This window comes from Mytilus trossulus, chromosome 4 (assembly GCF_036588685.1).
Source record: "Mytilus trossulus isolate FHL-02 chromosome 4, PNRI_Mtr1.1.1.hap1, whole genome shotgun sequence".
Taxonomy (NCBI): Eukaryota; Metazoa; Mollusca; class Bivalvia; order Mytilida; family Mytilidae; genus Mytilus; species Mytilus trossulus.
The window spans coordinates 50,306,013-50,369,120 of NC_086376.1; the positions used below are offsets into that span (position 1 = coordinate 50,306,013).

At 31.4% G+C, this 63,108-nt stretch overlaps 1 long non-coding RNA gene across 2 annotated transcripts; it reads right to left on the reverse strand.

Annotated features, from left to right (window-relative positions):
• Positions 1-23,717: 23,717 nt before the first annotated feature.
• LOC134715463 (uncharacterized) lies at positions 23,718-60,704 on the reverse strand. 2 transcript variants are annotated; one of them, XR_010106720.1, is made up of 8 exons: positions 60,618-60,704; positions 45,175-45,296; positions 42,594-42,768; positions 38,699-38,851; positions 36,536-36,620; positions 36,033-36,162; positions 26,208-26,304; positions 23,718-25,439 (listed from the first exon to the last, which is right to left on the reverse strand). It is a non-coding gene; the product is annotated as an uncharacterized LOC134715463 (long non-coding RNA). The 2 variants fall into 2 exon arrangements; XR_010106719.1 differs by lacking the exon at positions 60,618-60,704 and adding an exon at positions 59,412-60,197.
• Positions 60,705-63,108: the final 2,404 nt, after the last annotated feature.

Sequence of the window (63,108 nt, forward strand, 5' to 3'; positions counted from 1 at the left end):
TTACATATATATATCCTTATTGGTCGATCATTTTTTTTCAAAATTGAGTTAATAGGGGTCAGTTAACAGTTGTCTTTAAATAATTTTGTTAAAAATGTGGTTTTAATGAAGAAAAAAAATTTAACAAAAAAGAAACGATATTGACGAAAAATTTTAGTCTTGCACTGTAACAAACAAATCACTTCCGTATTTACAATATTACAATATTCCGTATTTACAATATTACAATTTACAATATTTTTTGATTCTGTAGCCTCCCCCCCCCTCCCCCCCCCCCCCCACCCCACCCTATCAATTTTTATTTTTCCAACACCAATACAATTGAAAACTGTAAACAATGTTATGTTTTTATTTAAAGCAAAAATAATATACTCGAACTACTCGAACGCGTTTTCCTCATCTTAATCCAACCGCTGTCAATCACAAGTTAATACATGAATATTCATACAAGCCTCCGTTGTTGGGGCACCCCACTGTTTGTGATTTAATCATCTCGGACAATGTTCTGGACTAACATTTGTATGACCCAAATGTGGTATTTTTCATATGAAGACTTACTAGGCTTGTTTTAAGACTTGAAGAACTTGTAGTCCCTTCTTCAGATTTCAGAAGAATTCTGACAGTAAATTCTGAGTATGAATTGAAAATTTTTTGCTCATTTAAATGAATTATAAAAATGTTTTACATCTGAAATATACAAAAACAACATACATTATTTTTTCTTTCTTGAAACTTATTACAAAATAAATTCTTATATATGTTACAGTAAATAGGTGAAATTAGGAATTATACGTAATTAAGTGTTCATTTAATTGTTCTAACCAACCTTAAATTCCAAAATACCTCGTGCTGACTCACTTAAGTCGAGTGCAGCCTAAAAGATGTACTTCATTTGGTAAATATTTTTATTTGTTTTTACTAATAACTACATTAATGATTAAAAAAAACTTGTTTGAAGGAAATCAATGCATGCACTTATCCTATATATATCAAATAGTCATCAAATTGCCAAATTTCCATATGAAATTAACATGGAATCAACAGATAATCCTTTATAAAAAGTATCATTTCTATGAATACACCTTATCACTATTTGTCCACATTTACAGGACATTTCAGAGGTTCCAATAAAAGAGAAAATGTCTGAAGTCACATTGGGAAAGTGATAGATGTATGACGTCAATAGTAAGTGCCAAACAGAAATAAGGCAGCAACCATTTGATTTTCTGGTTTGGGGATGGATTTTTTTTCCAGACAATCTTTTTTTCGAAAACATTTTTTTTTCAATATAGCCATTTAAAATAAATTACTCAGCCTTGATAATCACAAAAATAAATTGTTTGTTCTGTGGTAGTTTGAAAATTAAATTACCTGACTTGCAATGTTTCGAAAATAAATAATCGAAAGGATGAGATGGCACCAGATTCTTCACATATTCATCTTATTTCCAACAATTGGGAAACATTTTTATAGATTATTCAAATATACTTGAAATGTCTGAAAATTGGTTTCATTTAAAGTGAGGTATCCTTTAACAGGGATTACATTTCATGCTTTCCATCAGATGTACATGTAGCCCTGATTTTTCAGAATCAATTTTTCTAAATAATTGTATTGATCATGAGTTTAGAGAGAGAAAAAAACAACAGCCACTTAACTATGTGAATTCTTTATCATGCACATTGGTCTTTAGATGTTGTCCCTAGAAAATTAAGTCAGCTTTCACTGAATTTATACATTTTGCTTTGAGACCAAATTATGTCATTATTAAAACAAAACTTGTATTTTCAGATTATGGGTCTTTTGAACACCTAGAAAGCATGAATTGCATCCTTTGTTCTATAGCTTCTTCGACCTTCAGTGGTGCCAAAACCCTTAAACATATCACGGTTTCTCAATACTTTTAAAAGAGGATAGTTACAACCAAACTTTAATACTATGAATGCAGTTTGGATATTCATTTCTGCAGAGGATGATGATTAAATCTAGTTAAATGGTACATAATCACTAGCCTATACATGTAACATTCATAATAAACAATTCATTTCAAAATTAATGAATAATCTGTCCTCTGAGTTTACAAAAATAAATACCCGATCAAAAACAACTGTATGCCTAAAACTGAAAATGGCACTCAACCTGTCTAAAAACCCAACATCTGTTTAACAAACATTTTCTGGTACACCTTAATTTCTCAACTTCAAGCTACTAAAATAACTTAACTTAAGAGTGCACACACTGAAATGTCCTGCCTTCTTTACTAATCATTCATTTTATGTTGATAGTCCTAAATATAATAAAATTGAGTATGGAAATGGGGAAATGGGGAATGTGTCAAAGAGACAACAACCCAACCAAAGAAAAAAACAACAGCAAAAGGTCACCAAAAGGTCTTCAGTAGCAAGACTTTTTCCATCCGAAGGCGTCCTTCAGCTGGTCCCTGAACAAAAACATACTAGTTTTAATATAAAGCTTTATTAAGTTAACAGTAACCAAGAACATTGACCGATGAACCATGAAATTCAGATGACACCTGCCATCACAAGAGAAAACACTCATCAAAAAACTTTGTAGTCTCACAACCTGGTTACTTTGGTGTCATTCCGAAATAGACAGGATACACTTAGCTGCTGCTACAAATGTTGAAAAGCTACAACTCTATCTAGTAACTGAGAAGTGCTACAATAGTTATAAATAAGCAGCACATAAACAGTAACAAGAAAGGCTATTAACCCTGTTAAATTTTAGACGGCAGCAATTTCAATATTTAAACTTATAGAATTGATGAAGACAATAGAAACTACATGAGACAAAACAGAAAACTGAACTTCCAGACTAGTACATAAGCCCTTACTATGAAATTCCATTCTCTCACAGATTTCCCCCCTCTCAAAATTCCACTCACAATCATATACCTTCACCCTCTCAATCATTTTATTTTCCCCCCCTCCCTTTCTCGCCTTTTCATCTATTCATAACACCCTTAACCACCTACCACCTATACCCCTCAGTTCTGCTTCGTGTTAAGTCCCTATGAGAAAATTGGGTTAGTAGATATTATATAGTTTTCAAAAGAACCAGGATTATAATTTTATACGCCATATATAATGTACCAGATATGGAAGAACTTAAATTTTAGAAATGAGACGAAAACTTCGAACTTGATATCAAACATAAAAATATTATTCTGAGCCACTTTTAGAAATGTAGTCTTATTTTCTAACATAAATGGTTATCATAGCATTCGTACAAAAGATTAACAGATTAAAGATTAAAGTTACAGAAAGCCAAATTGTGTAATGTAAATTTTAAAAATTAAATTCTACTTTGATTAGTAAGACGTTACGCACAGTATTGGTGCTACGTTTGTAACGTCAGAAAACGTTCATTGGCGGAACGTTCAAAAGAACGTTATTGAAGCCAAATGTTAACGTTTGCCTCTAAATCTAGGCATCCCGCTTTTTGTTCTCTTCTTCTTTTTTCCTTTCTTTCTTTATTTAATCTTATTCTTTTAGTGGTGGTTAAATTTGTTTTGGCCTACAAGAACGTAGTTTATGCATAAAAAATTAAAATGACAAAATAAACGTTACGTTGAAAATCACGGAAAAACGTTACAAGATTGCACGGTAACAAATCGGACTAGACATTTCGATTTTCTTATTATTTTTTCGTCTTTCATTATTTATTCAAAATTCCTTTTATATGAGAAAGACTTTTAAAAACACATTACGAAAACAATACATAAATTAAAGAATAAGATACTCAATTGATTTATATTTACGTTCGAATGTACAACATCTTTACGAAAACGTACATAATTTGTTCATTTAGCACACGGTAGCAAAATGGACTAGACAAGCAAAAAGTTAAAATTCGATTAGAAAACTCCACTTCCAACCCATATGTTGTACTATTTGTAAACGATATTAAAAGCACATTAAGAATATATGTTTATTTTTCGTTTACATATTATTGCATTCTATAAAATTTCTTACCGTAGAATTCATTGTAATTTTTTTCCCCTATTTCATATGTCTTGTTAATCCTCTTTTGAACATTTCAGTGCATCTTATAACTCGCATATTTGAAAAAAATGCCCAAAACGTCGGATGCGACGTCGTAGCGAATTGTGCTTAAATTTCGCATAGCATTTCCTGCTAATTTGAGTGCCAAAATAAGATTTTCTGATTCAAATTACTAAAAAAATCGATTTCTATGTTACAAGTTACGCTCATATTTTTTGACGTTTTTTTCCCTTTCGGGTTATTTGATTTAATTTTATGTTATAATTTTATTATTTCAAAGATATTACTATAAAACTATAGTCTTTTAGACATTACATATCATACCAGTTTTCATTTATTCTAAAAGACGTGCTCAAATAAGGGAGAAAAAACGCGGAACTAGTAGGGTTCACCAATACTGTGCGTACCGTCATAACATTAGTGTATATTTAACTCTCAATTTTGAAGTGGTCTAGGTGTGTTAATGAAAAAAAAGTACATGAAAATGCCAAATGGTATAAAAATCCAAATAGTTCAAACCACATAAAGCAAAAAGCCAAATGAAAAATGCCAAAGTTTAACCAGATGCTTCGCAGGGCGTTGCTTTATACGACCGCAGAGGTTGAACCCTGAACGGTTGGGGCAAGTATGGACACAACATTCAAGCTGGATTCAGCTCTAAATTTGGATTGTGATTAAATAGTTGACACGGCATAGGTTTCTGACACAGAATGAATGTGTTCTAATGAACTTAAAATTTTTGTTTTCTCTTAGAGCAATTCACTATGCTGTTCAATATTAATCCTCTCAAAAAAATATTTGAAGAAATTTTCTATTTATTTATGAAATTTCAAATGAGAAAAATTGAACCCAATTTTTTAATCACATCCCCCTTTCCCTTATTCCAAAACTAATCTCAATTTAAATATTCTAATGGAGTTTGCAACAATAACTACTCATTTAAATACATCATAAAATATTAAGATGTAAAAAAACTGCTTGTTATCACTGAATGGTAAAGATTATTTAAATTTATCAGTTGGTAGTAAAAAGTGAATATACATTGTATATTGTATATAACAAAGATTTAAGTTGATTCTGGACAAAGAAAGATAACTCCAATTAAAAAAAATTCTTGCAATAAGATATTTCTTGATTACTATTTTGGACAAAGAAAGATAACTCTAATTAAAAAAAAATTTGCTATTTCACAATATTGTGAAATTAGATATTTCTTGCCATTGCACAATACTGTGCAATTGAAAAGACTTTCTATTCCACAATACTTAATATAATAATTTTAGATCCTGATTTGGACCAACTTGAAAACTGGGCCCATAATCAAAAATCTAAGTACATGTTTAGATTCAGCATATCAAAGAGGCCCAAGTATTTAATTTTTGTTAAAATCAAACTTAGTTTAATTTTGGACTCTTTGGACCTTAATGTAGGCCAATTTGAAAACGGGACCAAAAATGAAGAATCTACATACACAGTTAGATTTGGCATATCAAAGAACCCCATTTATTCAATTTTTGATGAAATCAAAAAAGTTTAATTTTGGACCCCGATTTGGGCCAACTTGAAAACTGGGCCAATAATAAAAAATCTAAGTTCATTTTTAGATTCAGCATATCAAAGAACCCCAAGGACTCAATTTTTGTTAAAATCAAACTAAGTTTAATTTTGGACCCTTTGGACCTTAATGTAGACCAATTTGAAAACAGGACCAAAAGTTAAGAATCTACATACACAGTTAGATTCGGCATATCAAAGAACCCCAATTATTCAATTTTGATGAAATCAAACAAAGTTTAATTTTGGACCCTTTGGGCCCCTTTTTCCTAAACTGTTGGGACCAAAACTCCCAAAATCAATACCAACTTTCCTTTTATGGTCATTAACCTTGTGTTTAAATTTCATTGATTTCTATTTACTTAAACTAAAGTTATTGTGCGAAAACCCAGAACAATGCTTATTTGGGCCCTTTTTTGGCCCCTAATTCCTAAACTGTTGAAACCAAAACTCTCAAAATCAATCCCAACCTTTCTTTTGTGGTCATCAACCTTGTGTCAAAATTTCATAGATTTCTATTAACTTAAACTAAAGTTATAGTGCGAAAACCAAGAAAATGGTTATTTGGGCCCTTTTTGGCCCCTAATTCCTAAAATGTTAGGACCAAAACTCCCAAAATCAATACCAACCTTCCTTTTATGGTCATAAACCTTGTGTTAAAATTTCATAGATTTCTATTCACTTTTACTAAAGTTAGAGTGCGAAAACTAAAAGTATTCGGACGACGACGACGACGACGACGACGACGACGACGCCAACGTGATAGCAATATACGACGAAAATTTTTTCAAAATTTGCGGTCGTATAAAAATGCCAAATGGTATTAAAAAAAAACTGTCTGCTTGTACAAGCCAGCTGGCCTGTGGGTTAGCTGGACTCTAAGGTGCTAGTAAACAACTAAAAAAGACTCTCCCGTACAACTTAAAGTCTTAAAAGTAAAATATTCCATCTATCCCCCATTCCCAAATGGATTAATAAAATCAAATAAAATACCCATTTCCTGTTAAAAGCATGTGACAGAGCTTCACATGCTATAAACAATAAGATATTTCCAATTCAAATTTGTAAATTAAAAAAAAAAAAGTAAGAATATCCCCAATAAAATTTGATAAAAACTACAAAAATACTCTTTCCCCCTAAAAGCATGTTACAGAGCTTCACATGCAGACTGAGCCCCCTCACTCTCAGTTAGTTCCAGTAAAAACAGTAAAATACCCCCAATTAATATTTGGATAAAAACAGTAAAATATCCCCAATAAAAGCAAAAATGTTTTGACTGAGCCTCCGCACATCAGTCAGACTGAGCCACCGCACATCAGTCGAACTGAGCCTCCTCACTCTCTGTTTGTATCAGTAAGAATGGATACTTGATACGTATGGTAGGGGACGTTACTATACCTAGAGCAGAGGTATAGTATCTGTGAACCCTAAACACAGAAGGCGATTTAACTTTCTATACGTGTACACAAGTATCTAATGCTAACTGATACATAATGTTGTCATGTTTTTCATTTTCAGTCACTGAAAATAATTTTTAAATGTAACAACTAAAATAATAACAAAATCCTTGAATCCAAGTTGCCTGTGTTAAGAAGTGAAATAACGTTTCTATACAAGATATCTAGTTTTGATATCCTTGATATTGCATAAGATGTTGCATTCCAGTAAACACAGTACAGTGTGACAGCAACTCAACTAAAGAGTAAAACCAGAAGATATGAAAATTTCAAAATAGTCTTATGTTCACAAATAATGACTTGGATGGTGAATTGCCTCATTGTCCTACCTTACACATATTCTTATATCTATTTAACAATGAATTGTTATAAGTTTTTTATATGGTAAGCTGTTTTACTATTTATTCGAATTTCAAGATATCTCATATAATTAATAAGATATCTAATTCTAATATCACATGAACTATATAAGATATCTAATGAATTATGTAAGATATCTAATGAACTATATAAGATATCTTTTTAACTATTTGAGATAACTTATAACTATATAAAATATCTTATAAGCTATATAAAATATCTTATAAAGTTAATGAGATATCTTATAAAGTTAAAGAGATAACTTATAAAGTTAATGAGATATCTATAATATCTCAAATACTTTTCTTTATAAGATATCTTGTAAATTATATAAGATATCTTTTATAATATAAAAATAAAAGATATCATATATAATTAAGATATATATATTATATACAATATCTCATATAATAAATAAGATATCTCATATAGCAAATATGATATCTTATATAAACTGTTTTTCTAAAGATATCTTATATGATATAGAAGATATTAGATATCTTACATAGTTTATAAGATATCCTATATAGTATATAAGATATAGTATGTACTTTATCTCCTAGTTTATTAAATATCTTATAAATATATTTTATATAAGATATCTTATAAATTATTTATGATATCTCATTATCTATATGAGGTATCTCATAAACTATATATGATATCACATGAACTATATAAGATATGTAATGAATTATGTAAGATATCTAATGAACTATATAAGATATCTTTTTAACTATTTGAGATAACTTATAACTATATAAAATATCTTATAAGCTATATAAAATATCTTATAAAGTTAATGAGATATCTTATAAAGTTAAAGAGATAACTTATAAAGTTAATGAGATATCTATAATATCTCAAATACTTTTCTTTATAAGATATCTTGTAAATTATATAAGATATCTTTTATAATATAAAAATAAAAGATATCATAGATATCTTATAAATTGTATAAGATATCTATATATATTATAAGATATCTTATGTAGTTTATAAGATATCTTATAAAGTATGTAAGATATCTTATATAAAATATGTTTATATGGTAATCTCTCTTTTGCTTTGAATCCATAATACACTATATATAATGTATTCATTATCTTTGATCATTGGCATTTATTTTAAGGATAGTTGTCTCATTGGCAATCCTACCATTTATCATTTTTTTTAATATGACTGAGAGATAAATGTAGCTTTCTGTGTGAATAACCAGTGCATTGAGTTGTACGTTCAGACTAAAAATAAACTTGTTAATTTCAAGAATTAGTATATAAGAATTTATTTTGTTATAAGTTTCAAGAAAGAAAAAATAATTTACCAGTATGTGGTTTTTGTATATTTTTAGATGTAAAACATTTTCATAATTCATTTAAATGAGCAAAAAATCTTCAATTCTTACTCAGAATTTACTGTCTTAAACAAATTCTACTGAAATCTGAAGAAGGCAGTACAAGTTCTTCAAGTCTTAAAACATGTTAAATGCATACACATGTTTGCCACAGCCAATTATTTGCCTTGTAAGTCTTCATATGAAAAATACCACATTTGGGTCATACAAATGTTAGTCCAGATAAACATCCATGTAGTCTTTGAATTATTTGATAATTGTCTCATTTCTGTTTAGGCTTCACTTCTAATGCAACTGACTTTATTCAATGATGACGTGCTGACAACTCCTCTTCAAACATAAAAGCTTGTTCTGAACTTCTCTCAACATACTGAAAAGTAAAAATAACATTTATTACCCCTAAAGTATGTTTGATTTATTTAAAGTAAGTTCCTTGGGGTAAACTTCAGCAGTATATTGAGAAATTTCTTGATTATTAAACGAAAAAATATCATCAAGATAATGGTAAGGGTTGTTAAATTTATCAATTAAATGCAATGGTTTACTTTTATAAATTGTTATTTGGATGGAGTGTTGTCTCATCGGCACTCATACCACATCTTCCTATACCTATGGTTTGAGTTTAATCAGACATTCATATGACAAGTTTTAGTTTGATAAATTTTGAATTGGTATTTTTTTATAAAAAAAGATGTGGTATGATTGCCAATGAGACAACTCTCAACAATAGACCAACTGACTAGAATTTAACAACTGTAGTATAAGTCACAGTATGGCCTTCAACAATAACCAAAGCCCATACCACATGGTCAGCTATAAAAATCTCCAAAATGTCTATTGTAAAATAATTCAAACGAATTCAAGTGAGAAAACTAATGGCCTAATATAAGTACAAAATAAGGAACAAAAAAAAATATGCGAGACAGCCACAAATAACCACCACTGAATTACAGGCTCCTGTCTTTGGATAGGCACATACATACAGAACGTGTTGGGGTTAAACTTGTTAGCAGGCACCCAACCCTCTCCAATCTGGGATAGTCGTGTCAATGTCAGATAAATCCAAAAGGGGAATAAGTGGGCTAGGCCAAAAGGTAAAAATTTGTGTACATAGGAACTAGACAAAATGAAAAATATATTTTATGAAAAATTTGTGATGGAAAAAAATTATTAAAAATTTACCTCTTAGTATAGTAAAAATATAGTCTGTGAATCTAAAATGTGATAAAAACTTGAACTGCAGACTGTATGTAATGTAACCAGAATGAAAACTAAGACCATTTATAAATTATGTAGGAAAAAAAACAGAAAAAAATCCATTTACCCGGTAGGTACTAGGTTTTTGATCATAAACAAGCTTCTGTCCAAGTTTGGTAGATATCCAGGATAATTTAAGAAAGTTATTAAAATTTTAAAAACATTAACCACAGAGTGAATGTCCATTATGTTATCTGGCACAAAGAGTAACTAAGTCCGTTTATAAGTAAATTATGGATAAACTTGATTTTTTTTAAACAAAATTTAAGGCTTTTAAGAAGTTACTTAACGCGTCAGCTGGAACACTATCCCTATTACAAGCTTATGCAATAAAAGTCCAGGCTGAACAAAAATTAAGTCTTCTCTGATGAATGAATTCACATTTATATAAAAAAGAAGATGTGGTATGATTTCCAATGAGACAACTCTCCACAAGAGACCAAAATGACACAGAAAAAAAACAACTATAGGTCACCGTACAGCCTTCAACAATGAGAAAATCCCATATCAATTTGAAAATAAACGACCACATCCATTGGCCAATAAATCTTTATATGTCTTTTCTTAGTTTCTATAATTTTAAGTCTTTAAGATTCTTCAAATGATTCAATATAGTACTCTAACATTAGGGACCACAACTGGACCAAATCTTTTTTAACTTATTCATGATAAAACTTTATACCAAATACTAAGTCAACATATTCAAGAACAAAGAAAAGAAGTGTGACAAACTGAGACTGACAGATGGACAGACAGACTGCAGACAGACAGATAGACTCAGGGATAACTTGCATAGATATTGCATATTCCTATTTTCCAAAGACAAATATCTAAATTTCATTTAGAGAAGTTCTGATCTGTGTGATCAAATTATGACAGGAAAATATTCAGTTTACTAAATTTAAGGGCATCATTAAATGAGATGGTAAGGGACTAAAACACAGTACAAAGAAAGATAACTCCATTTATTTTAGATGACATTATCTATAAATATGCCAGCTTTACATCTTTTGGACATTTTCAGGTCATTCTATTAACTAACAGCAGTGTACCAGAACACATAAAGAAAAGTGAACAGCAATATACTGGTAACAAGATTAGCTGGTTAAAATAATATTATAGCCAAGCTAGGTACACATTAGGCCATAAAAAATAATAGGTTTGTTCGACCAAACGCTACCTACCCTGAAAAAAGCTGCCTACTCAAATTCTTTTAATGTCCTGATTTGAAGTTTTTTTAATCATATAGGCATGAAGACTAATAAACACCTGCTACTTTCATTTCTCTCTTTAGGCTCAGGAGTCTTCCTCCATCTTGGATTTTGAATAAGCAGATATCTTTGGTCTATATATTTGGTGAAATGTGCAAATTTTTAGAGTTGTATGTAATTTTTGTACAAGACTTTTGATATGAATATAGAAAATTGTGTGTTTAAACATAATTGCAGTTGTAATTTTGCAAAAACAACTTGTTTCTATCTCATTAGATTTTTTCAAAATTTGCCTAATAAGGGGAGATAACTCTGATAACTCTCGAAGTAGTTTTTACAATAGAAAGTGTTATGAATTTACCTATTTCAATATGCAGCAAGAAAACAAGTTCGGTGACCCCACTTTTTCTTTTGCTTATTTGAAAGCATGTTATAAGAGCAATATTCTCACATTTTATCTTAAAGTCATAAGAAACCTCAAGTCCCAAAAAAATAATGCATACGTTTTTTATAACTCAATGGATAGTTTTCATTATAAAACTTATGTACATATACTTTTTTCTGAAGAAAATTCTTCAATTTATTCATATTTAGAAGAAGTTTACTTTAATTGAATTGCTTCCTTCCAGCAAGCAATTCCCCCGACATATTTTCCGTATGCAAGGTGACCTCAGTGTGACCCATCTCGTAAAAATCCGGTGACCACAATATGCATGGATGTCCTTAAAATAAACTATTATCTGTATTTACATGTTAAACACGTGCTCAATTTCCATGCTTTTTTGTTTATTTTTCGTCAATTGTTGACAAACAGGTGACAATCGTTAAACTTCGGCTTCAAAACACGAACTTTAATTACCTGCCATATTTTCACAACAACACTGACCGATTGAAAACAAAAATGACTATTATACGAAATTTACACGAAAAAAATGATAAATTTGAGTACAGAAGACTAAGTTTATGATGTTTGTATGCGTTGGTTCAAGAATTGGAAGAACATTATTTTTCACCGGTCACTCGTTTCTTATGACTTTAAAGTTCTTATGGAACGTTTTCTTTTTTTCACACAACAATTGATTTTCCATGAATAATCTATACAAAATCTGACAATTTTGAGCAACCTGTAGATTGAAAAAAAATCCGGTGACCCATACTTTTTAATACAGTTTTGAAAAAAGCATGATAAAAGCTTCATTTTGACAAGTTATCAAAAATTCTGTTAGTTTTAATTAAGACGCCCTAGCCACCTAAAGGTAGATAAGGTGTCTTCCTCAATTTTGGATTTTGAAATACCAGAAAACAAGGTCTAGATGTTTGATAAAATGTGCAAATTTTGATATTAGTAGGTAATTCATGAGTAAGATTTTTCATTATGATATAGAATATGCCATGTTTTATCATATTAATGATTGTTTTTTACCGAAATACAAATACTTTTGTATGATTCTTTTTTTTTCCAACTTTGCCAAATAAGGGGAGACAACTCAAATGCAAGGACAGATAATTCATATAGTTTTACTTTTACAATAGAATGTGTTAGGAATTTACCCATTTTATTTTATTATGTAGCAAGAAAACGATTCCTGTGACCCCATTTTTTCTTCTTATTATCTGAAAGAATAATATTGGAGCTATCTGATTATATATCTTATCTCAAAATTCTATGGTGTAGTTTTTGTTTTAGGACCGAAAATTGGATTTGACAATTTTGCGCAACCTGTAGTGTGAAAATAAGTCCGGTGACGCATTCATTTTATCAATGTTCTTAAACAAGCAAGATATAAACTACATTTTGGCAAATTATTAAGAAATTCTATGGATTATAATTTAGACACCCCATCTACATTAAGCACAAAAAACATAGATACAAACTACTGTATATCCTTTTTGTAATTTTGGTAATACATGTACATGTATAACGTAATTATTAAATGCAAATAGCAATATTTAAAACATGTAAACTATACATTCACAACCAACAATAAACAATGTAAACTGTGCAAAACTTTCAAAGTCAGTAGAACATAACTTAGGGGGAAGGCACAATAATCTTTATGGTAATGTCCAATTTTTATACAATTGCATACCAAATATCATTGATCTACTAGTAGTTCCCTTTAAACTGACCAGGGATTTTCTATACTACTGTGGATTCATTTATTTTCGTGGGTACCAATTTTCGTGGTTTTAGGAAAATTGACATATTCGTGGATATTTAGTTTCGTGGTTTTGGCAAAGTCTACACTCATTCCTTTAGAAAATTTGTTTTTCGTTGAACATTTGAATTCGTGGTTCTCCTGTATCCACGAAATCCACGAAAAATTGGTATCCAACGAATATTAATGAATCCACAGTAAGTAGTAAGTGAAGAAAGTTCCTAAACTGACACAATAACAATCTAATACATTGTTGACCAATGGCAGATCCAGACCTTTTTCATAAGGGGGCCCACTGACTGACCTTAAGTATGTGTGGGGGAGGGCTATAGTCATGCTTCAGTGTTTCTCCCACAACAGGGGGAGTGGGCAGGCCTCCAGGGCCCCTGGATCCACCTATGCTGACACCTCATACAAAATTGCTGTCTTCCATTTTGGCTTTTCAACAAGTTGAGACATTAAACAGAATACAAAACCTACCTTGTATGAGGTACAAATGTCCTGTATAAACAAAACTCTGGAACCCTTGTGGTACTACATCATGTACAATCTTAGTCTGTTTCAATATCTGCAATAAAAACCTAATCATAACTGTTGCTACTAAAAGTTTAATTTATTTGTTTATACACTTAACTGAGATAATTATGTAATTTGTCTTACAAAAGGATTATTTTGTCTGTGCTAATATTTTTTTTCTGGTTTTACAAATATTTCATATTATATTTTAGTGTTTTAAGAAGTCAGGACTAACCATTTGTTGATCTGTGAATTGTATCCCAATTAAGGCATATTTCATCATTTGACATATATAACAATTATATTAAGGTATATATTACAGTTTTTATCCCCCTCCAAAAAAATAAAAGAAATATTGAATGAAACCAGGGCAAATGGACTCTATGGGGGAACAGACTGAGGGTGAATGAACCTGATACCAGAAATATTGGAACATGACTTCTTATATTTCTCCACCATTGATGTAACTGATTAACAAAAAAGATGGCAAGTTTATAATAGATATTCCTGACATGTTTAATCTTTAAAATATTTGGAACCTTTCTGAGTTTCATTTTGACCATTTATGCAATAAAATCATATCAGTTATATGCTGAAATATGAGATACATATTACAATTGTAATACATTGTACTAGAAAACTTACTTTTTTTTTTTTTTTTTTTTTTTTTTTTTAAAGATGTCCATTAAACATGAGTACAAACTATATCAGCACCCCTCAGTTCAAGATATCCCTAAGCAAATTCTAACCAAGACAATAGAATTTCCCTAAAAAAAACAACATGTGACTTAATGAACCAATTAATTTTTTTTTCAATTTTTTTTCTACATGAGCACTCAGACTGAAGGGTTTGGAAGACAATTTTAAAACGATAATCACAATATGACTTAGCTTTTTACTAATACAGTAATATGATTAGTATATATATTAATAATTTAAAATAGCTGTTAAAGAGTGATGAACATATATGCATAGAAAGAAGCTAGTCTAGTGAGTTAACAAAGCTATAATTAACCAATAATTTAAAAACAATTTATTCATAATAAAAAAAATTGGGATGCAGGCCTCTAACTTCATTCTCATGTTTGTGGAAGAGGTATATGTGGCCAAAATTTTGTCATCATTGTGCTCCAAACATTAAAAGTATTTTATTGGGAAAAAAAAACATAACATATACAAACAAATTATAACAATAAGTATCATATTTTACTAAGTAATATTGTTTTTATCTAAATATATATCTCTATTTCTATGAAATGTGGTGTTAAGAGTATGAATTAAACCACCTGAATTGTTTACATAACTAATTTGATAAATTGAATAAACATATGCATACATAGATGGGAATAGTTCCCGTGGTATGTTAAATAACAAACAGTGTAATTCATTTAAAACAAAAGTTTCATCATTTATTTCTATTCTAATGAAGTCATTTATATATTTTCGGAATAGTCTTAATTTTTTACAATGTAGCAGTAAATGATTTAGTGTTTCATTTTCCGAGTTACAGAAAAAGTATATCGGAAAAACGTTACTATAATTTCGTCTTTTTTTATTATCTTTAGTAGGAAGAGCATTATGCACAACTCTATAAATAAAATCTTGCTGGTTATTGCTTTTGATATTCCTAATATTACTCCGTATATCTGTAAAATCGACATAGCTAAACTTTATTTCAATTTTATGTTTATGATTATCAATTTTGAGAATTTTCTTATAAATATTTTTGGGGTTTATACTTTGTAGATCAATTTTATTCTTATGATTGATTAAGAGAGCTTTTAATTTTGTATAAACTCTTGGTAAGATCATAGTATGTTGATATTTATTATTTCCTAATTCTGCATTAAACTCCCTTAATGTGTAACCTAAGTAATATATCATAAAACATGTCCAAACACCTTGTAAAAAACAAGTTGCTCTTTGGAGAAGTATGGCATCTATTTTCAGATTTATATATGGTATTTGTTGTCCACCTCTATTATACATTTGTGATAGAGACTTTCTATTTATATATTCAGAGTTACTCCTTCCCCAAAAGAAAGTGTAAATATATCTATTTATTTGTGCGATATATTCAGGTAAAGGGGACACAACTCTTGCAACAAATAAGATTTTACTAATGATATATGTATTTATAACAATAAGTTTATGTTTAAAATTTAGCTTTCTATTTTCCCATTTTTTTACTGTATTTCCCATACTATGAATAATGGGTAGCAAACTTTTACTTTGACTCGACTTACTAAACCAAATGCCCAGTGTTTTTACGCTTTCCTTTGTTAAAAGTTTTAAACAAACGTCTTCTCCTGGGGCATGACAAATATTTAATATTTCTGTTTTGTTTTTATTTATCTTTGCTCCTGATGCTTTACCAAATTTTTCAAATTCATTCATAAATAAGTAATAATCTTTAATATCTGTTGTTATTGTTGTACAATCATCAGCATGTTGGAAAAGTTTTATTGGATCTTTTAAATTTGGAATGTTAATGCCTTTTATGTTTGTATTTCTTCTTATTGAGCTTGCCAGTGTTTCAATAGCTAAGGCATATAAATTCATAGAGAGCGGACAGCCTTGTCTAACTGATCTTGTAATTAAAATTTCTTCTGTTAACTGACCATTGACTTGTATTTTACTTTTTATATCTTTATATAGTATCTTAATCCATCTTACAAATTCTACTGGTAGGTTCATTTTCTTTAAACTTTAATAAGAAATTCATGTTTAATCTTGTCGAATGCTTTTTCTTGGTCAAAAGGAGTAGGGGCAATAAGGCCCTTATTTGGCCCAAAAATTACTGCAAATTTTAAAGTTATCATACATATTCTTAAATTACTGAAAACTTGTCTAAGGTATAAGGTACTAAGAGAAACAAAACAAATTTGACATAGAACAAGTTACCATGGCAACAAATCTTAACCTAATTTGCATATTTTGTTAAATTTTGTGATTTTTCTTGTTTTTTCATCAAATTTGAAGTATATTTTAGACTGAAAAAGTATGTGCGCACCCAAGAAACAACTTTATATTTGGTGAGATAATGACAATAGTTATAATAAAGCTTTTGTTAAATTATTTTGTTGTTTCTCGGCTGCGCAGGATGTTTCCTAAACGGAAATAAAGTCAGAAAACTGCATAAATTTTGTATTTTTCATCGTTTTAGTGAAAATAGTACATATTATAACGAAATTGTGACGTCATCAGATGAAAATCTTCATGTTTTTCATTTATATTTCTTGACCCTATGCATTTCTAAACGTTATGTGCCAATTTGAAATAGTTATCAAACATTTCATTTTCTTGGGCCAAAACTAGGGCTTAATGCCCCTACTCCTTTATTAAAAAACCTTTAATATCGTTCAAATTCATATGGTCGAAAATGTCTGAAATCTAGATAATATTATCAAAAATATTTTTTTCTTCGCCAGCTCCTGTTTGTTTTATATCAACTAATTTATTTATTACTTTAGATAATCTTTTAGCTAAAGTTTTTGTGATTAATTTATAATGAAAGCATAATAAGCTTATAGGTCTCCATTGTTTTAGGTCTTTTTTATCCCCTTTATTTTTATAATTTAATGTGATTATACCCATTTTCATTGTTTCGGTTAATTCCCCTTTTAAGTATATATTATTTACAATTTCAACAACTTCATCCCTAATTACATTCCAAAATTTTAGATAAAACTCTTTACCTAAGCCATCTATACCTGGTGATTTATTGTTTTCGAAATCTTTAATATTATTTAGACATTCTTCTTTGCTTATAAATTGGTTTAAAACTGACCAATCTTCTTCTTTTAATTCATTTAATTCTATTTTCCCTAGATATTCATCAACCTCTTGGATCATTAAAGCCATCAGAAGTATATAGCTCAGAATAAAAATCAAGAATTATTTGTAATATTGAGTTTTTATCGTCAGTAGCTTTATTGTTTTTATCAAGTAATGATTTTATTTCCTTCTTTGTGCCTCTTTTTTCTTCTGCTTTTTTAAAGATTTCGATATTTTTGATATCTTCTTTATAAAAACACTCACGTGATCTGATTAATGTACCTATTTTCTCTTTTGTTTCAATTGCTATTATTTCATCCTTAATTTTATTTATTATAGAGCAGTTTTGAGAGGGTTTTGCTTCTTCAGCTAATAGTGAGTCATATAACTTATTCAACTTTGATTTACTAATTTTTGCTTGAACCCTTGAGAAATTTATTGTTGTTTCTTTTATTTGTTTTTTTCAGAGGTCCCAACCTTTTAGAGGGTCATATTTCAGTTTATCTTCTTTCCATTGTTTGATAATACTTGATATTAATACGGTATAATTTTCATTTTCAAGAAGACTATTATTCATTTTTCAAAAACCACGACCCCATTTTTGCCGTTTATATTGTATGTTAATCTGAACCATTTTATGATCTGACTTTTTATATGGAATATGTTTAATTTCACTAATTTTATTAATAAATTCATTATCTGCATAAAACCTGTCAATTCTAGTACGTGAACCAGAGATGTTGTAGCATGTAAAATTTGCTTCTCTAAAAACATCTTTAATTTTCAAAGTATCTTTGATACTTTTAAATTTATCAAGTATATATATTTGTTAAGTCTACAATTCATGTTATTTGAATCTATTTTTTCTTCTATGAAATTAAAATCTCCAGTCAATATATATTTATTTTTTGAACTATATTGTTCTACATTTGAGACATAGTTTAGTGGAATGTCATAAAATAATCGTTGTTCCTCCCTCAAACCAGATTGTGGTGCATAAAGGTTCAGAAGATTTACGACAGTATCATTATAGACGTAGCTATTGTGGATTAGTCTACCTTTTAGCGGTGTTGGAACCCTATGAGATTTAAAAAGTTTTAAATCTTTATTTACTATTGTTATGACACCTGTAGATCTACTTACACCATTTGAAAAGTCTACATTTTTATTAAATTTTTGTTTTATATCTTGTATAACATCTGGCGACATATAACCAGTTTCCTGTAAACAGATGATGTCTATATTTTTATTATCATCTAATATTTCATAAATTTTGTTTTCAAAACCATTTCTAATGTTCAATGTAAAAAGAAGCATATTAATGTAATAATTATATATGAAAAAATACAGTAAACATATCAATATATGAGAGTGATTGTTATGATTAGACATTTTACGAGTTATGTGGGAGGGGGTTTAGAATTTGCAGGACTAATGTTACTGCTTTTTTGTGTCTGAGTCTTTGCTAGTTTTTGATCTTTCCCCGTTTGAACAGAACTCTCAAGACTTAGTTTATCTCAATTTCTCTTTTTTTCCTGGTCCTTTTCTCTTTCCAAAATTTTTGTTTTGTCTTTTTCTTTATTTTTATCAACTCTCTTTGCACCTAAAGATTTTCGTTTTGGTAGGGGAACTTTATCACCCGCTATGTCGCAACCCTCTTTGACAGCGTCAGAATAAGCTTTGTTGGACGACGACATATGAGCTATAATCTCATCACCTGTCTTAGCCCTCTCGCCCATACTTCATTGTGTAGTTTTAAAAGACAGTGTGCTCTTTGTTTTATCCTTATCTAAATCTTTTGTTTTTTCTTGACCCTCTGGAGGCACATCTGCTTTAGTAGATTTCCCCGAAATTTGCGTCTTTTCACTCAATGTGAAGTCAAAGTTAAACCCATTTCCAAATTTAGCAAGAGAATTTAAGACATTTGGGTTTGGCTGAAACACTGAATCGAAAATAATATTTTCCACATTATTTTCATTTTTGTCCTTGTGCTCTAGCATGGGTTGATTTGTACATTGAAGTTATGTGTGGTCTTTTTTCCCGCATTTCAAGCAAGGAACTGGATTAAAATCTGGGACCGGAAAATTTTGCGGACACTCTTTTGAGACATGACCGTGGTCACCACAAGAGTAACACTTTTTTCCCTGTGGTTGACCTTCATATAATTGACACTGACTGACCTTTAATGTATAGTATTTTGGGGATTTGTCGGTATAGTTTTTTCATATGTACAATTCTCACTCCTGATTGTATATTAGGGAACTCTTTGAAAGTCAGAGATATAAGTTTTTGGATTTCTCCATAAATCTTAAATTTTGACCTTACTGCCATTGGTTTTATTTCGAATGGGAGGCCAAAAACAAAATATTATCAAAATATTAATTATGGGAAGTGCAGAAAAAGCAAATGCATACAAGTGTTATGTAATATCAAAAGATTATGGTTATTATGATAATATCAATAGCTTATAAAATACATGTACATGTACCTTAAAAACACTGCTGCTTATAAATTGGGCAAGTTATAATTGAACTCAGAAATTATGTTTCTATTCAATTTGCATGTTTTCTTTTATAGTAGTATTCAACATACAACTGCAAGAGCTAAAATCAGCAAAAAAGCTTTCTCTGTATGATCATGTATAAGTTTCTTTTCATGCCTTGTTTAAGTTTATCAAGCTCTGTTCATGTTATGTCTGCTCTGTTTTTCATTTGTTCTCGGTCATATCCAATGTGCTATTTGATGAACTAATGGGAGATAACTCTATATGAGTAGCATTTCGATCCAGAGTGCAGTGCGGTCAGGATGGGGTATTAAAGGCATAACTTTTTAGGAGATTGAATGTCCTTTTACATTTTTTACCTCTCTTAGAACATTTCTATATGCACTTTCATTTGGGTCTTTATTATGAAGTTACATATACAATATACAACCAAAATTGGTTGCTTATATTGGGAATCACTGAAGCGTGACTGGAGAGGGCCCCCTCTTCGGTCAGTCAGTTGGCCCCCACTTATGAAAATTTCTAGATCCGCCACTGAAATTAAATTATTGTTTGTTTTCCCAAATCCCGATAAAGCAGGGCATTTGGTAACGGATGGTACCCAAATTGCACCTTAGTATTTAGACAGTTTTTCAACTAAGTTTTTTTATGATCAAGACAAACATTTCCATTTTGTGTTATTTTGTAGCCCTATCCTTCTTATTATAGACAATAGACAATATTTTATTCGCACAAACACATTTACATTTTAAAAATGGTTATGGCATACAAAATTAAGACAACAAACTGACAATAGTTAAATTGATTACAATTATATTAGAGTGACAGTGGTATTCACAACGAAGAAGAAAATATCAACAGTTAACACATTAAATCATGTTCATGAACAATTAAAAAAAGTACACAAACAAAAATTAGGTTGCGTATTAAAAGAAATACAAGTTATACAGATGTTCTTAACAAAAGACAATCATTAATATAATTTTATGGTGATTTTTATAATGACTGGTAGACTGCTATTTAAAAGTACAGTCAAACGCTTTAGTGTTATAGTGGACTGCAATTTAATAATTTTTATTAATATTTTGTCTATAGGTATCCCTTAATGATGTATAGCATGGACAGATTGAGAAGAAAGGGTATTCATCCTCAATTTCTTGTCTGTTACAGGATAAGCAAATGCGTTTACTTTTTTCAATGTTGGTGTAACGCCCTCTTTCAATTGCTAGGGAATGTGCACTTAGTTTAAATTTACTGAAAACGGATCGGTCAGTTTTGAATTTACATATATCAATATATGGGGGCCTTTTTTCTTATTCTTTTAGTATGACAAAAGAAATTTAGTTTTTCACATTTATTGATAGAACAATTCATAATTTGATAAGCCTGGTCATAGATTCTTTGTTGGATACTATTTATGTGATATTTTAAATTGAAAGTATCAAAAGTAAGATGACCAAAACCTAATTTATTTAACCAGTCTTTTACAATGTTAACCCATTTACTTGTTTTCTCTACATTATTATATATTTTATGGACTAAAGTGTTAGGCGATTTTAGAAATTTTATAGCTGAAAGCTGAATTTTAAGGTACAGAGGGATTCTGTTTGTCTCAGTTAAACAGGCTACATTTGTTGTTTTGCACTGTACTCCTAAAACTTCTTTAATAAATTTAATATGTAAATATTCAAATGGATCTGAATCTTTGAACACTTGGCTTACACCCCAAACTTCACTTCCATAAAGAGTTATTGGAACAACTAAAGTATCAAATAATTTTTTCAAGCATACTAGTACTGAAGGAATTATCTAAAGAGACTGTTTTTTTAATTTTGAACCAAGCCTTTCTTCCTTTTTCCATAAGATTTTTTTTTGAATGACTTAAACTTCCTGAACAATTTATAGTTATTCCAAGGTAACAAATAGATTTAACAGTCTCAAGATGTTCTTTTTCTACTTTAAAATAATTACAGTGAGATTTTCCATTAGAATCGAATATTATAATTTTTGATTTTTGTTTGTTAACATCAAGTTTCGATAGGGAACAAAATTTAGTTAACTCATTTAGTGCATTTTGTAGCCCTTCTTGGGTTTCAGACAATAAAATAATGTCATCTGCATATAATAATGATGTTAATTTAACATCTCCTAGTCCTATAATAATTGGTTGAGTGTTTGCATGATCAAGGTCATTAACAAGGCCATTTATATAAATATTAAACAAAGTGGGGCTAAGTACATCCCCTTGTTTTACTCCGCAATTTGATATAAATTCATGGCTTATACCATTTTGAAATTTAATTCTGCATTTTGACTATTTTGATACATTGATTGGATGACGCTAAAAAGCTTGCCTGGAAGTCTGTTTTGGAGTAGAATGTAGAATAAACCCTCCCTCCAGACAGTATCAAAGGCTTTTCGCAGATCTATAAATGCTGCAAAAATTTTCTTTTTTTTAGTTTTATATTTGTCTCCAATAGACTTTAATGAGAAGATATGATCTGCTGTTCTAGCTTTTTCTTTGTTGCCAATCTGATTTTCACTTATCAAATTATTGGTGTTAATAAACTTCATAAGTCTAGTGTGTATAATTTTATTGAATAATTTTCCCAAATTAGAAGTCAATGAGATACCTCTATAATTAGAGGGGTCAGATTTGTTCCCCTTTTTATGAATTAAAGTAATCAGACTTTTGTTCCATAATTTTGGGAAGCTGCCTTTCATAAATACTAGGTTGAAAAGTTTTTATAGGGGTTCTAATAATACTGGCATGGTAGCAATACACAGTTAGAAGTTTAGTTTCGCATTATGGCCCCTGTGAATTTTTTAAATATGAAAGTTTTTGTACAATAAAATTGATTTTTAGGTAATTGAAGAATAATATAGCCTTCTTAGTGGGTTTATATGAACATTTAGATTGATTTTAACATGTTTTATAGGCCATTTCAATGATTGACAGTCCGTATTTTCCTATCCGTACCGTTCATAGGTCCATAAATTATTGTAGTGTTTATCAACAAAGATTTTGCGCTCGATCTTTTCAATTCAATTTTATGGAAAAACGAGCAGGAAGACATATGATTTTTTTTGGACCACTTGATAGATATAAACCTATGGATTCAGGAAAGGTATCACTGTAATTCATTGAAATTTTCCTTTAGACCAAATTTTGGAGACTTTTGTGACATGTTCACCCCCCTTTTTTGCTATATTTTGTATCTAAGAAATGCAGATTGTTGCCATGGTTACACCCAAAAGGGATTATATTTCACCCTTATGACCATTAGAAATCAAATCTATGGAAGATTCTCTTTCTACAAGTATATACATGCATAACACACATATAAAGCCTTCTTTGTTAGACAGGAGGGGAAAGGGGGTGTTTAAAAATTATGAGTGTCAATTTTAAGTTTTTTTCCTAACTGTGTATTGCTACCTTATGGCATTTGACAAAGCAAATAATTGCCTTTTTTTCAGACAAACATACCACAAAACTATTGATATTTAGGTTATAGATACAATTCTAAGGAAGAAACAACCTTTAGTATGACAATGTATGTTAGTTTTGTTGTTTATTGTCCTTAGCAACCAATATAGACATTTTGACACATAGACTTGGTTCCGTTATTAATTGATACTTTATTGGCTACCCCTTGGAAAAAAAGATTGTGCATTATGTAGAAACCTTAGAAGGGAACGCTTTATTTTTTTTCATGCGACTAAATCAAATTTATTATTTTAGCAAGTATAAAGTCACAATTTAGCATGAATTAAGCCCAATTTTTTCCCCGCTGTTATAAATAAATTCAGTATTGACTTAATTTTAACCAAGGCCTCGGTATGGTAATACACAACAAAATTGACATTCTAGAGCTTTAAAATAGCTTTAACTTGTAAAAGTTGTCTACTGTTAAGGTTAATTTAGGTTTTTAAACAAGGAAAGACAGGCTTAGAAGGTATAGTTTTAGAAAATTGACTAAAAAAGGAGAAAATGCACTTTGACATAGCATGTTTCATAAAATCACTTTTTTGTTGCATTTCAGTGTCAACTGCTAACCTTCATAAAATATTTATTTCTGAACCGATTTTCAAAACTAGCAGGCGAAAATGCTCGTTTTAACTAGTAGAAAATAGAAATCCATTTAAAGTGGAATTGGGAAAAAAAATGTTAATCCTTAAGGTAGCAATACACAGTTAGAAGTTTAGTTTCGCATTATGGCCCCTGTGAATTTTTTAAATATGAAAGTTTTTGTACAATAAAATTGATTTTTAGGTAATTGAAGAATAATATAGCCTTCTTAGTGGGTTTATATGAACATTTCGATTGATTTTAACATGTTTTATAGGCCATTTCAATGATTGACAGTCCGTATTTTCCTATCCGAACCGTTCATAGGTCCATAAATTATTGTAGTGTTTATCAACAAAGATTTTGCGCTCGATCTTTTCAATTCAATTTTATGGAAAAACGAGCAGGAAGACATATGATTTTTTTTGGACCACTTGATAGATATAAACCTATGGATTCAGGAAAGGTATCACTGTAATTCATTGAAATTTTCCTTTAGACCAAATTTTGGAGACTTTTGTGACATGTTCACCCCCCTTTTTTGCTCTATTTTGTATCTAAGAAATGCAGATTGTTGCCATGGTTACACCCAAAAGGGATTATATTTCACCCTTATGACCATTAGAAATCAAATCTATGGAAGATTCTCTTTCTACAAGTATATACATGCATAACACACATATAAAGCCTTCTTTGTTAGACAGGAGGGGAAAGGGGGTGTTTAAAAATTATGAGTGTCAATTTTAAGTTTTTTTCCTAACTGTGTATTGCTACCTTTTATAGGGGTTCTAATAATACTGGCATACCACATTTAATCATTTCATTAGAAATTAGGTCTTAAGCTGATGATTTACCATTTTTAAGTGTTTTAACTGCATTTAAAATTTCAGCTTGTTTATTAAATTCGTCAGTGGCGGATCCAGAAATTTTCATAAGTGGGGGCCCACTGACTGACCTAAGAGGGGGCCTGCTCCAGTCACGCTTCAGTGATTCCCTATATAAGCAACCAATTTTTTTCCGCCTCTGTTCGTTGTCAGAGTTTCATGTATTTAGATCAACAATATGATACAAAATAAGTATTCTTTAATGCCTGCTTCATTTTGCCTTGCCAAAACAGTCCATGTACTGACATGTGGAATATTCAGCACGAAAGAAGGCTATTGACTTGCCTTTCTCCTATACCAGCATGAATCATGGCTAAAAATAAAAATTAAATTAAGTTTATTATATAAATTTTTTTTTGGTAAGGTAGATGTGTTATGAATATGGGATAACACCAGTTTACTCGGAACTACACAGACTTGGGTTAACTATTACCAATGTTCATTCGGAAGACGACTACGTCATATCAAGGAATTCCGGGGTTTCCCATAGTATATTTGGCAGTCATTACCCAAGTTGTTATCGGACGTCCCCAGTTGACGAGCGGCCTAAAAGATAGCTAATGACTCAAGCTTAGGATTGTGATATTATAGGTAATATATTGCATACACTATCCCTATAAAATCATTACAGATGTATTGGGCATAAATTGAATTCTCATAAAATTACCCTTTAATGAACGATTTCTTAAATATATTTCACCACTATCAATGACTATCCCTTTCTAAAAACTTTTACAGGAAATTTTGTTCACATTAAGTGAAATTTCTATCTATACAACTGCTATACATAAAATTTTCATCTTCAGTAATTCCCGGTAGTGATACACGAATTATACATAAAAAATACATGCATACAATTTGATTGATTGATTGATTGATTATTGTTTAATGCCACTACATGTACATGTTATATGCTTTTTAATGGCAGTCAGTTCTTTTGCTGGACGAAGCCTGAGTTCCTTGAGATAACGCTGATCAAGGTCACAAATTTAGTATATATATATTTACAAAATAAGGTCTACAACACATAGTTGCATTTTTAAATATTATAATGTTCATATGTGTGCTATTAAAAACCTACCTGATGCAAGCTTTGTGTTAGAATCCCAAGTTCTGTTGTGTCTTTTACCAGTTGGCACATGGTTAACAGATCTACAGACAAGGTTTGAACATGGTATCTGGAAACAAAAAATATCATGAACATTAACATTTAAGTGGATGAATGATTTAGATATAATACATATGTGTCAAAGTCAGGCTAGAGCGTGTGATTAGACATTGTCAGAGGATGTCATTTGTTGATGTATATCAAACTTATTTCTTCCCCATTTTTTATATAGATTTTTGTATATAGATTAGGCCATTAGTTTTTTGGTTTGAATTGTTTTAAATTTGTAATTTCAGGCCTTATATAACTAAATGTTGGGTAAAGGGTTTTGCTTATTGTTGAAGGTTGTACATGTACAATGGCCTACAGTTATTCACTGCTATGTCATTTGGTCTCAAGTGGAGGGTTTATTATCTTATTTGGCAATAACACCACATCTTCTTAATGTGAAATATATATAAACATGATGAATGCCTCTTGAAATTAAGGCTGAGATCATTGTACGTAAAGGGGCTTAAAATATACAACAGTTGACTGTTGTCTCAATTTTAAAGCAGCATTATACCTTTAGTTTATAAATATTAATACAGTTTCACCATCAGTAAATGTTACGATTATTCATGTCACAAAAATCTTGATTTTTTTTGAAAATTGTGCACAAACTGAAAATGAAAGTGAAGCAACCTCTCGCCCATACACCTTATCACTATTTGTCAGCCATTACTGGATATCATACAGGTTCCCGTAAAATTTTGACGTCATAAAAGTAATTGTTCTGTGCGTCAAAAGGTCAAGCAGCCGGGTCATCCAGCCGGGTCGGCCAGCCGAGTACGCTAATAGCGATAAGATGTTTTGTCCATATACATGTATATTAGTATACATTAGTATATATTTATGTAGTCCAAATAATTATGACGTCTTGAAAGGCTATTATAATTTTTTTCTTTGACACCTTACATGTTTTCTCTTAGAGCAATTCACTATGCTGTTGAATATTAATCCTCTCAAAATATGTTTGAAGAAATTTTCTTTTTATTTATGAAATTTCAAATGAGAAAAATTGAACCCAATTTTTTTTCTTCACATCCCCCTTTCCCTTATTCCAAAACTGATCTCAATTAAAATTTCTAATGGAGTTTGCAACAATAACTACTCATTTTTAAATACATCATAAAGTATTAAGATGTAAAAAAACTGCTTGTTATCACTGAATGGTAATGATTGTTTTAATCTATCAGTTGGTAGTAAAAAGTGAATATACATTGTATATTGAACTCGTCTAAACATCAACCCAACAATGGTAGATCTGTAAATTTGCTTTTGCAAATTTTTGGTTCTTCCCTCGCCGGGATTCGAACCCATGCTACTGTGATATCGTGACACCAAATTGCCTGCACTGCAGCCGTCCCGCTAGACCACACGACCACCTGGGCTCTCAAAAATGAGCTTTCGGTGGGCATGTGTTACCTTTCCACGTCAGTTTTAATCTAGCGGCGTACTACAGTACATGATATATAAGGCATGAAGATGTTATTGTTACAGATCAGCTAAATTATCTATAGTAAAGGATCCTACAAATTAATGTAAGATACAGTCACAGAAAATAATTATATTCATAAGTACGTCTGAGTCAGTGACAACCCTACAACAGATGTATCCATTGGATCGCCATCAATGATGGTGATACATGGCTGTGTACATAATGTATATACAACTCGTCTAAACATCAACCCAACAATGTTAGATCTGTAAATTTGTTTTTGCAAATTTTTGGTTCTTCCCTCACCCGGATTCGAACCCATGCTACTGTGATATCGTGACACCAAATTGCCTGCACTGCAGCCGTCCCGCTAGACCACACGACCACTATTGTATATAACAAAGATTTAAGTACACAATATTGTGCAATTAGATATTTCTTGCTTACTATTCTGGACTAAGAAAGATAACTCTAGTTAAAAAAATTTGCTACAAATGTATTTCACAATGTTTTGCAATTAGATATTTCTTGCTATTGCGCAATACTGTGCAATTGAAAAGACTTGCTATTGCACAATACTGTGCAATTGAAGATTTCTTGGTATTACACAATACTGTGCAAAGGAAAATTTCTTGCACAATACTTAATATAATAATTTTAGATCCTGATTTGGACCAATTGAAAACTGGGCCCATAATAAAAAATCTAAGTACATGTTTGGATTCAGCATATCAAAGAACCCCAAGAATTCAATTTAAAATCAAACTAAGTTTAATTTTGGACCCTTTGGACTTTAATGTAGACCAATTTGAAAACAGGACCAAAAATTAAGAATCTACACACACAGTTAGATTTGGCATATCAAAGAGCCCCATATAAATTTTTGATGAAATCAAACAAAGTTTAATTTTGGACTACGATTTGGACCAACTTGAAAACTGGGCCAATAATAAAAAAATCTAAGTTCATTTTTAGATTCAGCATATCAAAGAATCCCAAGGATTCAATTTTTGTCAAAATCAAACCAAGTTTAATTTTGGACCCTTTGGACCTTAATGTAGACCAATTTGAAAATGGGACCAAAAATTAAGAATCTACATACAAAGATAGATTCGGCATATCAAAAAAACCCAATTATTCAATTTTTGATGAAATCAAACAAAGTTTAATTTTGGACCCTTTGGGCCCCTTATTCATAAACAGTTAGGACCAAAACTCTGAAAAATCAATACCAACCTTCATTATGTGGTCATAAACCTTGTGTTTAAATTTCATAGATTTCTATATACTTATACTAAAGTTATGGTGCTAAAACCAAGAAAAATGCTTATTTGGGTCCCTTTTTGGCCCCTTATTCCTAAACTGTTAGAATCAAAACTCCTAAAATCAATCCCAACCTTCTTTTTGTGGTCATAAACCTTGTGTCAAAATTTCATAGATTTCTATTTACTTTTACTAAAGTTACTGTGCGAAAAATAAGAAAATGCTTATTTGGGTCCTTTTTGGCCCCTAATTCCTAAAATGTTGAGATCACAACTCCCAAAATCAATCCCAACCTTCCTTTTGTGGTCATAAACCTTGTGTCGAAATTTCATAGATTTCTATTGACTATTACTTAAGTTAGAGTGCGAAAACTAAAAGTATTTGGACGACGACGACGACGCCAACGTGATAGCGATATACGACGAAAAAAATTTCAAATTTTGCGGTCGTATAAAAATTATAATAGCCTTTCAAGACGTCATAATTATTTGGACTAATATTTATGAGGAAATTTTTAGTAGAAAGTGTATTGAGAATCTATGCAAACCATACATAGATTACAGTTGAATGAGAGGCAAGAGCCAGAAACATGGTTTGAAGAAAGAGTTCAGGAATAGATTTTGAGCCATTTTTTTTGGGGGGGAAGGGGGGGATAAGAGTGAGAGATTTAGTAGGGAATCTTATAGTGTTGGTCCCTCTGTTCACTCTCTTTATAAGTTGTTATTGAAATTATAACTAATTGTTTTTTAAATTTTGAACCTCACCTTTAATATAGCAGATAGTCCATAATTAATGGAGGCTGTGGCATGATGCAGTTGGAGAGGCAGGCCACACTTGCTGCATCCTGAAAGTGCATCTGCCAGCACTCCCAACTCAACAATCTGCCTCCCGACCCTCCATGGTTGCTCTCGGGCACTTAAAACTTTCTCTTCTATAATCAACCCTACTTCTACAATGACTGTTTGCTCTGGTTCGTCGCGGTAAATTTAACTCAGTTACTGTAGTCAAATTTAACTCAGTTACTGTAGTCAGTGGCGGATTCAGAGGGGGGTAGAGGGCGTACACCCCCCCCCCTTTTTGCTCAGACTGTTTTTTTTCTTTTTTTTTAAATGATTAATACGACCATTCTTTTCTTATAAAGATATTTTTCGCTGGTATTTACTGACTGTCAAAGTCATGTGATTTGCTTTGGTGGAGTTGATCAGTGCGTTTAAAAAACGTCACTCGGTCATTTTGAAATTCAAATTACAGTAATACACATTGCTTAGGCTGAGGATGTCATGACAATCAGGAAACCTTCAAAGCAACACAGGATTGAGCAAGATCTTATTGACTTCTGTTTCACTATTCCACCAAAAAGAAAGTAATAGTAAATACTCTATAGACTATTATACGCTCATGAAAAAAAAGTTCCACAATATTATTTACCTACGAAAACATGTTTAACCCCAAACACCTCAGCCTTTTTAAAATAACATAGCTGAATAATGATCCCCAGTCAGTATTAGCTCTAGAAAGATTTCAAGATTCAGGTACGAAGCATTGGATTTGAGGAGGCAGTCTGAGATATTTGAGAGAAAACAAATTGACTCTGATTCTTGCCTTAAACAAAAACTCTGGCCGTATCTGGATTGAAAACAATAGTCTTGTCCACTTTTTTGCTACTAAAAACAAAAATTTCCAACAAAATGATTTAGCATTAAATGAACATGATGAATAAAAACGGGCGTATTTTTTTGTTGCTGGGGTTTGCATGTCTGACCGAATTGTCTGTTTCACAGGACTTATATATATTGAATACTTTTTTTCAAGACCAGACTGTAACCTGCCTGGCGGGTGTGACCTTTATGTCTCCATTTGTCGACTGTCATTCATAACTTCGTTGTCATTTCAGACACTTTCGTAGTCTTTGGTGGATTTGGAACCCCCTCACTTCGGTTCCCTTAGTTGTGTTGGGTGAAACATAATTAATCAGACATTTTGATAAAAACTACTTGTTTGTCTTTTTTAACTCGTGTCGGTCGTATTGTAAATTTCATCGAATTTCCATGTCTATTTTTTACTGACAAGTCCTACATCAAATATATAAGTACATAGCTTTAGATCAATACTATCATTTTATGATAGACAATTTTAAAAAAGGGAAAATACAACATAAAAAATGTCCAACCCTTACACTTTACAGCAACTATAAAATATGCATGCCCCACACCAGGAACGGTTTAAATAGTGCATATTACACTTACTTTAATGTTTTTTAGCCCAAAAAAGGTCCCAAAATTTTAAAAGTTAAAATCTTCGCCCCCCCTTTCAAAAATCCTGGATCCGCCCCTGGTAGTTATGGTCATTATGAGGTTGTTTTCGCTCATATGCTTCATCTGTTATATCTTTATCCTTATTGAAATAACGTATCAGACCCTCGCTTGTTTTCCCCATTCTTAATTTCACCAGACTTCTTTTAAAATATGATTTCTTGTTCACCTTCCCCATGTTTGTTTATGTTGTTGTCTGCAGTGTGCTGAAAATGAGATCAACTACGTCATATACGTTGTAAAACATTTTAATATTTTTTAAGTTATTCAGATACATTTTCTCGTCAGTTTCATTTCTATTATGTCTTATTGATTACAGATAATGAATAAAAATGTCGATACTAACTTTAAATGATACTGAACGTTTACATCTTTTAAACCAGATGCTCCGCAGGGCGTAGCTTTATACGACCGCAGAGGTTGAACCCTGAACGGTTGGGGCAAGTATGGACACAACATTCAAGCTGGATTCCGCTCTAAATTTGGATTGTGATTAAATAGTTGACACAGCATAGGTTTCTGACACAGAATGAATGTATTCAAATGAACTTAAAATTTTTGTTTTCTCTTAGAGCAATTCACTATGCTGTTGAATATTAATCCTCTCAAAAAAATGTTTGAAGACATTTTCTTTTTATTTATGAAATTTCAAATGAGAAAAATTTAACCCAATTTTTTATTCACATCCCCCTTTCCCTTATTCCAAAACTAATTTCAATTAAAATATTCTAATGGAGTTTGCAACAATTACTACTCATTTAAAAACATGATGTAAAAAAACTGCTTGTTATCACTGAATGGTAAAGATTATTTAAATTTATCAGTTGGTAGTAAAAAGTGAATATACATTGTATATTGTATATAACAAAGATTTAAGTTGATTTTGGACAAAGAAAGATAACTCCAATTAAAAAAAATCTTGCAGATATTTTTTGCTTACTATACTGGACAAAGAAAGATAACTCTTAATTAAAAAAAAATTTGCTATTTCACAATATTGTGAAATTAGATATTTCTTGCCATTGCACAATACTGTGCAATTGAAAAGACTTGCTATTGCACAATACTTAATATAATAATTTAAGATCCTGATTTGGACCAACTTGAAAACTGGGCCCATAATCAAAAATCTAAGTACATGTTTAGATTCAGCATATCAAAGAGGCCCAAGAATTTAATTTTTGTTAAAATCAAACTTAGTTTAATTTTGGACCCTTTGCACTTTAATTTAGACCAATTTTAAAACTGGACCAAAAATTAAGAATCTACATACACAGTTAGATTTGGCATATCAAAGAACCCCAATTATTCAATTTTTGATGAAATCAAACAATGTTTAATTTTGGACCCCGATTTGGGCCAACTTGAAAACTGGGCCAATAATCAAAAATCGAAGTACATTTTTAGATTCAGCATATCAAAGAACCCCAAGGATTCAATTTTTGTTAAAATCAAACTAAGTTTAATTTTGGACCCTTTGGACCTTAATGTAGACCAATTTGAAAACGGGACCAAAAATTAAGAATCTACATACACAGTTAGATTCGGCATATTAAAGAACCCCAATTATTCAATTTTGATGAAATCAAACAAAGTTTAATTTTGGACCCTTTGGGCCCCTTTTTCCTTAACTGTTGGGACCAAAACTTCCAAAATCAATACCAACCTTCCTTTTATAGTCATAAACCTTGTGTTTAAATTTCATAGATTTCTATTTACTTATACTAACGCTATGGTGCGAAAACCAAGAAAAATGCTTATTTGGGTCCCTTTTTGGCCCCTAATTCCTAAACTGTTGGGACCGAAACTCCCAAAATCAATACCAACCTTCCTTTTGTGGTCATAAACATTGTGTTTAAATTTCATTGATTTCTATTTACTTTAACTAAAGTTATTGTGCGAAAACCAAGGATAATGCTTATTTGGGCCCTTTTTTGGCCCCTAATTCCTAAACTGTTGAAACCAAAACTCCCATAATCAATCCCAACCTTTATTTTGTGGTTATAAACCTTGTGTCAAAATTTCATAGATTTCTATTAACTTAAACTAAAGTTATAGTGCGAAAACCAAGAAAATGCTTATTTGGGCCCTTTTTGGCCCCTAATTCCTAAAATGTTGGGACCAAAACTCCCAAAATCAATACCAGCCTTCCTTTTATGGTCATAAACCTTGTGTTAAAATTTCATAGATTTCTATTCACTTTAACTAAAGTTAGAGTGCGAAAACTAAAAGTATTCGGACGACGACGACGACGACGACGACGACGACGACGACGACGCCAACGTGATAGCAATATACGACGAAAATTTTTTCAAAATTTGCGGTCGTATAAAAATCAGAAAGAGTTATCTCCGGTACACCGTGCCGATTTCTGTCAAAAAAGCTCACCTAAGTACATCCTTAATGTTATTTCCCAGTGCAGGTATTTGTTGACAACACATATATATTGAAAAACCCAACCTGATATCTATGTTGGACATCGTGAAGGATTTTCTTATTTGCTGTGAACATAATTTTATCTTGTATGTTATTATTTATAATAACACTTTTAACATTAAATTTCAGTATTAAAAGTTTAAATTGAGTGATTTTGTATTAAAAATGTATTATTGACGGAAGCACACATTATTTTCCCTCTGTTAGCCTCTGACAGTCTGATAGCTTTTGACTACGTCACATAGTTACCGGTGTTATGATGATGTTTTTGAGGTTCCAATTGGGGATAAAAACGTTGTATATACCCGGGCAGTTTCCTGAATATATACTGACATCTCTGTGTTGTTATCCAATCAAACCTCGTCACATTTGTAATTCGTAATATAAGGATTTATGTGGTCAGTTAAACACCGTACACAACACTTTTTTAGGGTTAAAATATAAAAAAATAACATATGTATGAAAGATTTCAATGCCAATTATTGAAACAGCTATACTTATAACGCACACACATTGACCTTCTATCAGAAAAAGAGTTGCAATAAATATAGATTTATATCGGATGAGACTAGGGCCAACTTCTTTGACAAGTATTTGCAGATGCTTTTACATTGTTTTAGTAATCTCTCATGTTTTGGGAAAATAATGAGACATCTCTAACCATCAACCTACCACCAAATCATTTCTTAAAACAGCAATTATTTTTAGATTGAAGTACACATTGATATTATGCGAACAAAACAAAGATTTTCGTTACCGATTAAGATCAAAATCGCTCTTGCTCGCTCGGTTAGTACCTATATCTGCTGTATGATGATACATGTGGTGCTTATATTTTTAAAGTTATGGTGTACTGTAAATGAAGAAATTATTGCGTGCATTTATTATTGCGATTTTGTCATTTTAAACTAAAATGCGATTTTAATGTTTGCAATTTTCAGAAAAAATCCTGTCTAGTTCATACAAAAAATTTCAAAATGCCAGTTTTAATTATTTAGATCATAATCCATTCACAATATTGGCAATAATAAAAACCTTGCAATAATTTCTGAATTGACAGTAATTATTATTGAGACTAGAACACACCCATGATATCGCGGGTCCGTGCCTGAATTAAAGTATATAACTATGTGCAAGCCTTATTTTAGTATTAGTATTGTCATCTGATAAAGTCATGCCTACACAGTTTTCTCTGCTTTCAAATTTTTCTGTTTGAACCGTTCGAATTGGAACTTATCAATTGTTGGTAATATTAATTATTTGGAAAACAAACGGTCCAGGAATGGAGTATTTTTTAATCAACAGCATTGTCCTATATTAGTTATAAATAAAATTGAATTCTTTGATTCGCTGTTTTACGTCATACCCGTTAACAAATTGAATAATGTACCTATACGCCTTATTTTTAGTCCAGATTTTTAGTATTCGTATTGTTATTTTAGAAAGTCATACTGATTAAAATACTACAATAGGTAACAATTTGACAATTTAGTAGTGTCAATCCTGTGATTATGACCCGTGTATTAAATTAATCCTGAATACACCGTTTGGTGGTGTGCCTTTCAGATGCGGAACGTACAGATAAGGTAAAAGGTAACAGGTGAATATACTATTGGTATCGGTATCGGACTCCACTCAGAACTTCTTAATTATTGGCAATATTAACAACATGGAAAACAAAAGGGCCTTGAGTGATGTAATTTTTAATCTACACCTTTGTACTATATTAGTTATATATAAAGTTGAATTCTTTGATTCGTCGTTATTACGTGATGACGGCTGACAAATTGGACCTCGTAATTTTAGTATTATAGATAACTTCTCTTATATCACATCATGCTTCAATTGTAGAACAGTTAATATACTAAATTTTAAATTAGAGGTACACCACCTATTCTTGGTCCTCTTTCCTATCCACATTGAAATTATCACTTCAAAACATTTCATGGAGGTAACATCAATATACCTGTATCTATACAACAGATTGTACTGCACTGATTAATGAAGTTTTTTGATAACCTAATAGGGCACTTCATATCTGAGAAACAAGCTATATATGTCTACATTTTTAGAATTCAATCATATACTTATGTGTAATCAAAAATTATCAATAAATTGTAGTGAGGTGAGACTTTTATTTTGTCCTTGTTGAGACTTTAATGAGACTTTGAGATGAAGAATCGCAATAAAAGAGCTGTTCCTTTGCTTTTTTGTGTTTTTTGTTGTACATGTACTGGATACCCCATATTCTTTGTTTTTTATAAGGCTGTCACTAAATTGACTATAAATTATATGCCATGATTTTACCTTTCTTTTAAATCTGTCATGTTTGAATTGAACTAAGGAGCTATTCTTCTTTTGCCAGTCTCTTTCTGTCAATCCTTTGTCCAACTCTAACAAAGATTGTGCCTGGTGACAGTAATGCTTTCTTGTTAACCTAAAACAAGGTAAACTAGTGTTTTAGATGACAAAAAACATAACCCTCCCTTTAAATTCTATATTTGAACTTTAGATGGGGTCACATGAAGGTCAACCACACACTGCTTTATATTTAAACAATTTAAAACCAAATTAGCATCATTCATGTAGTGGACAAGCATTGCTGCGAAAAAATTAATTGAAAAAATTAAGTCCAATTTGAACTTTGTAAGGTCATTCGTATCAAATTCAGCAAAAATCACTGTATTAGTTATGAATAGTTTGTTTAGAAACTGAAATTGACAGGTCAAAAACATTATACTATGTTTATGTTACATAGGGTAAAATGAAAGAGGAAATACACAGTATTTATAATAGCTGTAACACAATACCTTGTTAACCCAGGTATAACCTTCATTCTTCTAAAGAACTGCAGCTGAAACTCTTGCTTTTAATGAACTGGTTCCACCATATGATCTACAAAAAGAAATTTCACAAATTTCAGTCATTTCACAGTTAATATTGTAAAGTAGATGTCAGAAGATTAAACTAGCTAAAACCAGTGAAACTACAAGCTACTGCTCACTGATGATATCCCGCAGCAAGTGGATAATTTTAAAAGCTTAAAAATTTGCAAGTGTTCGGTAAACAGGAAGTTGTTGAGTGATAAATCTGAAAACGCATCACACAATAAAACAGACTAATATATAACCTGAAACTAAATTTCAGAAATCTTTGTATTGTAGTTCTTCAGAAAAATGTGACGAAAGTTTTCAACTTGGCTATTATGTGTAAAATCATACAAGAGTTTGGTAAACAGGAAATTGTTCAGCGATTAATCTGAAAAGGCATCAAACGGTTAAAGCAGACTTATGTAGACCCTGAAACCAAATTTCAGAAATCCTTGTATTGTAGTTCCTAAGACAAATGTAACGAAAAATATTCACTGACAGACAGTCAATGGTAAAACAGGTTACCCCTCTTTTTTCAAAGCAGAGCGGGGTATAATTATTATTCTGACATGACGTCCTTCAAATGCTTTGAGTACACACCCTTGGTAAAATATGAATATATTGTTTGGGCTGTTCCTATCAGACTCCCACGTCATATGCTTTTTTATGAATGAGCTACCCGACATCATAGACAATGTCAGAATATTAGCATTTTACGGGAAACTACACACTTGTGAAAGCGAAAATCATCACAACAAGGAAACACAAACAAACGATGCTAAGATGTGTTATATAAGCAATTTTTGTATACATATAAGACATTTATGTAAAATAGTCATTTAAATTCATCCAAACATATATAAAAATGTTATTGTAAATAGTTTAAGCATGTCAATAATTCAGTTTGCTCGGTTCTTTTACTTCAATTTGATAGTGCGTTTAATTATGGGAACAGCAAATAATGCAATCACCTAGAGCGCTTTAATCCAAAACAATTGCCGTATTTGTCTTATTAGAATCTAAATAATGTCATGGGGGGGCTTGAATATATTGTGATTCTACCACGGGTTGTCCCTTTATGTCAATATTTTACCCCTTGCTATCACTCAGGGTAAAATGTTTGTCATAAAGGGCCAACCTGTGGTAAAATCACAATATATTGGAGCCGCCATGAATTATTTCTTAATTATGAAACTTTTTGAATTGTTCACTTTTGTTTCATCAGATCTCATATTAGTTTTTGGATTTTTAAATTATATCTTTTAAGGTTTTGCCACCTCCCATCCCTGCCCCCCTCATATCACAATTTAATTTAATAAAGTAAAACTTAAGTTCATATTTAACTGTTTGCACTGTTGGTTATTTTTTGTTTATCCGATATCAAAATGAAGGATTGTTTTTTTAATTAAATCAAATATGTAATAAAAAATATACCTTCATGTGCTACTTTTTGGTTAAATGAGGTTGAAATTTTGTATATTTGCTCAATATTCGGATTTGTGGCCGTTTTTTTCCTTTCAAAAGTAAGGCATAACTTTTTTTGTTAAGATAAACACAAATTGTTTTTTGTTAAATAATTTGAAATTTCTTTATTTTATACGTATCCTAAAAATTTATGCATTTTTTTTCAGAAATAATCATATTTATCAAATGGTCATGAATTGAGAAAAAAAAGTAATTTTTTTATGTATCCTTATCAAAATTAAAAACATTGCACTATTTACAGTTTTATGAAATTTGATCCACTAAATTTCCTGCAAAATGAAACAAAATGTTGTTTTAAAAAATAGGGGTCCATGCACTTGTTTTCAAATTAAATCAGTTTGAATGATAAAAATCCGTCAAAAAATGCATCTTTTCCCGATATGTCACAGTTTGGCGTTGCGAAAATAACATTTTACCTTAGCAACGTCATTACCTCCCCTGTAACTGTATCATATGCCCTTGAGAATATGCTAATGATCATAGTTTTAGAAAAAATAGTCAATTTTCATTTGACGGACAATCAGCAATCATCTCCCTTCAAAAATGAAAGACTTCTTTTTTGTATGAAAGGTTATAATCAATGTTTTTTAGTACTGACCTATTTTTTTTTAGCCTTACTTGCCACTATATTGTTGAAATTTTCATTGCTCTGTTTTGAGCCTAAATCTACAAGTTGGCTTGATCTCTTTTTGTAAATTTTTCGTCACTGTCTCTAAGTGCTTACGCAGGTTTGCATTTGTCAATGGTTCACCTTTTTGGAGATGTTTATATCTGAAATGATATAAAAGAAAATAGTTGAATTGTTACACATTATATATATGTTGATTTATGGCAATGGTTCAAACAGATCTTAACTGTATAATTTTGATTACCATTTAGTTACATATTTGATTATTCCTAAAGCTGCTGAACTCTGTGTTATTTATTGTATTAAAATGAATTTTTTTATATCAAGGATTTTGATCGGACAAAATCACATATATTCCAGGGGTAAAACTGATGATTTACCTGTCAGATTTTTTTTTGCACTGTGCCTCAGAAGACATTTGAAAATTATAAATACAAAAATATCTTAGAGAAATTGAGAGTTGACATAAAAAAAAACTGTGTTGTATTTGAATATTTGCTCTTACATGTACACTTTTTATGTCACCAGAAAACTCATTTTGTGATAATAATATCACAGCTGGAATACTCCATTGGAAAGTATACTAGTACTTTGGATTCATTATTATTCGTTGGATACCAATTTTCATGGTTTACATGGGTACATATGATGAACAAATTGTGAAAAAAGTCTTTAAAGGGCAATAACTCCTAAAGGGGTCAATTGACAATTTTGGTCAAATTGACTTATTTGTAGATCTTACTTTGCTTAACATTTTTGCTATTAACAGTTTATCTGTATCTATAATAATATTCAAGATAATAACCAAAAACTGCAAAATTTCTATAAAATCATCAATTCAGGGGCATTATACCTGAAAAACCAGTTACCCAATTCGGCTGAGAATTTCAGGACAGCTAGACCTTGACCTAATAAATACTTTAACTTCTTGTCTTATTTGCTCTAAATGCTGGAGTTTTTGAGATATAAGCCAAAAACTGCATTTTACCCTGTGTTCTATTTTTAGCCATGACGGCCATGTTTTTTGACGAAATAGAAAATATTCTATAAACCCTATTGATCATTCAGTTGAAGTTTGGTTGAATTTGGTTGAGTAGTTTTAGAAGAGAAGATTTTTTAAAGTTAGCAAATATGATGAACAAATTGTGAAAAATTGTCATTAAAGGACAATAATCCCTTACTAATATTTCTTACAGATAGTAATTGAACTAATTTGAAGGTAGATGGGTTTCTATAATAATATATCTTGATATATTAACAGTTGTTGGCATGACACAGGTTATGTTCTTCTCATAAATGTTATGATGGTATGATACTAAACCCCTAACGGGAAGGACTGTGCCTGATGTTGATCATAATCTTTCAGTCAGTTTAATTGAAGTCTGGAGCTGGCATGTCAGTTAACTGCTAGTAGTCTGTTGTCATTTATGTTTTATTGTCATTTTGTTTATTTTCTTTGGTTACATCTTCTGACATCAGACTCGGACTTCTCTTGAACTGAATTTTAATGTGCGTATTGTTATGCGTTTACTTTTCTTCATCGGTTAGAGGTAAAGGGGGAGGGTTGAGATCTCACAAACATGTTTAACCCCGCCGCATTTTTGCGCCTGTCCCAAGTCAGGAGCCTCTGACCTTAGTTAGTCTTGTATTATTTTTATTTTAGTTTCTTGTGTACAATTTGGAAATTAGTATTGCGTTCATTATCACTGAACTAGTATATATTTGTTTAGGGGCCAGCTGAAGGACCCCTCTGGGTGCGGGAATTTCTCGCTACATTGAAGACCTGTTGGTGACCTTCTGCTGTTGTTTTTTTATTTGGTCGGGTTGTTGTCTCTTTGACACATTCCCCATTTCCATTCTCAATTTTACTTCCGACATTTACATATTTATCACACTCTAATATAAAATGATATTCGTCTTCGATTACTTTCTTGTATAAGAATCATCTTTTTGTGGATTGTCTAAGTCAACTAATTGTTCCTTCCCTTTTGTTTTACTTTCAATGTTGTCATTCTTTTTCATTTGTCGAAACTGCAACTATTGTCGCAAAAGTGAGACATAGGTTAAAGCTTTTAGAATTTTAATAATTTCTCAAAATATCCTGGATTTCTACCAAGCTTCGACAGAAGCTTGTCTATGATCATAAGATAATACTCATAAGTAAAGTTTGTAAAAAAATCCTTTTTCATATGTTCCTTTAAAAATGGACTTCTTTTTCCCCTAGTTAATAGTACATATACTCTGCAGGTTGGTTTTTTTACACATTGATAAGATTTCATAAACTATCCTGGATTTTAACCAAATTTGGACAGAAGCTTCTTACAGTATTTGCCAAAAGTTAGTTTCTGGAGGATTTTTTTTATATTTTTTCCCATTTTTGTTGAGCCTGCGACTAACAGCAAAAGTAGACGAGATACTGGTTCCACGAAACCTTACAATTTTAAATCTGTATACATCGGTAGTATATCTCCAGCTAGGGGGTGAATTGTAGGTCACATGCATACATATTCATTGAGGTCCAATTATTCACTTGCAAGTGCACCAGTACCAGATTGACTGCTAAAATATAATTTCACTATATCATTTTCATTAATGATTGAACAAAAAAAAAAATCAAATTTTATTTTCGTAGCTAATGCTCCTATAACAAAAAGGTACATTTTAGGCATAACTTTTGATCAGCTGACCATATTACAACATTGTTTTTACAGTTAGTAAATAGGTGTAAAAATTCATTTTAAAATTAGTAATTACTGGTAATAACTGGGCCGTTTCAGGAATTACTTGTATTTACTAAGTGCTTTGGGGATTACATGTAATTCCTAAATTTTAGTTATTACATGTAATTCCTAATTTCACCTATTTACTGCAACATATATACACCAGACGCATGTTTTGTCTACAAAGACTCATCAGTGACACTTGAATCCCAAAAAGTTGAAAAGGCCAAATAAAGTACGAAGTTAAAGAGCATTGAGGACCAAAATTGCTAAAAGTTTTGCCAAATACAGCTAAGGTAATCTATGCCTGAGGTAGAAAAGCCTTAGTATTTCAAAAAAAAATAATTTAGTTTTGTAAACAGGTAATTTATAAATATAACCATATCAATGATAATTCATGTCAGCACACAAAAGTGATGACTACTGGGCTGGTGATACCCTTGGGGAAATAAATCTCCACCAACAGTGGCATTGACCCAGTGGTCGTAAATAAACTCATCATAGATACCAGGACTAAATTTTTGTATACCCCAGACGCCCATTAAAATAGTAGCTGAGAATTGGACCTTAAATCAGGCGGTTAGTTTTCTCATTTGAATTGTTTGACATTGCCATTTTTTAGCCTTTCATAGCGGACTATGCAATATTGGATTTGCTCATTGTTGAAGGCTGTACAGTGAACTACAGTTGTTAATTTCTTTGTGATTTGTCTCTTGTGGAGAGCTGTCTCATTGGCAATCATTTCACATCTTCTTTTTTATACATAACACATTACTGAAGGATAGAATGGCCTATTTTTTAGTGAACCCCAATGTACAGTTCTACTAGTTTTTCCTATGGTTAATCTTTTGACCAAGTATATTGGTCTACAACGTAAAGAAGGTTGGATATGGACCTGAACCTAAAAACTTAACCAAGATCGGGAGGAAAGGACAGACATACAGAGGGACAGGGGTGAACCTATATGTACCTATCATTTTCATAGTTGAAACCTACATAGTTATTTTGGACAAGTTTATTGATGTGTAAAGTGACAGAATTAAATAACACACATGTCCTTCTAGCTTGATTCAGTTTATATAAGCAACTCGGTAGCATTTACACATCAATAAACTCCTCCATTGCTATTTCTACTTGTTTAGTATTGCTGATGTTGACTTGATACCTGTGTTACTGTTACATTGACAACCAGCGCCTCTTTTTTGCCAATCAGCTTCAAAACTGCATTCCAATTCATCACTAGGAGAACTAGCTTTTTCTTCGGCACTGGCAGTTTTGCAGGAATCAGATGCCTCATCCATAAGTGACAATGCTATACATTTCTCCTTCTTTTTCAGTGTCTTAAGAACAGGAAGGGATATATGTTAAATGTGCTGTGAAAATTCACAACATGATCAGGACCCATTTCAAAGTGCATCATTGCTGAAATCATTGTGAATTACTTTGATGATTAATTTTTACTATCTACATACTGCATATCATATCTTTATCAGTTAAATCAATTAAAATTCTATAAATGAGCAGGTGACAATTGATGGCACTATATTACCTAGTGAGGAGACACAACTCAATGTCATAATTCATTATGACTTTCTTAATATTCAAGCAGAAATACAAAGAAAATACAACTTCCTTACTTAAAATCAATTTACTACACAGTATCGAAATTTAAACACCCTACACCCATGTCATGATTTGAAAGAAACTACTTAAAAACCAGATGCTCCGCAGGGCGTAGCTTTATACGACCGCAGAGGTTGAACCCTGAACAGTTTGGGCAAGTATGGACACAACATTCAAGCTGGATTCCGCTCTAAATTTGGATTGTGATTAAATAGTTGACACAGCATAGGTTTCTGACACAGAATGAATGTATTCAAATGAACTTAAAATTTTTGTTTTCTCTTAGAGCAATTCACTATGCTGTTGAATATTAATCCTCTCAAAAAAATGTTTGAAGAAATTTTCTTTTTATTTATGAAATTTCAAATGAGAAAAATTGAACCCAATTTTTTAATCACATCCCCCTTTCCCTTATTCCAAAACTAATTCCAATTAAAATATTCTAATGGAGTTTGCAACAATTACTACTCATTTAAATACATCATAAAATATTAAGATGTAAAAAAACTGCTTGTTATCACTGAATGGTAAAGATTATTTAAATTTATCAGTTGGTAGTAAAAAGTGAATATACATTGTATATTGTATATAACAAAGATTTAAGTTGATTCTGAACAAAGAAAGATAACTCCAATTAAAAAAAAACTTGCAGATATTTCTTGCTTACTTTACTGGACAAAGAAAGATAACTCTTAATTAAAAAAAAATTTGCTATTTCACAATATTGTGAAATTAGATATTTCTTGCCATTGCACAATACTGTGCAATTGAAAAGACTTGCTATTGCACAATACTTAATATAATAATTTTAGATCCTGATATGGACCAACTTGAAAACTGGGCCCATAATCAAAAATCTAAGTACATGTTTAGATTCAGCATATCAAAGAGGCACAAGAATTTGATTTTTGTTAAAATCAAACTTAGTTTAATTTTGGACCCTTTGCACTTTAATTTAGACCAATTTTAAAACTGGACCAAAAATTAAGAATCTACATACACAGTTAGATTTGGCATATCAAAGAACCCCAATTATTCAATTTTTGATGAAATCAAACAATGTTTAATTTTGGACCTCGATTTGGGCCAACTTGAAAACTGGGCCAATAATCAAAAATCTAAGTACATTTTTAGATTCAGCATATCAAAGAACCCCAAGGTTTCATTTTTTGTTAAAATCAAACTAAGTTTAATTTTGGACCCTTTGGACCTTAATGTAGACCAATTTGAAAACGGGACCAAAAATTAAGAATCTACATACACAGTTAGATTCGGCATTTTAAAGAACCCCAATTATTCAATTTTGATGAACTCAAACAAAGTTTAATTTTGGACCCTTTGGGCCCCTTTTTCCTTAACTGTTGGGACCAAAACTCCCAAAATCAATACCAACCTTCCTTTTATAGTCATAAACCTTGTGTTTAAATTTCATAGATTTCTATTTACTTATACTAACGCTATGGTGCTAAAACCAAGAAAAATGCTTATTTGGGTCCCTTTTTGGCCCCTAATTCCTAAACTGTTGGGACCGAAACTCCCAAAATCAATACCAACCTTCCTTTTGTGGTCATAAACATTGTGTTTAAATTTCATTGATTTCTATTTACTTTAACTAAAGTTATTGTGCGAAAACCAAGAATAATGCTTATTTGTGCCCTTTTTTGGCCCCTAATTCCTAAACTGTTGAAACCAAAACTCCCAAAATCAATCCCAACCTTTCTTTTGTGGTCATAAACCTTGTGTCAAAATTTCATAGATTTCTATTAACTTAAACTAAAGTTATAGTGCGAAAACCAAGAAAATGCTTATTTGGGCCCTTTTTGGCCCCTAATTCCTAAAATATTGGGACCAAAACTCCCAAAATCAATACCAGCCTTCCTTTTATGGTCATAAACCTTGTGTTGAAATTTCATAGATTTCTATTCACTTTTACTTAAGTTAGAGTGCGAAAACTAAAAGTATTCGGACGACGACGACGACGACGACGACGACGACGACGACGACGACGCCAACGTGATAGCAATATACGACGAAAATTTTTTCAAAATTTGCGGTCGTATAAAAACCATTTACATGTCAGAATAATAAATGAAATTCAAAATATTAAAGCTTTTTGCACTTACCAAGAGCTACTTTTGAGTTGATATCAAATGCTCTATTCTGATTCCTCTGTAGATACCAGTTTCATACCAGAGCATATCTGACAATTACCATCTACAAAAGACTACCTAGACCAAAGTGGTACCTGTAAGATAAAAATATGATATAGTTATTACACTGAATGGTTGCTCATCATTTTGTTTTATTGTGAGACCAAACTTAAAATATATGTTGTTTCCCCCTTTCAGACCAATACTTTATTTACTGGGAATGCGTAAGTACTTGGTAGGTACATATGCAAAAATGTACCTGAAGGTTCATGTAGGAAAAATATCTTGTTTTGTATTTATGAAAGGAAACTTACAAAAATGTCAGGAGATTTACATTTTGATTTTCTATCAATAGAATTGAAAGAAAACAACTATTTCTATCTAATAGAATGTCAAACCATTTTTTTTTAGAAGGGACATTTTTCTTGGGTACCCAGTAGGTTGCATTCAGGGGCCTAGCTAGGTATTCAGTCAACTGTAGGCAACACTATGCAGGGGATCTGGGGCCGCTGAAGGCCTCCAGTAGGGTAGGGTGTTCAGGGGGGCAAAGCCCCACGACGGAAAACGTTTTTTAGCTTTTTAGCTGCAAAATTTTATGTACTAAAATATTAAAATTAGTGGTTATTTAATCATGAAAATTATGATATACATGATGAAAAGTTCGAAGAATTATGAATAATTTACCATAACATCTGGCTGGTAAATTAAATAATGCAGTACAATCAGAAATATAAAAAAAAATATTACAATATGCATTGACCAGCGCGTAGATCAGCATATCCCTTTAACTAAGCAGTACACCCTGTTTGGTATTTTCATATCTATTCAGTTCTGACTGATATAATGTTTAGCTTAATTAATAGTACATATTGACAATCCTTCATTAAAAAAACAGATGCTCCGCAGGGCATAGCTTTTTACGACCGCAGAGGTTGAACGGTTGGGGCAAGTATGGACACAACATTCAAGCTGGATTCAGCTCTAAATTTGGATTGTGATTAAATAGTTGACACAGCATAGGTTTCTGACACAGAATGAATGTGTTCTAATGAACTTAAAATTTGTGTTTTCTCTTAGAGCAATTCACTATGCTGTTGAATATTAATCCTCTCAAAAAAATGTTTGAAGAAATTTTTTTTTTATTTATGAAATTTCAAATGAGAAAAATTGAACCCAATTTTTTTAATCACATCCCCCTTTCCTTTATTCCAAAACTAATCTCAATTAAAATTTCTAATGGAGTTTGCAACAATAACTACTCATTTAAGTACATCATAAAATATAAAGATGTAAACAAAACTGCTTGTTATCACTGAATGGTAAAGATTATTTTAATTTATCAGTTGGTAGTAAAAAGTGAATATACATTGTATATTTTATATAACAAAGATTTCAGTTGATTCTGGACAAAGAAAGATAACTCCAATCAAAAAAAATTCTTTCTATTGCACAATATTGTGCAATTAGATATTTCTTGCTTACTATTCTGGACAAAGAAAGATAACTCTAATTAAAAAAAATTTGCTATTTCACAATATTGTGCAATTAGATTAGACCTTAATGTAGACCAATTTGAAAACGAGACCAAAAGTTAAGAATCTACATACACAGTTAGATTCGGCATATCAAAGAACCCCAATTATTCAATTTTGATGAAATCAAACAAAGTTTAATGTTGGACCCTTTGGGCCCCTAATTCCTAAACTGTCGGGACCAAAACTCCCAAAATCAATACCAACCTTCCTTTTATGGTCATAAACCTTGTGTTTAAATTTCATAGATTTCTATTTACTTATACTAAAGTTATGGTGCGAAAACAAAGAAAAATGCTTATTTGGGTCCCTTTTTGGCCCCTAATTCCTAAACTGTTGGGACCTAAACTCCCAAAATCAATACCAACCTTCCTTTTGTGGTCATAAACATTGTGTCAAAATTTGATTGATTTCTATATACTTATACTAAAGTTATTGTGCGAAAACCAAGAATAATGCTTATTTGGGCCTTTTTGGCCCCTAATTCCTAAACTGTGGAAACCAAAACTCCCAAAATCACTCCCAACCTTCCTTTTGTGGTCATAAACCTTGTGTCAAAATTTCATAGATTTCTATTGACTTAAACTAAAGTTATAGTGCGAAAACCAAGAAAATGCTTATTTGGGCCCTTTTTGGCCCCTAATTCCTAAAATGTTGGGACCAAAACTCCCCAAATCAATACCAACCTTCCTTTTGTTGTCATAAACCTTGTGTTAAAATTTCATAGATTTCTATCCACTTTTACTAAAGTAAGAGTGCGAAAACTAAAAGTATTCGGACGACGACGACGCCAACGTGATAGCAATATACGACGAAATTTTTTTCAAATTTTGCGTTCGTATAAAAATAGGCACGTAAACACTGATATTACTATAAAATAAAACTATCCTTTTGGCTAGATATCGACCATCTATCTCAGTTTGATTCTTAAACCTTCACCCAAGCCACACAAACACATAGTCGATGCCTAATGCAAAAGTTCTGTTCATAATATCGTAACAAAATTCAAGAAATTCAAAAGTCTTCATATCATCTACCTGCTTAGGAATTTGAATAATTGTGGTCATTACATGCAGATCGGAGAGTACTCAAAATTACTGGAAGCTAGTTGATTGATTGATTTTCAAACCTCCAAATATTTATGCAAGTTAAGGACAAAAAAAATAATACAATAAATACAACAGGGAGCTAGGTCCTGTAACAGCTGTCATAAAGGACTAAGGTCTGGAAATTTGAAAATGCCATGCATTGGAAAATGATGGATTAAAGGGGCACTAGCTGTCAAATTCATGTTCACCAATTTGACTCAAATTTTCACATTTGATTAATAACAATGTAAAACATTTATACAATCTATCAAACGTTTAAAATAAACAGTTTACAGAGCATGGGGTAGATGATATGTAGGTTCGTTTCGTGTGTATTTAAATCCAGATGCCATCTAATTAACTATCGATTTGACCTCAGATGACCATATAAGCGATGTAAACACAAATAAAGATATGAATAGGTTAAACCAGCACGTGCAATTGGATTTTTATAGGTCTGTTTGATTTGAATTTATAGATTAACCAGATGCTCCGCAGGGCGCAGCTTTATACGACCGCAGAGGTTGAACCCTGAACGGTTGGGGCAAGTATGGACACAACATTCAAGCTGGATTCCGCTCTAAATTTGGATTGTGATTAAATAGTTGACACAGCATAGGTTTCTGACACAGAATGAATGTATTCAAATGAACTTGAAATTTTTGTTTTCTCTTAGAGCAATTCACTATGCTGTTGAATATTAATCCTCTCAAAAAAATGTTTGAAGAAATTTTCTTTTTATTTATGAAATTTCAAATGAGAAAAATTTAATCCAATTTTTTATTCACATCCCCCTTTCCCTTATTCCAAAACTAATTTCAATTAAAATATTCTAATGGAGTTTGCAACAATTACTACTCATTTAAATACATGATGTAAAAAAACTGCTTGTTATCACTGAATGGTAAAGATTATTTAAATTTATCAGTTGGTATTAAAAAGTGAATATACATTGTATATTGTATATAACAAAGATTTAAGTTGATTCTGGACAAAGAAAGATAACTCCAATTAAAAAAAATTCTTGCAGATATTTCTTGCTTACTATACTGGACAAAGAAAGATAACTCTTAATTAAAAAAAAATTTGCTATTTCACAATATTGTGAAATTAGATATTTCTTGCCATTGCACAATACTGTGCAATTGAAAAGACTTGCTATTGCACAATACTTAATATAATAATTTTAGATCCTGATTTGGACCAACTTGAAAACTGGGCCCATAATCAAAAATCTAAGTACATGTTTAGATTCAGCATATCAAAGAGGCCCAAGAATTTAATTTTTGTTAAAATCAAACTTAGTTTAATTTTGGACCCTTTGCACTTTAATTTAGACCAATTTTAAAACTGGACCAAAAATTAAGAATCTACATACACAGTTAGATTTGGCATATCAAAGAACCCCAATTATTCAATTTTTGATGAAATCAAACAATGTTTAATTTTGGACCCCGATTTGGGCCAACTTGAAAACTGGGCCTATAATCAAAAATCTAAGTACATTTTAAGATTCAGCATATCAAAGAACCCCAAGGTTTCAATTTTTGTTAAAATCAAACTAAGTTTAATTTTGGACCCTTTGGACCTTAATGTAGACCAATTTGAAAACGGGACCAAAAATTAAGAATCTACATACACAGTTAGATTCGGCATATTAAAGAACCCCAATTATTCAATTTTGATGAAATCAAACAAAGTTTAATTTTGGACCCTTTGGGCCCCTTTTTCCTTAACTGTTGGGACCAAAACTTCCAAAATCAATACCAACCTTCCTTTTATAGTCATAAACCTTGTGTTTAAATTTCATAGATTTCTATTTACTTATACTAACGCTATGGTGCGAAAACCAAGAAAAATGCTTATTTGGGTCCCTTTTTGGCCCCTAATTCATAAACTGTTGGGACCGAAACTCCCAAAATCAATACCAACCTTCCTTTTGTGGTCATAAACATTGTGTTTAAATTTCATTGATTTCTATTTACTTTAACTAAAGTTATTGTGCGAAAACCAAGAATAATGCTTATTTGGGCCCTTTTTTGGCCCCTAATTCCTAAACTGTTGAAAATAAAACTCCCAAAATCAATCCCAACCTTTCTTTTGTGGTTATAAACCTTGTGTCAAAATTTCATAGATTTCTATTAACTTAAACTAAAGTTATAGTGCGAAAACCAAGAAAATGCTTATTTGGGCCCTTTTTGGCCCCTAATTCCTAAAATGTTGGGACCAAAACTCCCAAAATCAATACCAGCCTTCCTTATATGGTCATAAACCTTGTGTTAAAATTTCATAGATTTCTATTCACTTTTACTAAAGTTAGAGTGCGAAAACTAAAAGTATTCGGACGACGACGACGACGACGACGACGCCAACGTGATAGCAATATACGACGAAAATTTTTTCAAAATTTGCGGTCGTATAAAAATATAAGTTTCTCATTGTTTTTAACTGTATAAGAATGATTTATGTAGATCGAATTAGTAATCAAATGATTTACTGTAGTTTCACTTTCATTGTCGACATTTTTTTCTTTAAATAATCAGTTCACGCCCAATGCATGCGTTGTCAGTCTCTAGCTAGGGGGTTAAATTGAAGTTCACATGAATACCGGTTAGAATGATGACATATTCACTTGCAGGTGAATCAGTCAAAAATTATGTATAATCCCTTATTTCAACAAAATTAAAGCAAATTGATTGCTAAAAGCAAATTATTCTTTCATTATTCCAATTTAATTAATGATTAATCTAAAAAAAATCATACTTTATTTTTTTATTTATGTAGCTAGTGCTCCTTTAATGGATAGGAACAGAAATTTTGCTTTTCAGTAGACCTGGTCCAACAACGAACTCCTTAAAGAGTGGCATTCTGTCTACAGCTAGGCATCGGATTTAATGTCCCCATTCTGACCAGATGTAACTGTGTACTTATACATTCTGCACAGCCAAACAGACAACAAAAATTTGCAAGGGTTTTTATTGTAGGTCGGGTGAATACAAAGTGGAAAGCTAGTTGAAAACTAACAACTAATTTTAAAAAATCATGTGTCTCAGTTGAGGTTAATTTAAGTTTTTGTTGCCAGAAGTGAAATGATCTGAACCAAAGTTTTAGTTATATAAAATATTTAATTCTATCCAATATTCCATTTACTAAGGACGAGAGACTAGTGTACAAATGACATTCGATAATTAAAGAGTTTGACAACATCACTGGCATTTATCTACAAATTAACATTTTAACAAAAACAAATATTTGTGAAAAAATTGTATGTAGGCACGTGCCTAAAGTGCCTAACGACAGCTACGCCCCTGGCTGCCTTGGAGTTCAGCAAACGAAGTAGATAACTTGCATTCCCATCGAACTGCAGAGCTCATATTCGTGTACCAGTCATTTAAAATTTGCCAACTTTGTCCAGATATTCCACTTTTAAAACCAATCTTTATTTTCTTTATTTTGCACAATATATTTCAAAAGACATAAATGAACACCATTTTTTTTACTAGTGTTACTTGCTTCAAGTTAATATTTAAAATCTTTTTTCAATGTTAAATTAAAGGTTTTTTTAAACGCGACAGGAAACCATAAGAAACCGAAAGCACTTTTTTAGTTTAATTTTATTGCAAAATCTGCTTAAAATAATCTGAACAGTATACTTTTTCTTAAAATCCATCTTAAATGTAACAGTATTATAAAACTCCTAAATATGTGCTTGTTTTGAAAACAATTAGTACAATTTATTCAGAAATTTCCATATTTTCTTCATTGATACAGGATACCATAATCGTTGTATCTTGATGTTTTAGCCAAAAAAATGTAGATCTATTTATATTTGGTTTTGAAATTCCAGTTATATACAATTTATTCCAAATCATTGGCAATGTAAAATTCTTTAAATCCAGTAAAGAAAAAAACTTTTAACTTGGAATTAGAATCTTTAAAATAGGCACCATGTGATATTTGTGACCTGTACACCATCTACATGGTTTCCACATTTTAACCTACTTTAGTGGGCTAAAATCAATAAAGTACTTCCTTTCAAGTCATGCATGGTAAAAGATAACTTTCCCTTTGACAAGTTTATTGCGTTTCTGAAAAGTGTTTGCAGAACATGAATAAAAAAAAATAATTAAAAATTGTGACAAAGATACCATACATTCCAAGTGTAACGGTATATTAACATGTATTTTTTATTAAATTATCTTTATTCACCTAAAATATCCAGTAATATTTACTGCTGAAGCAAAATCAATCCAACAAACATCGGCACCATGATAAGAGATGTAATTTCGATTGAATTTTCCAAGGACCCTTTACATCGTTATTGGGAAACGAAGTGTGTTAAAATGTCGGTCAAATCTGAAATCGATTTTGTCAAGTCATTGGGCATTTATTTTCACACAAGATGGTATGTTACATTATGCACATAGGAAAAATAATAGACCCCCGGCGCAATCTCTTTGAAAATTGTATTTTCCTTTTTTAAACAAGACGAAACAAGTCTACAGATTATGTTTGCTAACATCCCGTTGGAAACAAAAACAATGTTTAGACCTAGTTTTATGTATATCTGGCTGTAAGGGTGTGATCACATGTTAGTCACATGTTTCACGTATGACCGTAAATGATTAGAACTCAATTACAACAAGAGGCTGTCACAACGACAGCAAACCAGATTTATTAGCATTTATTTGTGTCCTGGCAATATCACAAGAACCATTACTGATGATTGGTGAAAGTGAAAATCATCAATATCAAATTTGACCTCTATTTTGTCATCAGTATCAACATATTAAAATTTGAAAAGCTTAGGTTGAATGGTTCGTGAGTAAATGCAACAACGTGAATGGAAACACCATTTTACAATCTTTCAAGAACCATAACTCCTGAACGGTAAAAGTCAAAATCGCCATTATTGAACTTGACCTTCATTTAGTTGTCAGTAACAACATATTAAAATTTTAAAAGCTTTGGTTGAACGGTTCATGAGTTAATGCACGGACAACATTTGATTGCCGCCCGCCCGCCCGACTGACCACCCGTCCGCCCGCCGAGCATCCCCAAATCAATAACCGACATTTTTGTCACAAAAATCCGGTTAAAAACAATTTTAATAAATAACTTGACTTCTGTTTCGTGTGAAATGTAACGCATAACGATAATGTCATTTTCTAACTTAATTATTACGAAGAACAAAACAAGAATGTAAATCATCTCTGATTTACCTGTTTGAACATCTCGCGAGAGTTCATATTTGCATTTTGTTGCAAAGAATTCTTTTACAACAAAGCAGATTACACCATCTAAAATTTGCTTTACGAAATGGGAAACCAAAGTAACAACAGTGTTCTTACACCTGCTACAGAAATACTAATAGTTCTTGGTATTTTCTTTTCACTATTCTTATTGGTCGATGTTCTTTGTTATTTGAAAGCAAAAGTTACGAATTTGCGGGTGACGATTATCTATATATCAGTCAGCATTATGCACTTAGGAAGCGAAAAGAAACGCGAGAAACGACACAAAAATACGGTTGTATAATCTTTGAAATTTGTTAATTTCATTTTTTTTTCTAGGGAAGAGTAGCATACACTTGTATGTTGATAAAAATAATGGCATCTTTAGATGTAGTTACAACTTTTCTTACAGTAATTCACAATTTTATCACTTTTCTATAGTTATAGGAAACAAGCCCAATAGCAAATTATGGTCCATATGTAAAGTATTCCGTTACTAATCCTTCAGTTGGAGGAGCTGCTGTATACTTTATAGAAAAAGTATGTTGAGGATTTGGTCCCATCAATCAGGATTTTAGACATTTAATACATAATAAATGGCAATTGCAATCTGCTCTATTTGTTCCAACCTATAATGAGTATAAAAATTTATACCTAGGGTGAGAATTAAATCCATGCATGTTTATTTACTCTATTGTTCTTTGTGTACATAAAATGTACATGTATGTGAAATATATCAAAAGATGCTGTAATGTCAGTCAGGGGTACTACTTGTACAAGTGTATTTTATTTACTTGAAGAAGTGAAAAAAAAATATACACATATAAGTAAATTAATAATGTTTGAATAATCTCCCCTTAATTTTCTGAAAAATTACTTGTACATGTATAAGTAAATTTTTCTTACAATCCCACAAAAATCCACAAGTTTTAAGATGTAAAATCATGCCTTTAATGATTTTTCCCAGGTTTGCTCAAATTTTTTCATTAAAGTTCAATGTTTCATCTCATTAATTCATCAAAGAAACGGATTGAGCAAAGATCTTGAATATTTGCCACAAGGCATTCAACAATTGCTCCTTCGGGGCTTGTAAATAAGCAGTGTTAAGAAGATAACAGACAAATGGGATTTTCATTGTCCATGGAATTACACTTTAATGATTAGTAAAGACATCTGCAAAGGGTACACAATTTAAAATTCTATTATACAATTAGATCAAAGAAATCTTAAGAATTCAAGAAAAGAAGAAAGGATGATTTTTTTACTTATACAAGTAAAAAATTCTTAATGCATAAGGGACATAACTTAGCCAACTTATTTTTTACCTATACAAGTAAATAAAATTCACTTGTATAAGTATTCTACAAATTTACTTCTATATGTGTATATTTTTTTTTTTACTTCTTCAAGTTAATAAAATACACTTGTACAAGTAGTACCCCTGACTGAATGTAAATATGGTAATTTGTAAACATCATCATGATCATTACACCCTCACTATAATTGGAGGGAGTAATTGGTGGTCTGACACCTGATAATGACCTAAAGTTACGCTTAAGGTAGATGGGTGTCTAAATTATAATCCATAGAATTTTTTAATAATTTGCCAAAATGTAGTTTTTATAATGCTTTTCTAAAAATAATAATAAAAAGAATGGGTCACCGTGCTTATTTTCACGCTACACGGTGTTCAAAATTGACAGATTTTGTATAGATTATGCATGGAAAACCCAATTTTCAACAATAAAGCATAAACTACTCCATATAATTTTGAGATAACATAGGAGAAGATAGCTTAATAGTATGTATGCTCTCAATTGAAGAAAAGAAAAAATGGGGTCACCGGAACCGTTTTCTTGCTACATAATAAAATAGGTAAATTCCTAACACATTCTTCAGTACCTTCATCTGAATTATCTGCCCTTGAATTTGAGTTGCGTATATATACAAAATTTAGTCCTGGTATCTATGATGAGTTTATTTACTATCACTCGGTCGATGCCACTGCTGGTGGAGATTTATTTCCCCGAGGGTATCAATAGCCCAGTAGTCAGCACCTTTTGTGCTGACATGAATTATCATTGATATGGTTATATTTATAAATTATATGTTTACAAAATTGATAATTTTTGAAATACTAAGGCTTTTCTACCTCAGGCATAGATTACCTTAGCTGTATCTAGCAAAACTTTTAGGAATTTTGGTCCTCAATGCTCTTCAACTTCGTACTTTATTTGGGTAACAAGACAAATCGGCACCCAGACAAATCGGCACCCAAGTCCGAAGACAATTTGGCATCCATTTTGGACATTTCGGTATCCGCACAAATCGGCACCAAGACAATCCGGCACCTCGTTTTAAAAAAATTAATTAAATTATAATTTGTATATAATATATGCATTACAAAAAGAATAATCATCATTTAATAAAGCTCTTAAAGATTATGTACAAATAAACATAATTTAATTAAATCGTAATTGACTCTTATATATGTTGTTGATAGTTGTTCAGTTGTTTGAATAAACATTATTAATAATTTAAATCATAATTAAATCAAAATTAATTGTAGTTATGTATCAATCAGTATTTTATGTTTAAATCTAACAATTCCTCAATAGAGATCAAAAGTGTATAGCTTGTGATTGCAAATTCTACTAACAAATAAAATTATCTAAAATGCATTACTTGTAGACATGTATGTAGATTAGCGGTGCCAACCAGTGGTTGCCCCCAGACATGGTAGTCGTGACATACAGGGCATGAAATTAAGTTAAAGTTTAATCCAGTTTGACATGTACGAAGCTTAGAAAACAGTGGAGCCAGCGCAAGGTACATCGATTGTACTAAAATGACAAAAAAGCCCGTACAATTCAAACTGGAACCCTTGTAATTAATTTAGAAGTAGAATGCCCCGTTTATTTTTATAATAAGTAATAGTTTCATTTATTTAATTATTATTATTTTTGTTTTTATTCCATCTATACAATTTGGATTTTCAGGGGGGGGGGGGGGGGGGGGGGGTATATCATGAAACAGTTATTGCATTTCAGGGGTTAGACATGGGCTTGTTCTCTCTGCCTGACTGATCATCAGTCAGAGCACACGACGATGCCTTGTTCCAGGTTGCAATTAACCTACACTATCATGGTTTGTATCTTCTGTGAGATAGTGCATATACACGATTCTCACGGGACCACTGGCTGGGGCAACTGATCAAACATAGTCTACTTATAGTATTCAAGAAATACGACAAAGCAATTGACTTTCATATCTAAAACAAACATAAATCAGTGACACAATACCTTATTTTTAACAATAACACTAACAACCTCAGATGGAGAAAAAACAAAAAACGTACAGTACTTGTTCTTCTAGTTAAAAACTAGATGAAAAAGCATAGGGAAAAAACCGAAGTCTCAAAAACCAAATTTCACAACCCCTTATAAAAGTTTAAAAACAAAAAAACAAAAACGTTCTAGATCCCAATAGAAATATAAAACAATATTTTTATACAATCGATGATATAGAAAAAAATAAGGTCCACAATCATTATGGTCATTTATCTATATATGTATAATATATTCTTATGATATATCATTAATATTAACCGGACTTGTTCGTAACACCTTTTTCGAGTATTGCATGTGTTTTGTCTCTTTTGTATATTGTGTTTGCAATTTAAATGTATCCCTCAGTGTGTCACTTTTTGCATTAAACTTATAAAGTATAATATATAGTTCCTGTGTATTGACAGTTATCTATTGCCACGAGCCAGAACGAGCTAATTAACATATAATAATTAATTGGATTAGTAGCCAGATAATTGAATTAACCTGATTTGGAATTTTTAACTGATTGGTAATTTTAAACTATGAATATAATACATATAACTATATGACAATTTTCAGTATATATATAAAATATGTAGTTTGATTGACGATGATTTTGTGTTTCAGGTGTTCCAATTCATTTCAAAATATTTTATTGTTCAAATATCAAATGTACATTTAAACAAAGGGATTGGACAAAAGGCAGTGCCTATGTTCCGGACCATATGAGTATTTGGACCATACGCGTATGGTCATGACCATATGCGTATACTCATATGGTCCGACCGTACGCGTATGGTCGGACCATATGAGTATAATACTCGTTTGGTTATTAACGGGCCGGACCATATGAGTATTTTGACCATATAGGTATTTTTTTATTGATTACATTTAAAAGTTTCAGACCACTATCCAAAAAAATTATCTACAAAACAATGATGGTTTCATGACAGTATACTATTTTTATAATTCAAATACTATTTAAAAATTAAACATTTATGTCATTGTTAGTTTTCATCTGTAATTACATTTTTTTTGTATGTATGCTTGGGTGACATTTACTCCCACACGGTATCATAGCTTTTTTGCATTTGCAAGTTTTTGTTGTGCACGATCCTTTTCATTTACTCCTTTTGTTTGCGAGTGAAAAACTAGCCTTTTTGTAGCTGCGTACAGTAATATCGAGGACATTCCGATATGTCAATGGTGTTTTTAAAACCTATAGATCTGAAATATCGTAGCATGACTGCAATACACAATATCCACAAGACAAATTAAATAAACTATGTTATTTTCCAGTGCCATCAAATCTTGATTTTCAGTTCAAGAATTTTTTTATTTTTTTTAAGCACTCGTTATAAAAAAAAATCGATAAAGATCATCGGATTTGATCATCGGTATAAAATGTGTTTATTATAGTTTTCGCACAGTATATAAAAATAAAATCAACTATGTGAAACTTCTTTAATATTCTTTTTTAGCTAATTTTTACTATATTATGATAATGAAAGCATATATAAAAGGATAGCGGGTTTTTAATGAACTGTCATACCATATGAATAAATTATAAGTTTAAAAAGTAAAATGTAACATGAGAGCGAAACAGAGTGTTAGTTACCCCGACGTCCGACTGTACGCGTATGGTCGGACCATATGAGTATATACCCATATGGTCATGACCATACGCGTATGGTCCAAATACTCATATGGTCCGGAACACCTATACAAATCCTTTCCCATACAAGATGGATTGAATAACATGCATGATAGTATATAATTTTCTGATAAGTTAATAGATCATACGTTGTTGCAGTGAGTCAGGGAGGCAGTTCCTCCACTTCTTGAAGTATTTTTTGTGTATACATATATAAATAACTATGTTAACAAAGTTAAAGCAAGACCTACTGAAGGTGATGTCGAATTTTATACCAAAATAATAAGTGTTGGTTAGGAATCAAGTAGATCATAAAGTGATTTTTACTCAAATTCACAAGCTCACTGCAACAAAGTTGTTCTATTTATATGAATAAAAAGAATTGATTGGCCCTTTTTTGCAATACATTCATAAATAATTTAGTGTATATTTTTGAAAATATAATTACTAATACAAAAAATAAAATAAAATATATATAAATTTATTTGCAAAAAGATGCTAAACACAATTGGTTGTTTTTTGTGTTAAAAGTTAGGTTTGTCTTTAATTAAGACTAAAGAGTGGTACACTGTGGTTATAGGCTGGTTTCTAAACAGTATAATATCACATGAATTATTATAAAAATCTTCCAGTTTCATGAATATATTGTTGTACATATGTAAATATCTCTGTGTTTTCATCAATATTTAAGTCTGAGCAACCCTGTAGTAGGACATCAAGATTGACATTTTTAAAGTTACTTATTTTTCGAAAGAGCTCATATCTCTGATAAATGTAAAATGGACAAACATAAAAGAAATGAAAATTATCTTCTACTGGATCTCCACATGCACACATAGAGCTGTCCAACAAATGATCATAGAAGAGATGATCTTTTAGATCACTAGCCTCATTTCTTAATTGGCAGTGGATTATATTAACTTTACGTGAACCAGTGGAAAAGAAAACAGGACAAGGACTTATGTCCTCATTCAGTTTTCTTTTAAATCCTTAAAATATTTTTAACTTTTCCATCAAGTGAATTCCACTTTTCAAGAGTTTGTGGAATAAAACTGTTTTTATAGGCTGTGGTTCGACACTGAGGAGTTTTAAATTCCCTTTTTTTTCTCAGACCATACTGGTCATTAGTGTTTGTACATGATAAGATATCAGCAGCAATATAATTAGGAATATCTCCAGAAATAGTTTTATGAAGAAACAATAATTTGTTTCAGGTGTTCCAAGAGATCAGTACAGACAGGCTGTAAAAGACCATGCTCAGCTAGAGTGGAAGTGTGTCACATGCACTGAGGTAAAACTTTTCTCATAAGAATTACGTTTTAACATTATATTTTTATCAACATAAACATCAACCAAACAATGTTAGGCCTTACCGTTCCTCCCACCAGAGCATATCCCAGACATCTTCCGTCAGCTAGACAAGAAAGCCGACCATCCAGGTGTCCAGAAGGTAATGGACTACATCTACAAGACATGGATACGCAACAGTGTGTTTGACATAGACTACTGGTGTGTTTTCATGTCCTCCATCCGTACCAACAATGATGTCGAGGGGTGGCATAACAGTGTCAACACCAGAGTATTGTTTTAGGAAAAAGAATTTCCACAAATAATACACCTATCAAAATGACTAAGCTGCAGTACAGTCTTGAGCACAAACAAATAACTAAAAGGAATATACCACTTAATAAGATACATATTCAAAGATGTGTCTGGGTGCCGAACAAATAACTAAAAGGAATAAACCACTTTATAAGATACATATTCAAAGAAACAATGTACAATATTGACAATAATGTTATAAATAGTGCAGGAGACAAATAAATAACACTCAAACATAATTGCTGTCTATTAACACTGAACACGCCAGGAAATTTTAATTTTTGGTTCACTATATATAGATCAAAGATAATTAATTTATAAGGTGCCGATTTGTCTAGGTTGCCGATTTGTCTGGATGCCGATTTGTCTATGGTAGGTGCCGATTTGTCCGGGTACCGATTTGTCTGGGTGCCGAACTGTCTAGAATTCCTTTATTTGGCCTTTTAAACTGTTTTGGATTCGAGCGTCACTGATGTGTCTTTTGTAGACGAAACGTGCGTCTGGCGTATATATACAAAATTTAGTCCAGGTATCTATGATGAGTTTACCCCTTATGTGGCAAAGTTGGAAAAAAATTAATTTTACAAAAGTTAAATGTTTTTTGTTAAATCCAACCCTAAATATGATAAAAACATGTCATTTTCTATATTGAAGTGAAAGTTCTTACACATGAATTACCTACTACTCTTAAAATTTGCACATTCTATTAAAGATCTAGACCTTGTTTTCTGGTGTTTCCAAATCCAAGATGGAGGAAGACACCCTTTCAACCAACTTCTGAAGCAAGGTTGTCGGCTCTCCGGACATTCCCGAAGTCCTGCGTTTAATTGATTGCCGAGTTTATGAGCTTCAAGTTCAGTTAAAAAAAACTCATTTCATTTTGCATTTGGTCTTCTAGTTCTAGATGCCTATGGCACTCATATCACATATCAAATATAAATCTTAGAGTAAGATAACGCTATTCATGTCTGCCTTACCTTTTTTTCTTCGTGAACAGTACATAGTGGAGGATGCTGCGTTCATCTTTTAAAATAGCTGCTGATGAAAGTTGAACGTCCCGGAAGTTATACCGGATTACTAATTTCGGAACGTATACGGAATTACCCCCGGATTTGCTATTGCGGAACAGAGATTAAAATAGAAACTTATCAGCTTAGGCAGCAACCATTTGATTTTCGGGGGGGGGGGGGGGGGGGGGCTATGGTTTTTTTTCTGTGCAAACTCTTTTTTCGCCTCGGCGAAGAACAATCTATTTTTTTAGCGACAAACCGAAAACAATTTTTTTCTTTCAATATTAGCATTACATATAGGATATCATATAGTGGCAGCTGAGGGTGAAACAAACAAATTTTTTTTCTCAGGGTCCAAAACAAATTATTTGCTTCACCAAAACCTGGAAACAAACTTTTTTTTCCAAAAAAAAACATAGACACCCCCCCCCCCCCAGAAAATCAAATGGTTGCTGCCTTATGGGAAGAAAAAAAACATTTCTCCATAATCAAAGAAAACACTGTAGTCTCACAACCTGGTCACTCTGGTGTCATTCCGAAATAGAAGGATACACTTAGCTGCTGCTACAAATGTTGACTAGAAAGCTACAACTCTATCTAGTAACTGAGAAGTGCTACAATAGTTATAAATAAGCAGCACATAAACAGTAACAAGAAAGGCTGTTAACCCTGTTAAATTTTAGACGGCAGCAATTTCAATATTTAAACTTATAGAAATGATGAAGACAATAGAAACTACATGAGACAAAACAGAAAACTGAACTTCCAGACCAGTACATCCTGCCCTTACCATGAAATTCCATTCTCTCACAGATTTCCTCCCTCTCTAAATTCCACTCACAATCATATACCCTCACCCTCTCAATCATTTTATTTTCCTCCCTCCCTTCCTCGCCTTTTCATTTATTCGTAACACCCTTAACCACCTACCACCTATACCCCTCAGTTCTGCTTCGTGTTAAGTCCCTATGAGAAAATTTGGTTAGTAGATGAATACGATATTTTATGATGTATCAGATATGGAAGAACTTAAATTTTAGAAATAAGAAGGAAACTTAGAACTTGATATCAAGCATAAAAATATGATCCTGAGCCACTTTTAGAAATGTAGTCTTATTTTCTACACATAATGGTTATCATAGCATTCATACAAAAGATTAACAGCCAACGTTACAGAAAGCCAAATTGTGTAATGTAAATTTTAAAAATAGAATGCTACCTTGATTGATAAACATCATGAATGCCAAAAGTGTATATTTAACCCTCAATTTAAGTGTTTTGGGTGTGTTGAAAAAAAAGTTCATGAAAAATGCCAAATGTTATAAAAATCCAAATTATTCAAAACACATAAAGCAAAAAGCCAAATGAAAAATGCCAAAGTTTAAAAATGCCAAATGGTATTAAAAAAAACCTGTCTGGTTGTACTAGCCAGCTGGCCTGTGGGTTAGCTGGACTTTAAGGTGATAGTACATGTACACCCAGACAAATGCCCACAGTTAGGTCACTTATCTTTTCCAAAAATATATGGTGTTATTTCAAGAACTTATAAATAGTAAAATCTATCTGGTGTCATATTAAGTATTTTAGGCTTGTTCAAATCTACTTGTGCAACATTTTTAAAGTACTTAGTTTCTGGTAAATTGTATTAGGTGCCTTATAATTACTTTTATTTCAAGGATATTATGATTATTTATTATTACAAATGTTCATAAACTAACTGGTATCGTTGTACAATTTATTCATCTGAATTAATAAATGTCAGCGATTGTTTATTTAACGATGTTTGCATGTTTTAATTTCTAGGACACCTTCATCAGAATAAGTACTACAGATGAGTACAAAATGGTGAAGTAATAATTCGCACTTCAAAGTGTCAACAAGGGGAATAATCATAAATAGAAAATGAAAGTAGGTATGAAAGTAAACTTTAAAAAGAATGTTAAACAAAATTTGTTTAAAAGTGTTTAATTAATTTTGCAGAGGTACATGCTTCCAATTGGCTTCGCTCAGAGTTACATGCCTCTAATCGGGACCGCTCTGCCAGTGGTACATTACTTCCAATTAGTGTTAGCAGACAGAGATATATATGCACTGCTTCCAACTGGCTTCGCAAGGACAGAGGGTACACTCCCAATTAGCTTCACTAAGAGGTACATGCTTCCAATTGGCTTCGCTCAGACAACCGTACATACTTCTTCAAGTGTTGAATTGGTACGGGACTACAAGTCTGTACTATTTCCAATGTAGGAAATGGTACATAATTGCAAGTAAAATGTCGTCCAAATTTATAAAAAAAAAAAAATTATTTAACATTCTTGATCAAGTTATCTTTCACATCTACTTTCACCACCTATTTATATTTTCTCCTGATGATGACATTGTAAAATACTAATTTTTTCTTCAGGCTTTATTATATCTCTTTAGTTTTAATTCTGATGAAGGTGCCATAGATACCAAA